Genomic DNA, 72,089 nt, shown 5'->3' with positions numbered 1-72,089 from the left:
TCATCATCTCTTTGCTTGGGTCATCACTTCCTCTCTTTTACTTCTCTTCCACTATTTCCCGTGTCACTCTCTCTTTGTTTTTTGTTTTTACAGGGAATTCCTCCCTGTAACATCCTTTGGGTATCCGTGCTGTGCCCACTTTGCCTCTCCCACCAAAACTCCCGAGACACCGTTGGGCCAGGATTTTTTACCCCATCCTCTCATCCAATGAGAAGCTGCCGTTGGCCATGTGACTGAGAAGATTAGTTTGAACGTGCGCCAACTGGCTTTGGACAATGGCATGAATGTACACTTTTGATCGTAAGTGACCATGCACACACGCGTATACATGCGCACACCCAAATGAACACCCTCAGCCCATGGAAGACATCTGAATGAATGAATGAATAAAAGAGACCGAAGTGGATGTGAGATGGCTGGCTTGTGGCCACTCAAAAGAGCAGATGGCTGGCTTGTGGCCACTGAAAAACACACAGATAGACTTTTGCTTGGTTTGGCCCGTAACGAGCAATCTGGTCTGGTGGTACAATCTCCTCAGCCCCTCTCCTTGACCTACATCTTGGCCTGCAACATCTTGCTCTCCTTAATCCCCCACATCACACACACATACCATTTTTGTTGTATTCATAATTTTGGTGCAAAGGTCCCTAAACAGTCATGGTCAAACACACATGTACACACAGACACAGATACACACACACACACACACACACACACACACACACACTTGAGATCTTTTATTTGGATTCACAATAAAACACAGAGGTGCAAAGCATCCTCAATAGTCTTATGTACTTTCGGAGGGTGAGTGTCAGAAGAACCATCCAAGTTCAGCCATGCGTGCACAAACACAAAACCTGCTCATGGCATGAGAGAGAGAGAACGACAAAGAGGAAGAGACAGAGAGAGAGAGAGAGAGACTTGGCCAGTGCATTAGACACCTGTCGGATGAGCTTCCCTTTCGTCTCAGTCTACTTTCAACTACTTTGCACAAATTTCCTCTGTTTAGAGAGTTAGGTCACTTAAGTTCCACACTAGCCAGGACAGGAAAATAACATAAGAAAGCTGAAAAGAAAGGGGAATCGGAATTTTCCAAGTCGGTCAATTGAATCGGCACAAATGTGGTAAAAAAAGTTAGCGTGCCTGTGACATCACATTGCTGTTAACCAACATCCATCGCATGGTGAAATGACTGTATATCATTGTACGATATTACTGGATAATTGGAATGGGAGAGTTCATGTCAAATGAAATCCCTCTAGTTTGATTAATCTGGATTTTTATAAGGAAAACCTGGAAAGTAAACAAAGATAAAATAAGCTACAAAAGTAAACTTTTTTACACACTTTTTTGGGGGAGTGGGGAACTAAGTAGTTAGAACATCTTGTGCTGAAATATACATATTAAAATATTTATTTATAGTTAATAAATAGTTTATTCATGTTTATTTATATACTAATTACATTCCGTATTTTATGAATCTTTTGAGTAAATGTGTTGGGCGTGTGTGCATATATTTCGAAAGCATTTATCTGCTTGCAGAACATTTGACTTCACTATAAATATATATATTTATAAACAGATTTGTGTTTCTTTGTCCTGCATGTCACTGTCTGTCTGTCTGTCTAGCACCCCCACCCCCTGTCCTGTCCTTAACTTGCCCAGTGAAATGGTAGCTAAATTGACTGCCATCTGGCACAACTTCTATTCCAGGAGTGCTGGGCGCTTCACTGGTGTGTGTGTGTGTGTGTGTGTGTGTGTGTGTGTGTGTGTGTGTGTGTGTGTGTGTGTGTGTGTGTGTGTGTGTGTGTGTGTGTGTGTGTGTGTGTGTGTGTGTGTGTGTGTGTGTGGCGAGGGGGGTGCCTAAAGCACTCTGTGCTTCTTTCGCTCTGCAGCTAATTTCTCTAATAAGCAGAATGTCTGAGACGAGGCTCAGAACTGGATGGCTCAGCGGGCTGCTTGGCTGATCTCGCTCTCTTTCGCCCTCCTTCCCTTCCTCTCCTGTCTGGGGTGATGCTCCAGTGTTGCACTTTTCCAAGAGTAGGAGAGTTGCCTACCTCCTAGGGAACTGGGCTGGGGGAGGAAGGGAGGAAGCTGTGGCAGGCAACACTAAAAGGATAAGTAGAGAAGATCTGAGGTCGGATTTAGAAAAACACTGTCTGAGACATGCTGGAAAATAAGTTACGGTAATGTGGTCTGAAATGTAGACCGGCCACGGCCCACACAACAGTTTGAAACAGGTGAAAGGCAACAGTTTGAGAACCATACGGTACCACTTAAAGCTGGAGGGATGTTTCACTTATTAATAATTAGCACCTGACTAACTGTTGGCGATAATGAAAATAACGTGCTGGACTTAACAAGGTTGTTTAACAGAGACAGTTGCACGCTGGAGAGTACCCTCTTTATCTGCTTTGGTAAAACATTTCAATGGAATTCATCACAACTGAACCTTTTGTACAGTAAAGTTTAGGGGACTATAGGGTAGGCTTGGGGTGCCGCTGCCCCTGACCCTAACGTTACAAAAAACCACTGAAGGCAATTAACGTGTAACTCGGAAATGAATCACATTTTGTTATCCATCTAACCCCTAACCCTCTCCAAAACTATCCCCCACCAACCTAACCCATGCCCCCCGTTCTCCCCCGTCACCATCTCGACTCTAACCGGTTGTCCAGAAGGTCCACAGCAGGGGGGAAGTTCAGCCACGGGTCACTAAAGTGCCTCACCCCGACCCCCACTTCCAAAAGTACAAGCATGTATACACATTCAACGAAGCACACACTGTTGCGTAAAGCACACAAAGACTCTCACAGATGCAGAACAGTGAACAGCGGTCCTTGCCAAAAATAAACCCACATATATTGCTTCAGCTGAACTGGAGGCAACATGTCAGAACAGCTAACATGAATGTAGGATGACTTGGAAAATGTGAAAAATATTCCATTGTCTCCTCTCATCTCTCCCTTTTGTGATTTAGGTTGTTTACTTTTCGCTCATTCTCTCCATCTGTTGGTTTTATCAGATCACTGAATCAGTGTGGTGAACAATGGGATGAACACGCCTCCTGCCAAACCATCAGTATGACAACATAGTCTTAAAATACACTATATCTTTCCAATATGCTTCACAAGTTAATATTTGATTTAATCCTTATTTTACCAGGTAAGTTGACTGAGAACACATTCTCATTTACAGCTACGACCTGAGAAATAGTTACAGGGGAGAGGAGGGGGGGATGATTAGGTGACCATAATGGTATGAGGGACAGATTGGGAATTTAGCCAGGACACCAGGGTTAACACCCCTACTCTTACAATAAGTGCCATGGGATCTTTAGTGACCACAGAGAGTCAGGACATCCATTTAACGTCCTATTCAAAAGACAGCACCCTACACAGGGCAATGTCCCCAATCGTTGCCATGGGGCATTGGGATATTTCTTTAGACCAGAGGAAAGGGTGCCTCCTACTGGCCCTCCAACACCACTTCCAGCAGCATCTCCCATCCAGGACCGACAAGGACCAACCCTGCTTAGCTTCAGAAGCAAGCTAGCAGTTGGATGCAGGGTGGTATGCTGCTGGCAGTAGTAATGGAATAAAAAAACCTACGGGACTTTTACTATGCAAAGGGGAATTACAGTACCAGTCAAAAGTTTGGACACACCTTCTCATTCAAGGGTTTTCCTTTATTTTTTACCATTTTCGACATTGTAGAATAATAGTGAAAACATCAAAACTATGAAAAAGTGTTAAATCAATCAAAATATATTTTATAGTTGAGATTCTTCAAAGTAGCCACCCTTTGCATTGATGACAGATTTGCACACTCTTGGCATTCTCTAAAAAAGCTTCATGAGGTAGTCACCTGGAATGCATTTCAATTAATACAAGTTAATTTGTAAAATTTCTTTCCATCTTAATGCTTTGGAGCCAATCAGTTGTGTTTTGACAAGGTAGGGGTGGTATATAGAAGATTGACCAAGTCCATATTATGGCAAGAACAGCTCAAATAAGCAAAGAGAAATGACAGCCCATCATTGCTTTAAGACATGAAGATCGGTCAATACGGGAAATGTCAAGTGCAGTCACAAAAACCATCAAGCGCTATGATGAAACTGGCTCTCATGAGGACCGCCACAGGAAAGGAAGACCCATAGTTACCTCTGCTGCAGATGATAAGTTCATTAGATTTACCAGCCTCAGAAATTGTTACCCAAATAAATGCTTCACAGAGTTCAAGTAACAGACACATCTCAACATCAACTGTTCAGAGGAAACTGTGTGAATCAGGCCTTCATGGTCGAATTGCTGCAAAGAAGCCACTACTAATGGACACCATTAAGAAGAAGAGACTTGCTTGGGCCAAGAAACAAGAGCAATGGACATTAGACTAGTGGTAATCTGTCTTTTGGCCTGATGAGTGCATATTTGAGATTTTTGGTTCCAAGCACTGTGTCTTTGTGAGATGCAGAGTAGGTTAACGGATGATCTCTGCATGTGTGGTTCCCACTGTGAAGCATGGAGGAGGAGGTGTGATCGTGTGAGGGTGCTTTGCTGATGACACTGTCAGTGATTAATTTTGAATTCGAGGCACATTTTAACTAGCATGGCTACCACAGCATTCTCCCCGATATGGCATCCCATCTGGTTTGCACTTAGTGGGACTATCATTTGTTTTTCAACAGGACAATGACCCAACACACCTCCAGGCTGTGTAAGGGCTATTTGACCAAGAAGGAGAGTGATGAGTGCTGCATCAGATGACCTGGCCTCCACAATCACCCAACCTCAATCCAATTGAGATGGTTTGGGATGAGTTGGACCGCAGAGTGAAGGAAAAGCAGTCAACAAGTTCTCAGCATATGTGGGAACTCCTTCAAGACTGTTGGAAAAGCATCCCAGGTGAAGCTGGTTGAGAGAATGCCAAGAGTGTGCAAAGTTGTCATCAAGGCAAAGGGTGGCTACTTTGAAGATTCGAAAATATTAAATATATTTTGATTTAACACTTTTTTGGTTATTACATGATTCCATATGTGTTATTTCATAGTTTTGATGTCTTCACTATTATTCTACAATGTAGAAAATAGTAAAAATAAAGAAAACATTTGAATGAGTAGTTGTGTTCAAACGTTTGACTGGTACTGTATGTAATTTTTAAACCAGGTGAACAATCAACAAACACTTTCACAAAAGTTTCAGTTGAATTTGCTTGTTGGTACACTGTGTATAACACTTGACTTGATTCATTAGATGGGCGATACTTGTGCTATGGCAAAGACTCATGGGATTGTCGCGTCGCTACAACAAACAATTGGGTAGTTCCTAACACCGTGTAGGTGGTTTTCTTTTGCTGTCAAAATGAAGGTGAAGTGAACTAGTGATGACATGAGTGGCTGTGACTGCCGCCAGCTTTTGGGATGGTCATGGGCTTCGTCATGAGTCTGTATTGTCTTTCTATTACCAAAGCAAACCAAATGGTCTATCATCATAAGTCTCTATGCAAGCTTGCTCACTGCACCAACCAGTCATGAGTACATTGGTAAATAGGCAAATGAGAATCCTGTCTAAAATATAGCCCTCTTCAATGCCTCCTCCTGTCCCCCTACTTCCATCCCTAAATCCCAACTCCTCTATTTATTCATTTTTCCCCCCCCAGGAAAATGGACTCTATAATTTCCCATACTGTACACGCCTATACTGAGGGAACAGAACATTAAGGACACCTGCTCTCTCCATCACACATACCGACCAGTTGAATGCAGGTGAAGCTTTGATCCCTTATTGATGTCACATGTCACATCCACTTCGGTCAGTGTAGATGAAGGCGAGGAGACAGGATTTGTAAGCATTGAGACAATTTAGACATGGATTGTGTATGTGTGCCATTCAGAGGGTGAATGGGGTACAGTAGTAGGTGTCAAGCGCACCGGTTTGTGTCAAGATCTGCAGCGCGGCTGAGTTTTTCATGCTTGACAGTTTCCCATGTGTATCAAGAATGGTCCTCCACACAGGACATTCAGGCAACTTGACACAACTGTGGGAAGCATTGGAGTCAACATGAGCCAGCATTCCTGTGGAACAGTTTCGACACCTTGTAGAGTCCATGGCCCGACGAATTGAGGCTCTTCTGAAGGCCAAAGCGGATGGAACTCAATATTAGGAAGGCGTTCCTAATGTTTGGTATACTCAGTGTATACCTGTGTGGGAAATGATGCATTATCAACACATTCTAACAGAAAGGCATATAAAGAAAAGGCAATAACCATGTTTGGATGTTGGGCAAAAGGAGAGAACATACAGTGTCTTCTCTTGTCTTTCACTTCTGTTAAGAGTGATGGAAAACAAAATGGTAGATTATGCGCATTAACACAACATCAATCCACTATATCCAATGAGGTGTCTAAGGTTGTAAAAAAATATATGTAATTGAGGATCAACTCCCCCTTTTAGCAGGTTCTTCCTGCTCCAGATGTTCTTTCAAGCATTACACCAATCACAAGACTCCAATCCTCCAACAACAGAGTCTCCCATTGGCTTACGCCAATACCACATCCTTCAGAGAGGGTTACTCAGACTTAAGAAAATGGGGGGGGGGGGGGCAATATGAGAATGGAGGGGGATTTGCATAGAAGAAAACAATTCTTAGCACATGATTCCAATCTTATGCCAGATGGATAACCAATGACTGTTGTTTTGTTTGCTAGCCCCTTATGCAACTGGACAACACGTCTTGCGCTGGTTGTTTGCCTGTTTTTAAGGGTTGACAGGGATTAAATGTAAAGACTAAGATTGTTTTTGTTTGCTTCTGAAGTTATACCTAGTATAGATTATGTGTGAGATGACCCAATGACCTTCATGGTTGACATAATAAGAGGTAAACATCAGCGACAGTTCAATTTGCTCAGAGAGGGTGTATTGTTCATTGTTGTTTTCCATTTCATATGAGCATGCCAAGTTGACAAGTTGTGGACAACTAGCATGCTACATTAAAAGTTTTTTTTTTCTGAGATAAGGTGTGTAATGTTTATCTGCATGACTGTATGAGGAACTGAAGTTGTTAAGAAGCAATAAGTTTGATATAATTCATTCATTACGAAATCACCCAAAGGAAGAAAAAAAAAGGATAGAGAATAATTGAATTATACTTCAAGCTACACTGGCCGTCATTTGAGTGATACACCTTATGTAGGCCCCTGCTTAGGCGATGGACCCAAATTGGCCTATTCTGTATCATCAAGAATGCCATACTAATACAAACCTTCTATGGAGGGTGCAAGATGAGAGGGGGGAAACACCATCAACCAGAAAAACAGCAGGCCTCACAAACAAAGAACGTCATAAAAGATATCCCAGGGAAAACAATCCCATTGCACTTTAGTGATGAGAAAGGGAATAATGCAATCATATATATTTAAGGTTAGATGGGGGGATAATCTCCTCGGTAAAAGGGATCTGACGGCGCACTAAACCGGCCAGAGACGGTAAACAAAGTAGTACCCCCAAAAATGTTGTCACGACAGCAATCTCCATTGTGACCTCCTACAGCTCAACCCCATTCCAATACTCTGACAGGATGGTCTGAAGGCCGGTGACACAGTAGGCGGGGCTATTGCCGGGTTATCTCTGAGGAACAATGCATAAACAGATAAATTAATCCTCTTTCCCAGTAAAACCAGTATGTGGAGCCCAGCTTAGCTATTTACTGTTTACTACGGTGAAACGTCACAGTAAAAGGGAGAAAACAAGAAAAGAGAAAAGAAGGGAAGGGAGGGAGAGTCAATGAGGGAGATGGAGGAGGAATGAAGAGAAATAGAGTGGAAATACACTTTATATACAAAACCTTAAGTACACCTGCTCTTTCCATAACATTGACTGACCAGGTGAATCCAGGTGAAAACTACGATGCATTATTGATGTCACCTGCTAAATCCACTTCAATGCAACTAGTGTAGATGAAGGGGAACCTTAAGACTACTGAGACATGGATTGTGAATGTATGCCATTCAGAAGGTGAACGGGCAAGACAAATGATTTAAGGTCCTTTGGACACGGCAAGGTAGTAGATGCCAGGCGCACCCGTTTGTGTCAGGTCCACAGACTCCAATGGTTTAAACGAAGGCTCACTCAATGTGGAACCGTACCATAAGAGGATGAGACCCCAGGGTATAGCCGTCAATCCCTACATGAAACGCAGAGATCCCTACATGACACACAAGGCCCTGCTCAAAATAATCTTGCAAGAATATCAAAATGCTCACCAAAGAGCTCTGAAAAGAAGGAACCCCTTAAATAAATCCCTCTAGAGACTAAGCCATTTCTAAGTCGGGGGGGGTTGTGTTAAGATGGTCATCATTTCGCTATTAAATTTTTTATTTTAAGCCCCCTTAAGGTATCAAAAAATATATATAATTCGATGAAGCGTTGAATTTGGCCTGACTGCTATTAGCCCATAGAAACGAATTGAATAATAGATTCACTGCATGGAACAACAGATATTTGATTAACTATCAAAAGGACGTTTGTTGTGAAGTGTCTGTCCTATATCTGTGAGATATAAGAAATAAATTAAAATTTGGACACCTATTTAACCCCTTATTTTAGCCACTAAACCACTTCCATATTTACTTCCATTATTTTCTTTAACTTGTAGCTTCAGACGAGTCTTGTGAGACTTGTGTTCGTCCCAAGAAAACAACCAACATGTAAGTGTTTGTGAGGGCCTCACCTTTCCATAGAGGAGTCATACTAGTGTGTAGCCCAAACTGTTTGGACAATACAGACAGAAATGGGCAGATCCGTGGGGGCCATAGAGCAAAACGGAGAACACCATCGTGTTCGTGAGAGTCACATCTTTCCATAGAGGTGTTTTGTAGGCCGATCAGTTCAGGCACCACATACTTTTTTGTGAGAAGATCGATTTTCAGGATGTCTCATGGTCTTACAAACATTGCTGTCGCTCTGCCACCTTTCACCGAGGTGTGGAAGGGTGAAGTCGATGGATGTTGTGGATTGAGACGCATCCACGATGTCACCCTTAAGCTCGATATCTCTAGCTTAAACAGGCAGGTTTTGATGGGGATTTTGTATTATGCTAATTAGAATTCGGCTCTATGGGGTGTGAACCTGACACCAGACCTCAAACGCCACTTCTATGTATACACACGTACCAACGCACCGAGCCGTCAAATTCAACCTTTCAGGGGCCAAACCCACCAATCCATATCGGCGGTACAACAACAGACCCTCCTGATGGACCCTCCCCTCCACTGTTGCCTGAATCAGGTTCACCAGAGGAAACGCATAGAGCAGGGTTCGAGGCCACTGATATCCCAAAACATTTGTTCCCAACAGAATGCACAGATCCTTGATTGAGAATAACAGACAACGTTGCGTGTTTTCTCGCAATTAGTAAGGATCTACGTAGGCCCTGCTTGAAGCAGTCCCACATCTGGGCAACCACAGAGGGGTGCAGTCTCCTCTTTGTAGAGATAGGACCCCCCTGGAAAGTAGATCCCGCACCCACATTGAGTGATCCCGGAAAATACGTTGACCAGAGCGACAGGCAATGCGCACTGCTCCATACGAGCAGATAACCGGCCAGGTTCAGGAGTCACCCCCTGCCTGTTGATGTACGCCATGGCCCTCCTGTTGTCGGACATTACTAACATATGCTGGCCCTCCAACATCAGAAAGAAATGCCTCAACGCTAGCAAAACAGTTATTAGCTCTAGGTAATTGATATGCAGTGCCCTTTGTGCTGTTGACCAAATCACTCTTTCACAGCACTCCTCATCCCAGTAAGGATACATCTGTGGTGATCACCCTGCAGGACACTACCCGTCTTGTGAGAACCCCCTGCAACAACAGTGGCGGATCCCTCCAAGGAGTCAACGCCCTTACGCACGCCGGGTATACTTTGAGCCACTGATTGCAGTGGTGAGATGCGTTCAGACGAGTAGTAATCACCCAGTGCTGAAACAGACGCATCGACCAAAGTCCCAGAGGCAGCACAGCTATCAAAGAGGCGAACAGGCCCAATGAACAGACCCGAACAGACCCAGTGAAAAGGCACCGAATGCCCCGGCTGAAACCGTGACAGATAGAGCCGGAATGCGACCTTCCTCTGTTTGGGACAAAAACTCAGAACTGAATACAGAACGAGACCCAGAAACTGAACTTTGCTGAGTTGTAGTCAAACAACTCCTCTTGTGAATCACTATGAGACTGAGACTGAATATGGGAAATCAGTGTTTCAGTGTGGAGCTCCACCAGGGCGTCGTGGTACCGTGGCAGTTATTTAAGATACTCTACAAAGAGGTAGGGTTTAAGATGTTTACATAAGATGGGCAGGGACTCCGCTGTCCTGACTTTAGGGGGAAGCTTCTTCCACCATTGGGGTGCAGGGACAGAAAAGAGCTTTGGACTGAGCGGGAGATGCCCTCCTGTAGGGGTGGGAGGGCTAAGAGACCAGAGTTGGCGGAACAGAGTGCTCGGGTTGGGTTTGATCATAACCTGAAGGTTAGGTGCAGTACCCCTTGTTGCTCAGTAGGCAAGCACCAGGGTCTTGAAGATGATGTGATGATTGACTGGAAGCCAGTGGAGTGTGCAGAGGAGCGGGGTGACATGGGAGAACTTAGGAAGGTTGTACACCAGTGGGCTGCACCATTCTGAAAAAGGTGCAGGGGTTTGAGCCCAGCCAACAGAGAGTTGCAGTAGTCTAGACGAGAAATGACAAGTGCCTGGATTAGCATATGTGCCGCTTCTTATGTGAGCATGAACTTGCAGGAGCGAGTCACTGCTTTGATGTTTGCAGAGAGCAACATGGTGTTGTCCAGGGTCATGACAAGGTTCTTTGAACTCTGGGAAGGGGACTCCATGTAGTTGTCGTCCATGATGGAGATATCTTGGAGCACGCAGGGCTTTCCTTGGAGGAAGAGCAGCTCAGTTTTGTTGAGGTTGATCTTGTTATGGTCCCACATCCACACTGAAATGTCTGCCAGGCACGCAGAGATTCGTGTCACCACCTGGGTGTCAGAAGGGGGGAGGAAGAAGTGTAGTTGAGTGTGATCCGCATATCAATGATAGGAGAGACCATGTAAGGATATGACAGCGCCGAGTGACTTGGTGTAAATAGAAAAGAGGAAAGGGCCTAGAACCGAGCCCAGTGGGACACCAGTAGTAAGAGCACGTAGTGCAGACACATATCCACACCACCTGGTAGGAGCGAACTGCCAGGTAGGATGCAATCCAAGAGTTTTCAGAGCCTGAGACGCCCAACGCTGAGAGGGCGGAGAGGAGGTTCTGATGGTTCACGGTGTCAGAGGCAGCGGATACATCTAGGAGGATGAAAAGCGAGGAGAGAAAGTCAGCAGAAATCCTCTGTGACACAGAGGTGGGCAGTCTCAGTTGAGTTGGCCATCTTGAAGCCTGACTTGTTAGGGTCAAAACGATCATACTGAGAGAGATAACGAGAAGGTTGTTCGAAGACAGCACTCTCAAGTGTTTTGTAAAGAAATTAAACAAGTCATTTTTTGACGACAGGGGTTGAGTGTTAATTTCTATAAGAGGGAAGTGACTCTGGCCATCTTGAAGTAAGAGGGGACGTAGCCAGTCAGGGATGAGTTGATGAGGGAAGTGAGGAATGGGAGGTCTCCAGAGATGGTCTGGAGAAGGGAGGAGGGGATGGGGTCAAGTGGGCAGGTTGTCAGGTGGCCGGACATCACTAGTCACAGGATTTCAATGGGAGAGAGGGGAGAAATAGTGTTCCCTTTATTTTTTGAGCAGTATATATATATATATATATATATATATATATATATATATATATATATATATATATATATATATATATTTTTTTTTCTCCCCAATTTTGTGATATCCAATTTGTAGTTACAGTCTTGTCCCATTGATGCAACTCCAGTACGGACTCGGGAGAGGTGAAGATCGAGAGCCATGCGTCTTCCGAAACATGACCCTGCCAAGGCCCACTGCTTTTTGACACACTGCTCGATTAACCTGGAAGCCAGCCGCACCAATGTTATGGAGGAAATACTGTACAGCTGGCGACCGTGTCAGAGTGGATGCGCCCAGCCCGCCATAGGAGTCACTAGAGCGTGATGGGACAAGGACATCCCGGCCGTCCAAACCCTCCCCAACCCGGACGACGCTGGGCCAATTGTGTGTCACCTCATGGGACTCCCTGTCGTGACTGCGACACAGCCTGGGATTGATCTGTGGTGATGCCTCAAGCACTGTGGTTCCTTAGACCGCTGCACAACTCGGGAGGCAAGAATGCCAGACTTTGTGACATTGTTTGATGACAAAATTTTACACAATGTACCGCCGCACCACCTTCATGTTCAAATGAGCATAAAAAGCATAAATAGGTGAGTCCAAAAATATGTAGTTATGCTGCTGCATAAATGATATACCAGGGAGATATGTATACTCTAGCTAAGAAAGTAATACTAAGTGTATGTTGTGTAGTAAGCTGTTAGTATGCCTCACCCTAATAATTTGCTCCCTTTTCCCATCATAATTTAGCCTACTATTCTGACTTGGTGGTGCACATGTAGCCTGTTGCCTGTTTTAGAGAATATTGTAAGAGCTTTCATTGTCTGCTTATAAGCTCTCTTTATTTATCCTACGATTCTGACTTGGTGTACAGGGAGAATACTGTAAGAAGGCCCACGTTTTGAATTTGGTATTTTATTAGGATCCCCATTAGCTGTTGCAAAAGCAGCAGCAACTCTTCCTGGGGTCCACACAAAATATGAAACATAATACAGAATGACGTAATACAGAACATCATTAGACAAGAACAACTCAAGGACAGAACTACATACATTAAAAAAAGGCACACGTAGCCTACATATCAATGTATCACTAGCCACTTTAAACAATGCCACTTTATATAATGTTTACATGTCCTACATTACTAATCTCATATGTATATTCTGTACTCTATACCATCTACTGCATCTTGCCTATGCCGTTCGGCCGTCACTCATTCATATATTTTTATGTACATATTCTTATTTATTCCTTTACACTTGTGTGTATAAGGTAGATGTTGTGAAATTGTTAGGAGGTATGTAGCTTCACAAATAACTATACAGCACTGCTATCTGCAGAATCCTTGTCTTGTCTACATTTGTAAGACCGTGCACCTGTGCTAGCATAACCTAAGGACATTATCACTGCAAACAATTATCAGTAATACAACAATGGTCTGAGATAGCAAAGCTGTGATTGGAATGTAAGTATCGCTCATGTTGCCCATCAACAGCTAAATGCTATTCATGTGGTAGCATAGCTAAAATCTCTTTGTCTGAGCTTAGTTACAGTAGTTGGAAACAGCATGGCATAAGTTCATTCACTTACATTTTTATAATAGACCTGGGCCCAGATTCACAAAACCTTCTTAATTAAGAAGACATTTCTTCATAACTGCCAGGTCTAGATTTAAGAAGAAAGTTAAGCAAAGTTGCTATTCCTTAAAAAGGTTATTGGAATGTTTCTTGTGCTATTTCTTATGTTTCTCTTTAAGCAAAAAGTGAAGAAGGAATACGATTCTTTAAGTTATTGGAAATGTGCTTAATTCCAATATAGTTAAACCCTTGTCTTAAACTCAGGGCAGTGAGAGAAAAAGCTCATGAAAGCAATTGAACATGTTTAATTCACTCACAAACTTAATCTGAAAGTTTCCGTATGAATTATTTTAAACACAATAACACGTTTTAGAACAGTAATCCTGTTAAGAAATATGCTAACATGATTGACATTGCTAGCTAGATAACTAGCTATAACGGTTGCTTGGCAACACACATCTTAAGAAGATTTTGTAAGAAGATATTTGAGAAGTTCGTAAGAAAAATAAGAAAATATTAGGATGTTGTTGAGGAATTGCACTTACGAACTATCTTATGAACTTGTTATTTTCTTTCTTAGGTGAAAAGTGTGAGAAGTGTTTTGTGAATCTGGGCCCCGTAACTCTAACGTTGTGATACTGTGGCTTCCAGGCTCCCAGACTAAACTCATACAGGTAGATAATGAATATCTCCTGTTTTTATTCAGGAACATCTACCAGCACCTGTACCTGTATGTACAGTGTATCACGCTACTGACTGCCTTGTGGGATACTTCTGAGAAGAGAGGTGTAAACCAGCTTTTAAAGGGAATATCTTCTAAGAGACTGAGCTAAAGTCTGAACGATCTGATTTTGAGGCTGTGAATCTATCACAAATTCTCTCAACTCTCTAATAATTATTTTAGTACATAGGAAGTAGTGGCAGGGGATGTTGCATGCTGTCTGTGCCCTGGACTGTGGTTAGCTCACGCTTGCTACTGTAGCTTTTTTTGTTAGCTGACTAGCACACACTACCAACAGGAGTTAACAAACTTCCCAATTTTAAAACCATTAGGCCTAGATTTTTGGTAGCTTAGGCAAGCACACGGTAACTTGCTATCTAACTTTAATTCTTTATTGATGTGAACCATTACATTTGCGTTTAATGTACCTATGTGAGAATGCTGTTCATCGACTACAGCTCGGCATTCAACACCATAGTACCCTCCAAGCTCGTCATCAAGCTCGAGACCCTGGGTCTCGACCCCGCCCTGTGCAACTGGGTACTGGACTTCCTGACGGGCCGCCCCCAGGTGGTGAGGGTAGGTAACAACATCTCCTCCTCGCTGATCCTCAACACTGGGGCCCCACAAGGGTGCGTTCTGAGCCCTCTCCTGTACTCCCTGTTCACCCACGACTGCGTGGCCACGCACGCCTCCAACTCAATCATCAAGTTTGCGGACAACACAACAGTGGTAGGCTTGATTACCAACAACGACGAGACGGCCTACAGGGAGGAGGTGAGGGCCCTCGGAGTGTGGTGTCAGGAAAATAACCTCACACTCAACGTCAACAAAACTAAGGAGATGATTGTGGACTTCAGGAAACAGCAGAGGGAACACCCCCCTATCCACATCGATGGAACAGTAGTGGAGAGAGTAGCAAGTTTTAAGTTCCTCGGCATACACATCACAGACAAACTGAATTGGTCCACTCACACAGACAGCATCGTGAAGAAGGCGCAGCAGCGCCTCTTCAACCTCAGGAGGCTGAAGAAATTCGGCTTGTCTCCAAAAGCACTCACAAACTTCTACAGATGCACAATCGAGAGCATCCTGGCGGGCTGTATCACCGCCTGGTACGGCAACTGCTCCGCCCTCAACCGTAAGGCTCTCCAGAGGGTAGTGAGGTCTGCACAACGCATCACCGGGGCAAACTACCTGCCCTCCAGGACACCTACACCACCCGATGTTACAGGAAGGCCATAAAGATCATCAAGGACATCAACCACCCGAGCCACTGCCTGTTCACCCCACTATCATCCAGAAGGCGAGGTCAGTACAGGTGCATCAAAGCTGGGACCGAGAGACTGAAAAACAGCTTCTATCTCAAGGCCATCAGACTGTTAAACAGCCACCACTAACATTGAGTGGCTGCTGCCAACACACTGACACTGACTCAACTCCAGCCACTTTAATAATGGGAATTGATGGGAAATTATGTAAATATATCACTAGCCACTTTAAACAATGCTACCTTATATAATGTTACTTACCCTACATTATTCATCTCATATGCATACGTATATACTGTACTCTATATCATCGACTGCATCCTTAAGTAATACATGTATCACTAGCCACTTTATCTATGCCACTTTGTTTACATACTCATCTCATATGTATATACTGTACTCGATACCATCTACTGTATCTTGCCTATGCTGCTCTGTACCATCACTCATTCATATATCCTTATGTACATATTCTTTATCCCCTTACACTGTGTATAAGACAGTAGTTTAGGAATTGTTAGTTCGATTACTTGTTGGTTATTACTGCATTGTCTGAACTAGAAGCACAAGCATTTCGCTACACTCGCATTAACATCTGCTAACCATGTGTATGTTACAAATAAAATTTGATTTGATTTGATTTTTAACTTGCATGCTCAGTCTAGCTAACTTTCCTTGTTTTTACTATGTTTATTCTGTTTTGGTTAGCTGGAGCATGCACATGTTAATACAAGCTCCTTAACTTCTGTTTTTTTGCTATGTGACGAAACTATTTGTTTTTTGTTAGCTGGGGCCAGCACTTACTAACTCATGATAGCAATGTTATTTTTAAGTTGGGACAAGCTAGCTTTTTAATTTGACTATAGATCCACATTATAATCGATTTTTGGGAAGATTTGTCATCATGACAGTGGTAGCTTATCCCCACACTAATTCGAAAACATGCTCAATTCCACAATCGACAAACACAGGCTTTATCCACATGCCACATACGTACCACCTCCCAAATACACCCTCAATAGTGGATGAGGGTTGTTACACTGTCTGCGTGGGTTAGGGGTTAACAGGTGGGCTCGTCTACAGGGGCGCCCACCAAAACCCCCCCAGAGCGACTTTGCCACAGATCCGTCTACCAGACATGGAGGATTTGGGCCCAAATCCCAAGGATCAATAAAAGTGTCTGCTAATTACGCTGGTAGCGAGAGGGGGAAAAGAATGAGAGGAGGAGGAGGAAGAGTGGAGTAAAAACAAAGATAACATCCTATGCTGATTCAGTGGTGTCTAGACAGTGGAAAAACCCCAGACAGACACGCCCAGAGAGCAAAGCAGGAGAAGTACAGTGGATGAGGTTACCTGACTCACACATCACTAGGCAATAACATATCTCTTAGTCCCATTATAGCCTCTCTCTCTTTCTCTCTCTCTCTCTCTCTCTCTCTCTCTCTCTCTCTCTCTCTCTCTCTCACACATTACATAACAATGTACATATTTACAATATGAAATAGTAAGAATCAAAATTGTCAACTGGCAACAGTAACAACAATAACCAAGGGTCAAAATAACCATACATTGAACAATAACAATACGCATACAGGAGAGGACATGGCCCTCATCTGTCCCTCTTCTTATGGCAGGCAGCAATGTAGTGCGCTGCCAACCCACAGCTCTCTGCGTCCTCCCCCAACAGGACGGGTAGCCTTCTCTCATCAGAGAGGTCTTTGAAACCTTGAAAAGGGTTTCACATTTTGGGAATTGACAGTCTCTAACTGTTTTATATTTTGTACATTTTATCAGGAAATCTCTCTCTCTCTCCACTTATTTCTTGGCACTCTTCAGTTCAGTGTTATCGCAATCGGTTTCTCTGACCTCAACCCCCCCTCCCCCCACCTCCTCCTACTCCCGCCTTCTTCTATCCATCATCATCACTTTGACCTAATTCAACATATTTAATCTGCTTTTGCTCCCCTTTCTGACAACAATCAACCCCCTAATTGTCTTTAATCCTGCTAGTCTTTAACTGTCCCTCTAGGCCCTATGTGTGCTCTGCCGTGGGGATGGAAAACAAATATGATAACACGACTGTATATCTGGTATATTGCCACCACCACCACTCCCTCCTAATCCCATCTATTACAACTGATTCATAATTCATGGGAATTGGACCGGTGTATTTCATGTAATGCAAGAAGAGGGAGGGGATGGTTAATACTTAGTGTATATTAACATTTTAGTGGTTTTTCGATTGATTTTGTGATTTGACAGGAATAGAAATGTATGAGATTATGGGAACATTTTTAATAGAGTGGTAAAATGTCATGAATTTTTTCAGGTGTGTAATTCCATGGCAGTCATGAGTGAGATGATGTGAAAGGGAGGTGAGACATATCATTCAAATCAAGCTCTTGGTACTAAAAAAGGCAGAACGTTGTAGTGAAGAGAAAAACAGAATTATCATAGGAGTAAGGTAAGGAATAATAAATGTACTTTCTGTTGTAGTAATGGACATCTAACGTCTGCCAATGTCCATGAAATGTAACAATAAGCCTAACCAGATGTAAACACATTCATAAATACTCCCAAGCCTGACTTTATATGATCTCTAAAGGCTACAAATCTGCACATTGTCAATTTCTATATGAGGAGTTTATAAAAGCACCACGCCCAATTGTAATATGGCTTCAAATCTAGCATTTCTGAGCCAAACATATTAGCTTTGACTACTAAGCAGATGATCACCAATGGAAAGGTTTGTGAGGTACATCTGATTTTGAATTTACAGCCACAATGATAATCAAAATATTCTATATGTAATCACAGATTATCGCTTGTCAGTCCCTCATCCTCCTACACCATCTGTTGAGGAGGGGGTTGATCACAATGCTCCCCTCACAGTGTGTGTGTTTGAGTTCTGCAATTACCTGCCCATGTAATGAGTGAACGCATCATATATGCTCTGAGCTCTTTCTTTCCCTCTCTCTTTATCTATGTGTGTCTTTTTAAGTGCCATAACAAGGTCTCCACATCATCCCTTAATTTGGCAGTGAACAGAGAGCAAGTACTGTTCCAGCCACCAGCAAGTCCTCTCCCTCTCAGGCTGTCTGCACACTGTGCACTGTACACTGGGGCAGTCTCGTGCCTTCTCTATAATCTGACTGGCTAATCCCAGTGCAAATTGGTAGGATACCTGACTGTATGTGTTAGTCCATTAGCCCATATGCACGGAGGGAGGGAGGACCACTGTCTCATCGGCCTGTCTGGCTCTGGCTGCTTTCATTACCACCCATCTGTCTGTGGCCTGGTCTGCTTTCGTCCCCACTAAACCCAGCCACACCACACTTTAGTTAGAGCAGGCCAGGTAGGGCTGCATGCGTGCTGACTGATCGATCAATCAGCTCACAGAGTTACAGTATGGTGGTAAGGTAATGGATAAGAGCAGCTGCTGTCCTAAGTGCTTAAGTCCCAAGTCTTGTTGGCGTTGTCATCATCATCACCATTCGTCAGATTCATTGCTCTCATATTTATCTCCACTGATGTATCATATCATTGCATTTAACAGTTCATACTTATCATCATCATCATGCTCATCGTCCTCTTTTTTTGGGTTCAATCTTTATGTTCTCTTACATGGCAAAGATAAGTGTACTTGAAATGTTCTGTCTTTTCTGTCAATCCCTGCCATCTACATTTATAAATGGGCATTACTGATGCAAAAAGGTTCATGTTCCACTATCTCAAGCGTCCCTTGTCTGGGGCTTTGTCCCAAATGGTACCCTCTGTGAAAAAAGGGTTCCAAAAGGGTTCTTCGGCTGTCCCCATAGGAGAATCATGTTTTGTTCCAGGTATAACCCTTGTGGTTCACAGGTAGAAACTATTTTGGGTTCCATGTAGAAGCCTCTGTGTAAAGTGTTTTACATGGAAACCAGAAGGATTCTACTTGGTACCAAAAAGGGTTCTTCAAAGGATTCTCCTATCGGGACAGCTGAATCACTCTTTTAGGTCCTAGATAGTACCTTTTTTTCTAAGAGTGTATTCCCTATGGGCCCTGGTCAAAAGTAATGCACTATATAGGAAATAAGGTGCCATTTTGGGACACAGTCTTACTTTTCACTGCAACACTAATTAGACCAGAATTAGCCTTCTGTATGACTGAATGATTATCTTCCCTCACCCCTCCCTCCCTCCCTCCTTCTCTAAGTCATTTTCACAGCTTTATGGATTAGACAGATTAAAACGTCTGAAACTCCAAACCTGTTTTTGTTCTCTCCAACTTTAGGGCTAATCCATGATGCGCTACGGCTGCGCCATATCACAACAAATGTCTGTTTACACAAAACCCTTTTATTCCTCAGTCAAGTAAAATATGAAACCGCAATAGAGAAATAACAGTACATTGTGGAGGCTCACAGCCTCACATTCACACTAAGCTGAAAAATAGTTTGTGTAAAGTATCCACTCTTATGACTCAAATGATGTTACTCCAAAAGTTGAACTGTTTACAACATCTTGTTCGACTGTTTACAGCATCTTGTTTTTGACTGTATCTTGTATGCTTTTTTGTGCTTCACAAACAATGTTTCTGTTTCACAAAATCATATGGAAGCATGCAACACAGACCTCAAGCCTTAGACACATGAAAAACAAACATGTCACTAAGAGTCTACTATTGAAAAGTAGTAGTAGCAGCAGTTGTTTATGACCACAAAAACAGTGAAGCAATCAGTCTGCTTGACAGGCTAATTTCTCTAAAAATGTTTTCCCAGTGATGAGAGGACCACCCTGGGTTGTTGTGTGTGATGTGTTGTGTGTAGTGGTGTATGGTCAGTGGCTTGCCTCTGTAGTTCCTACACACACCCTGAGGAGAGGCTATCTATCTGTCTGCTAGAGTCAGGGTAGTCCAGAACACCTGCCCCATTGGGAGGGGGGGGGGTGATGAGGCACTGTCAGAAATCCCTCCAATCTCCAAGTTAAACAACAAGAGTGATTCACTCTCTCTCAAGGCCATACACAGTAATCATTAACCTCATATACTGAATTAGTCATCATCAGACTATTTCAATGCAGAGCACAGTAGATGGCAAATATGAGTCACCTCAGAAAAGTGATCTGCGCCGGAAACGTAATAATGTAAAGAAATCATGCGCTTATATCACCTATGTATTTGTATCATTTGGCAGTGAAACTGTGACAGTGGATTGTTGACATCAACTTTTTTTTATAACCAGATTGTGTTGAGTTATAAGGAAAATTGTCTAGCAGAATGAGGAGATTTGAATCGGGAAAAAGGTTGATTGGCGACATAATTTCCTTCTGGGTATGACTTGCTGAATGTATAATATTCAGGTGACTTCAAAAAAAAAATCAGAATCTGTTCTCTTTTATCATGTTAATCATGACACATACTGCATCAATAACAACACTATGGTCTATGAAAGGATGTACTGTATTATCCTCTCCCATTCTTGTGAAGTGTGTCTGCATAGTGCACAGTAAGTATATACATATACGATTGTGTCTGTCCATTCAAGAGTGTGTAGGTATTTATTATACGAGTGTGTGTCCAGGCATGTATGTACTTCTATACAAATCTATACGTGCATAATCTGTGTGATGCTCCTGTCACGTCTACCATGTTGACACATGTCTGTCATCCTGCCCTCTAAGGTATGGCTAATGTGGGGGTGTTGTAGTTCCGGAATGGAAGGAGACAGACAGGGTGGAGAGACTTCCGAGCAGGATGGGCCAGTGTGTTTGGGTCTGAGGTGAGGACGGATAGCCAACCCCTGAGGACACAGATAGGTGAGTGCTGTCAGGACACAGGATGAAACAACACCACAGGAAAGATAGTGTTGTTAACGCAGATCTGTCCACCTCTACTGTGTTGCACAACAGGATCCTGGAACAAAAGCATCATACACAAATGTAATACTGCAAAATCCTGCTGAGAGAGAGAGAGAGAGAGAATATTGTGTTTGTTCATAAATGCTTGATATCCAGGAACAGGCTTCATAATTTAATTTTAAAAACATTTGTTGGGACAGTTTGTCTTATCTTAATGTCTTTGTTGTTTGTTGCCGTTTTTGTTTGCCCAATACAAACCTCTGCTGACATTTGGGAAATTACAAGATATGACATCACTGCCAGAAAAATGTCCCTGGATCTCTGCCAAGTCTCTGCCAACTGGCATTTAATTGACTGCTTCAATGGTGTGTGTTTTTTGTTGGGTTATGTTTGTTTTAGTGTGTGAGGGTATGCACTTTCCAGGCAGTGGTGTAAAGTACTTCAGTAAAAATACTTTAAAGTACTACTTAAGTTAAAAAAAAATTGGTATCTCCACTTCACTTACTATTTTAATTTTTGACAACTTTTACTTTAACTTCACTACATTCCTAATGAAAATAAGGTACTTTTTACTCCATACATTTCCAAAGTACTCGTTACATATACATACAGTTGAAGTCGTAAGTTTACATACACTTAGGTTGGAGTCATTAAAACTCCCTTTTCAACCATTCCACACACATCTTGTTAGCAAACTATAGTTTTGGCAAGTCGGTTAGGAAATCTGCTTTGTGCATGTCACAAGTCATTTTTCCAACAATTGTTTACAGACAGATTATTTCACTGTATCACAATTCCAGTGGGTCAGAAGTTTACATCCACTAAGTTGACTGTACCTTTAAACAGCATGGAAAATTCCAGAAAATGATGTCATGGCTTTAGAAGCTTCTGATTGACTAATTGACATAATTTGAGTCAATTGGAGATGTACCTGTGAATGTATTTGTCACGATTGTCGTAATGAGCGGACCAAGGCGCAGCGTAATTGAAGTTCCACATCTTTATTACTGTGAAACTTTAAACAAAAAACAGTAAACCAACAAAGAAACGTGAAAGTAGTGGTGCACATGCACAAAACAATATCCCACAACCACAGGTGGGAAAAATGGCTACCTAAATATGATCCCAATTACCAGCTGCTTCTAATTGGGAACCATACAAAACCCCAACATAGAAATATTGAACTAGAACACCCCCTAGTCACGGCCTGACCTACTACACCATAGAAAACCAAGGAATCTCTATGGTCAGGGCATGACAGTATTTCAAGGCCTACCTTCAAACTCAGTGCGTCTTTGCTTGACATTATGGGAATATCCAAAGAAATCAGCCAAGACCACAGAAAAATAATTGCTGATCAGCAAGGAAGAAGCCACTGCTCCAAAACCGCCATTAAAAAGCCAGATTATCGTTTGCAACTGAACATATGGACAAAGATTGTACTTTTTGGAGAAATGTCCAAAAAGGACATTTAAAAAAAATACAAAAATAGAACTGTTTGGCCATAATGACCATCATTATGTTTGGAGGAAAAAGGGGGAGGCTTGTAAGCCGAAGAACACCATCCCAACCGTGAAGCACGCAGGTGGCAGCATCATGTTGTGGGGGTGCTTTTCTGCAGGAGGGACTGGTGCACTTCACAAAACAGATGGCATCAAGAGGAGAAAAAAATATGTGGATATTTTGAAGCAACATCTCATGGCATCAGTTGGAACCACCCATCCCGGATCCGGGATAATTGTCATCAACTACGCTAAATAGCATAGCGCAACGGTCAAATAATCTTACTAGAAAATATTCATATTCGTGAAATCACAAGTGAAATATAGTGAAACACAGCTTAGCCTTTTGTTAATCACCCTGTCGTCTCAGATTTTGAAATTATGCTTTACAGCGAAAACAATACAAGTGTTTGTGTAAGTTTATCGATATACTAACAAAACATTATGTACACCTAGCGGCAGTTAACTTGGTCACGAAAATCAGAAAAGCAATCAAATTAATCGTTTACCTTAGATGAGCTTTGGATGTTTTCACTCACGAGACTCCCAGTTAGACAGCAAATGTTCCTTTTGGTCCATAAAGATATTTTTTATATCCAAATACCTCCGTTAGTTTGATGCGTTATGCCTAGGAATCCACCGGAAATAACGGTCACGACAACAGACAAAAATTCCAAATTATATCCATAATATAGACAGAAACATGGCAAACGTTTTTTATAATCAACCCTCAAGGTGTTTTTCAAATATCTATTCGATAATATCAACCGGGACAGTTGGCTTTTCACTAGGACCGGGAGGAAAAATGGCTACCTCTTTTGAGCAAAAATCACACTGAGAGCCAACAACTGACCACTTATGCAATGTGGACGTTGTTGTTGCCATCCTGTACCTGTCCCACAGGTGTGATGTTCAGATGTACCGATCCTGTGCAGGTGTTGTTACATGTGGTCTGCCACTGCGAGGACGATCAGCTGTATAGGATGGGCCATGGCTAGAATACACTACATACAGTTAAAGTGGGTAAAACATTATGTAAACATTATTAAAGTGACCAGGGTACATGGAGGCGTAAGACACAAACGTGGTCCCTGTCTCACTCCTGCAACATGCGTATTTCAACAACCCACACACAACAATACTCTCTCTCTAACATGTAGTAAGCAATCCTCAAAAATACCCAATTCAACAAATGCACTTCTATTACATTCATACACTTATTAACACCAAACAAAATCCCTTGTTCATACACACTCAGATTTCCCCCTGGGTTTAGATATGCCAGCGCTACAGAAGGCTTTAAGTGTACTCATCTGGGTAAAATCATGTCATCCAAGAAAAGAAAAGATGATGCCATTTGCCCAAAACACTAAAACAACTTTTTAATAAATAAGAACACTTATGTATTGAAAAAAAGTTGTTGCAAACCTTTTGGGAGATGCCAACATCTTTTATTTTACTTTTTGGACAATGTAGATTTCCACCCCTGTTCTTTGCTCTTGTCATGCCCCCACTGACTGTGCCCAGCACTGACCTACCTGACTGAATCGATGATGGCATCATGTTATCATTGGAGTGGCAGGTAGCCTAGTGGTATGAGCATTGTGCCAGTAACAGAAAGGTTGCTGGATCGAAACCCTGCGCTGACAAGGTCAAGATCTGTTGTGCCTTGCACCCCTAAACAAGGCAGTTAATCCACTGTTCCATGGTAGGCTGTCATTGTAAATAAGAATTTGTTCTTACAAAATTATTGTGGGACTTCCCACCTGGCCAACATCCGGTGAAAATGCAGAGCGCAAAATACCAAATTCAAATAAAATACATGTGTTATACATTCAAAATAAAGCTTAACATCTTGTTAACCTCTTGAAACTCCCCATCCCGGATCCGGGATTGTGACTAAGCCTCAGGCTCATTAGCATAACGCAACGTTAACGATTTCTGAAAATCGCAAATAAAATTAAAATAATGCGTTTGCTCTCAAGCTTAGCCTTTTCTTAACAACACTGTCATCTCAGATTTTCAAAAATTGACTAATTTGTGTAAGAGTATGCAAAGCTAGCATAGCATTTTGTGTAGCATGTAGCACGCAACATTTTCACAAAAGCCAGATAACCAAATAAATAAAATCGTTTACCTTTGAAGAGCTTGATGTTTTCAATGAGGAGACTCCCAGCCACATACCAGATGCGCAGTGTTTCCTGAAAGCGTCTGTGTGTAGGAGAAATCGTTCCGTTTTCTACATTGCGCCTGGCTACCGAAACGAACCGAAAATGCAGTCACCTACAACGTGAAACTTTTTCCGGATTAACTACATAATATCGACCGAAACATGGCAAACGTTGTTTGGAATCAATCCTCAAGGTGTTTTTTCACATATCTCTTCATTGACATGCAGTTCGTGGAAGCTTGCTTCTCTCTCTGTGCCCCATGGAAAAATACTGGCAGGTGACTTTTGCGCACCAATTTCGGCGCAGGACACCGGGCGGACACGTGGTAAATGTGGTCTCTTATGGTCAATCTTCCAACGATCTGCCTACAAATACGTCACAATGCTGCAGACACCTTGGGGAAACGACAGAAAGGGCAGACTCATTCCTCTTGCGTTCACAGCCATATAAGGAGATCATGAAAGACAGAGCCTCAAAATCCTTGTCATTTCCTGGATGCCAAGTCATCTTGGTTTTGCCTGAAGCTCACGTTAAAGGGCACGCACAGAGAAGATATTTGTATTTCTGGACACGTCAGAGTGTTTTCTTTCGAACAGTAGCAATTATATGCATAGTCGAGCATCTTTTTGTGACAAAATATCTTGTTTAAAACGGGAACGTTTTTCTTCCAAAAATGAAATAGCGCCACCATAAGTGTAAGAGGTTAATCCAGCCGCTGTGTCAGATTTCAAAAAGGCTTTGCGGCGAAAGCAAACCATGCAATCATCTGAAGACAGCGCCCCAGAAATAGAGATATAATTAATGCCTTACATTTGAAGATCTTCTTCTGTGGGCACTCCAAAATGTCCCAGAAACATTACAAATGGACCTTTTGTTCGATAATGTCCTTCTTTATGTCCCCAAAATGTCAATTTATTTGGCGCGTTTGATTCAGAAATACACCGCTTTCAACTTGCCCAACATGCCTACAAAGTATCTAATAAGTTACCTGTAAACTTGGTCCAAACATTTCAAACAATGTTCCTAATCCAACCTCAGGTACCCTAAAATGTAAATAATCGATAAAATTTAAGATGGAATAAATTGTTTCTAATACCGGATAAAAACAATGTGACGCACGCTCCAGTTCACGCGCACCAAAACAGCAGAGTCCACCTGGAGTGACACTTCTTAATTTCTCAAAAGAAAAACATCAAACAATTTCTAAAGACTTTCTAGTGGAGGCCATAGGAACTGCAACCAGGTTCCTAATAATAAGGGTATCCAAAAATGGAAAATCCTATGACCCCAAAAACATTTCCTGAATGGTTTGTCCTCGGGGTTTGGCCTGCCATATCAGTGTTAGAGTATTAGAGTGGTTTCTATCCAAATCTACCAATTACATGCATATCCTAGTTTCTGGGCCTGAGCAACAGGCAGTTTACTTTGGGCACGCTTTTCATCCGGAGGTGAAAATACCGCCCCCTGACTTGCCTAGTTAAATAAAAAAAAATGTAAATAACTTGTTGGGAATTGGGCAGACCCATGTTGTAAGTGTGTCAATCCTATAGAGATATTTAGAGGTTGCAACATTGTATCTAACCCATTATGGTGTCTGTGAGAACATGGGTGGTGCCAATGAGGCCATCTCCATTTTGAAGTAGTCCATTTACTTCTATGAGTTGGTAAACAAACTGAAAGGGTGCCACCTGGAGTGTGTTGTTTGAAAAGGTATAAAGCCAAGGTTGCCGATTTACTGCCACCTGGAGTTATGGAATGTTTGTATAATTCAGTGGCTGATCCCTCTTGATGACCTGGATGGAATTATGTGATCCTTCCATAACCTATAGGAAGTCCCACCCAGTTGACTACTTCAAAATGGTGAAAGTCCTCAATGGCGCTCCCTATGCTAAAATGGGCTTTTTGGCACTAGATTCTTCTATCTATATTGTCAAACCCTAGAGAATGAACATGATTAGTCATTTGAATCCGACTGAAGAGTACATTTTATTATTATTTTTACTGTTTGGAATATTATGAGTATGTTTTTCCTCCTTCCCCCATTTCTTATATTTCTTTCGCAGTTTTCACCCCATCCAGCAGGTGGCACAGTTGGTGTAGTTTGCCATAAAAAACCACAGAAGTAAAACATGATTTCACTTTCACTTTGGGCTACCTGTCACTGAGTCTTTCAGTGTGGAGTAGTACAGATAGGCAGGCGAGCTAACAGAGAAAGGAAAAGGACAGGCGGAAAAACGTCTTGAAGAGACATACAGACACTACCGTGGCATTTAAGTACCCGGCAGCTCGGAGAGATGAGAGTTCGGTCGGTGTCAAATTCAAACAGCTCTCTCTCGCACTCTCTCTGCTTCCTCTCTCTCTCAACCATTCTGTCTTAAAGTGGTAGGCGCACAAGCAGCAAGAGATTGAATCTTAAGAGAGCAAAAAATAGTAGGCCTTCACTATGTGCAAAGTCAGTCTGGCTGCGCCACAGAGAAAGCAGCCCTAAATAGGGCCCATAATGGTGCCTGTGAGCAAACAGGCAGCAGCATTGGTGCAATCTCAATTTCAAAGTCGTCTTTTTTTTGGGGGGGGGGTCCCTCCTGATGACCCAGTTGGACATGATTTCAACAGAGTCACCAGGAGGGATCAGCCAATGAAGTTGGAAGTCCCACACAGTTGACAACATTAAACTACATTAAAATGATGGAAGCCCTCAATGGCACTGCCCATGCTAATGAGTCCTTTTGGCAACTAGAGGCCTCTATCATTCTTTATGGGCTAGGCTGAGTAACCCTGAGAAAAAAACATGGTTTCTGTTTCCAATTTGGTTTAGCCTCTACAGGTTCTAACAACGGCCTGTAGTTCTGAGTAAGACTGCTACTTTCATCTTTAGTGTCATACACTGTTGTAGTCTGTAAATGTTTCATATTTAATTAATCTGAGTTTCATTGGACAATGCCACATCAAACCTCATTTAATCAATGTCATATTTAAATAAGGCAATTTATTTACATTCTGTAGAAGTCAGCTGTCAACCAACTATGCTGTGGAGTCATTACGCATCCTTTCCAAACATTGTGTGACATAGCCTCTTTCTTTTTCTTTCCGTACATGCATTCATACTTACAGTAACTGTTGTATTTCTATCTTGTAGGTGGATTACTTCCATGGGGTTAAGATATGTGGCCCATATGCCTGGTTGGAAGATCCACTGACGTGTTTGTGTGTGTGTGTGTGTGTGTGTGTATGTTTGTTTTGCCCAGGCATTTGTGGAGGAACAGAATAAGCTGTCCATGCCATTCCTGGAGCAGTGTGCGGTCAGGCCTCAGTTTTACCAGCGGCTAACAGCTCTACGACTACCCCAAGTATAGCTGCCCCTACAAGAGAGGAAACAGGTTAAGAACTAAAATACAGCTGCCCCTACAAGAGAGGAAACAGGTTAGGGAGTAAAATGCAGCTGCCCCTACAAGAGAGGAAACAGGTTAGGGAGTAAAATGCAGCTGCCCCTACAAGAGAGGAAACAGGTTAGGGAGTAAAATGCAGCTGCCCCTACAAGAGAGGAAACAGGTTAGGGAGTAAAATGCAGCTGCCCCTACAAGAGAGGAAACAGGTTAGGGAGTAAAATACAGCTGCACATACAAGAGAGGAAACAGATAGGAACTAAAATACATCTGCACCTACAAGAGAGGAAACTGGTTAGGGAGTAAAATACAGCTGCCCCTACAAGAGAGCGAACAGGTTAGGGAGTAAAATACAGCTGCCCCTACAAGAGAGGACATAGGTTAGGGAGTAAAATACTGTTGCCCCTACAAGAAAGGAAACAGATAGGAACTAAAATACAGCTGCCCCTACAAGAGAGGAAACTGGTTAGGGAGTAAAATACAGTTGCCCAAAAAAGCGAGGAAACCAGTAGGAGCTAAAATACAGCTGCCACTACATCACTGTCTAGCAATGTTACTTTTGATACCGGAGCACCGAGGCATGTGTCGAAATCGCTATTGCAGCTAACTTCGAAGCAGTGTGCCGACGCCTGTATCCCTTTATATCAAAATTACGTCATCCATGATGTCCGAAGCTTAGTTTGATAATGTGATTTTTTAAACCGTGTTTTGCAAAAAGCGAGATCTTACTGATTTTGCAGTGGTTCCGGTGCTTTCGTCTATTCCAAGCTGCTTTCAAACATCGAACTCTACTAGACAGTTAATACCAAACTTCAGACTGTCACACCCTGACCATAGTTTGCTTTGTATGTTTCTGTGTTTTGTTTGGTCAGGGTGTGATCTAAGTGGGCATTCTGTGTTGTGTGTCTAGTTTGTCTGTTTCTGTGTTTGGCCTGATATGGTTCTCAATCAGAGGCAGGTGTTAGTCATTGTCTCTGATTGGGAACCATATTTAGGTAGCCTTTCTGGTGTTAGGGTTTGTGGGTGATTGTTCCTGTCTCTGTGTTTGGGTTTTAACATTTCTTGTTTTGTTAGTCTATACATGTATAGTTTCTTTATTAAAGAACCATGAATAATAACCAAGCTGCGTTTTGGTCCGCCTCTCCTTCAACTCAAGAAAACCGTTACACAGACATCTCAGAACAAATTAGTCAGGATTATTGTTAAACTTCCAGCACCTACTCATCTTAACCATCCCCACGTTGAAGGACTCAGACGGCTCAACATGGAGGAGAGAGTCTGTCAGAATAAAGTGTGTCTTGTTTTTTTAATTTTTTTATTTTATTTCACCTTTATTCAACCAGGTAGGCTAATTGAGAAAAAGTTCTCATTTACAACTGCGACCTGGCCAAGATAAAGCATAGCAGTGTGAACAGACAACACAGAGTTACACATGGAGTAAACAATAAGCAAGTCAATAACACAGTAGAAAAAAGAAAGAGTCTATATACATTGTGAGCAAAAGGCATGAGGAGATATGCGAATAATTACAATTTTGCAGATTAACACTGGAGTGGTAAATGATCAGATGGTCATGTGCAGGTCGAGATACTGGTGTGCAAAAGCAAAGTAAATAAATAAAAACAGTATCGGGATGAGGTAGGTAAATTGGGTGGGCTATTTACAGGTGGACTATGTACAGCTGCAGCGATCAGTTAGCTGCTGAGATAGCAGATGTTTAAAGTTGGTGAGGGAGATAAAAGTCTCCAACTTCAGCGATTTTTGCAATTCGTTCCAGTCATGGGCAGCAGAGAACTGTAAGGAAAGGCGGCCAAATGAGGTGTTGGCTTCAGGGATGATCAGTGAGATACACCTGCTGGAGCACGTGCTACAGGTGGGTGTTGCCATCGTGACCAGTGAACTGAGATAAGGCAGAGCTTTACCTAGCATGGACTTGTAGATGACCTGGAGCCAGTGGGTCTGGCGACGAATATGTAGCGAGGGCCAGCCGACGAGAGCATACAGGTCACAGTGGTGGGTGGTATAAGGTGCTTTAGTATCAAAACGGATTGCACTGTGATAGACTGCATCCAATTTGTTGAGTAGGGTATTGGAGGCTATTTTGTAAATTGCATCGCCGAAGTCGAGGATTGGTAGGATGGTCAGTTTTACAAGGGTATGTTTGGCAGCATGAGTGAAGGATGCTTTGTTGCGAAATAGAAAGCCAATTCTAGATTTAACTTTGGATTGGAGATGTTTGATGTGGGTCTGGAAGGAGAGTTTACAGTCTAACCAGACACCTAGGTATTTGTAGTTGTCCACGTATTCTAAGTCAGAGCCGTCCAGAGTAGTGATGTTAGACAGGCGGGCAGGTGCAGGCAGCGATCGGTTGAAGAGCATGCATTTAGTTTTACTTGTATTTAAGAGCAATTGGAAGTCACGGAAGGAGAGTTGTATGGCATTGAAGCTTGTCTGGAGGGTCGTTAACACAGTGTCCAAAGAAGGGCCAGAAGTATACAGAATGGTGTCGTCTGCATAGAGGTGGATCAGAGACTCACCAGCAGCAAGAGTGACATCATTGATGTATACAGAGAAGAGAGTTGGTCCAAGAATTGAACCCTGTGGCACCCCCAAAGAGACTGCCAGAGGTCCGGACAGCAGACCCTCCGATTTGACACACTGAACTCTATCAGAGAAGTAGTTGGTGAACCAAGTGAGGCAATCATTTGAGAAACCAAGGCTGTCAAGTCTGCCAATGAGGATGTGGTGATTGACAGAGTCGAAAGCCTTGGCCAGATCAATGAAGACGTCTGCACAGTAATGTTTCTTATTGATGGCAGTTAAGATATCGTTTAGGACCTTGAGCGTGGCTGAGGTGCACCCATGACCAGCTCTGAAACCAGATTGCATAGCAGAGAAGGTATGGTGAGATTCGAAATGGTCGGTAATCTGTTTGTTGACTTGGCTTTCAAAGACCTTAGAAAGGCAGGGTAGGATAGATATAGGTCTGTAGCAGTTTGGGTCAAGAGTGTGTCCCCCCTTTGAAGAGGGGGATGACCGCAGCTGCTTTCCAATCTTTGGGAATCTCAGATGACATGAAAAGAGAGGTTGAACAGGCTAGTAATAGGGGTGGCAACAATTTCGCCAGATAATTTTAGAAAGAAAGGGTCCAGATTGTCTAGCCCGGCTGATTTGTAGGGGTCCAGATTTTGCAGCTCTTTCAGAACATCAGCTGAGTGGATTTGGGAGAAGGAGAAATGGGGAAGGCTTCGGCGAGTTACTGTGGGGGGGTGCAGTGCTGTTGACCGGGGTAGGAGTAGCCAGGTGGAAAGCATGGCCAGCCGTAGAAAAATGCTTATTGAAATTCTCAATTATAGTGGATTTATCAGTGGTGACAGTGTTTCCTATCTTCAGTGCAGTGGGCAGCTGGGAGGAGGTGCTCTTATTCTCCATGGACTTTACAGTGTCTATGAGGGTGCCCTTGTTTACAGATTTAGGGTTGTACCTGGTGGGTTCCTTGATGATTTGTGTGAGATTGAGGGCATCTAGCTTAGATTGTAGGACTTCCGGGGTGTTAAGCATATCCCAGTTTAGGTCACCTAACAGAACAAACTCTGAAGCTAGATGAGGGGCGATCAACTCACAAATGGTATCCAGGGCACAGTTGGGAGCTGAGGGGGGTTGGTAGCAGGCGGCAACAGTGAGAGACTTATTTCTGGAGAGAGTAATTTTTTAAATTAGTAATTGTTTGGGTATGGGTATTGTTTGGGTATGGACCTGGAAAGTATGACATTACTTTGCAGGCTAACTCCTCCCCCTTTGGCAGTTCTATCTTGACAGAAAATGTTATAGTTGGGTATGGAAATTTCAGAATTTATGGTGGCCTTCCTAGGCCAGGATTCAGACACGGCAATGACATCAGGGTTGGCAGAGTGTGCTAAAGCAGTGAGTAAAACAAACTTAGGGAGGAGGCTTCTGATGTTGACATGCATGAAACCAAGGCTTTTTCGATCACAGAAGTCAACAAATGAGGGTGCCTGGGGACATGCAGGGCTTGGATTTACCTCCACATCACCCGCGGAACAGAGGAGGAGTAGTATGAGGGTGCGGCTAAAGGCTATCAAAACTGGTCGCCTAGAGCGTTGGGGACAAAGAATAAAAGGAGCAGAATTCTGGGCATGGTAGAATATATTCAGGGCATAATGCGCAGACAGGGGTATGGTGGGGTGCAGGTACAGCAGAGGTAAGCCCAGGCACTGGGTGATGATAAGAGAGGTTGAATCTCTGGACATGCTGGTTGTAATGGGTGAGGTCACCGCATGTGTGGGAGGTGGGACAAAGGAGGTATCAAGAGGTATGAAGAGTGGAACTAGGGGCTCCATTGTAAACTAAAGCAATGATAACTAACCTGAACAACATTATACAAGGCATATTGACATTTGAAAGAGACATACAGTGAGGCATAAAGTAATCGCAGGTGTTGATTGGGAGAGCTAGCTAAAACAACAGGTGAGACAACAACAGCTAGTCAGCTAACATAACAACAGCAGGTAAAATGGTGTTGACTAGGCAGAGAGGGTCGGATTAACTGCACACAGAGCCTGAGTTCGCGGCTGGGGCCGACAGATACAAAATAAATATACAGAATGGAGTACCGTGATTAATGGACAGTCCAGCAGGCATCAGCTATGTAGCCAAGTGATCATAGTGTCCATGGGGCAGCAGTAGACGGAACAGGGAACCCGCCACTACGTTAGCAGGCGACAAGGTGTTTAAAGTTAGTAGCCCTCCGACGGAGGCCAGTTGAAGGCACAGAGGATGGCGTATTCGTCGGCAGACCAGTCGTGGTGGTGAGGCGGGGCGCCGTGTTGACAGAGAATCCAAGCCAGATGGCAAAATAGGTATTGCAGCATTTAGTTTACTGGCCGGGAGATGCGCCTGGCTCACGGCTAACTGGTGCTAGCTTCGTGGCATAAGCTTGTCCACGGTATGGTCCTCAGGTACTTACTATATGCAACTAAAAATAGCTAATTAGTAGCATGTCACAAAAGTGAGTCATAAGACGACATACAATACGTGGGTGAGATGAAAGTACCTAGGATAGCATATGGTCTGCTTTTTGATGCCTAGTGTGTATCATATTGTAATTGTCGTTTGGACACATCTACTCATTCAAGGGTTTTTCTTTATTTTTACTATTTTCTACATTGTAGAATAATAGTGAAGACATCAACCCTATGAAATAACACATATGGAATCATGTAGTAGCCAAAAAAGTGTTAAACAAATCAAAATACAGTATATTTTATATTTGATATCTTCACTAAACCTGTCGTTCTGCCCCTGAACAGGCAGTTAACCCACTGTTCCTAGGCCGTCATTGAAAATAAGAATTTGTTCATTAACTGACTTGCCTGGTCAAATAAATAAATGAAAATAAAAGCAGCCACCCTTTGCCTTGATGACAGATTTGAACACTCTTGTCATTCTCTCAACCAGCTTCACCTGGAATGCTTTTCCAACTATCTTGAGTTCTCATATATGCTGAGCACTTGTTAGCTGCTTTTCCTTCACTCTGCGGTCCAACTCATCCCAAAACATCTCAATTGTGTTGAGGTTGGGTGATTGTGGAGGCCAGGTCATCTGATGCAGCACTCCTGTCACGACTTCCACCGAAGTCGTTTCCTCTCCTTTTCGGGCGGTGTTCGGTGGTCGGCGTTCCCCGGTCTTCTAGCCATCGTCGATCCACTTTTCATTTTCCATTTGTTTTGTCTTGTTTTCCTACACACCTGGTTTCCATTTCCCCCATTAAGTGTGTATTTCACCCTCTGTTCCCCCCATGTCTTTGTGTGGAATTGTTTGTTTGTAAGTGTTTGTGCACTATGTTACTGGTGCGCGTCGGGTTTTGTACCCATGTAGGTTATTTTTTATTTGCCGTTGGTTTTGAAATTAAACTGCTCTGGCTATTAGCTATTTCTGCTCTACTGCGTCTGACTTCACTGCCACCAGTTCATCAACCCTTACAACTCCATCACTCTCCTTCTTGGTCAAATAGCACTTACACAACCTGGAGGTGTGTTGGGGTCATTGTCCTGTTGACAGTCCCACTAAGCACAAACTAGATGGGATGGCATATCGCTGCAAAATGCTGTGGTAGCCATGTTGGTTAAGTGTGCCTTGAATTCTAAATAAATCACTGACAGTGTCACCAGCAAAGAACCCCCACACAATCACACCTCCTCCTCCATGCTTCACAGTATGAACCACACCATCCATTCACCTATTCTGCATCTCACAAGACACAGCGGTTGGAACCAAAAATACCAAATTTGGACTCATCAGATTAAAGGACAGATTTTCACCGTTCGAATGTCCATTGCTCGTGTTTCTTGGCCCAAGCAAGTCTTCTTCTTATCGGTGTCCTTTAATAGTGGTTTCTTTGCAGCAATTTGACCATGAAGGCCTGATTCACGCAGTCTCCTTTGAACACTTGATGTTGAGATGTGTCCGTTACTTGAACTATGTGAAGCAATTATTTGGGCTGCTGTTTCAGAGGCTGGTAACTCTAATGAACTTATCCTCTGCAGCAGAGGTAACTCTGGGTCTTCCTTTCCTGTGCGCTGTCCTCATGAGAGCCAGTTTCATCATAGCGATTGATGGTTTTTAAGACAGCACTTGAAGAAAAGTTCAAAGTTCTTGAAATTCTCCGGATTGACTGACCGTCATGTCTTAAAGTAATGATGCACTGTCATTTCCCTTTGCTTATTTGAGCTGTTCTTGCCATGATATGGACTTGGTCTTTAACCAAATAAGGCTATCTTCTGTATACTACCCCTACCATGTCACAACACAACTGATTGGCTCAAACGCATTATGAAAGCACAAATTAACTTTTAACAACACACACCTATTAATTGAAATGCATTCCAGATGACTACCTCATGAACCTGGTTGAGAGAATGCCAAAGTGTGCAAAGCTGTCATCAAGGCAAAGGAAGGCTACTTTGAAGAATCTAAAATATATTTTGATTTGTTTTTTTTCTTGGTTACTACATGATTCCATATGTGTTATTTCATAGTTTTGATATCTTCACTATTATTCTACAATGTAGAAAATAGTACAACTAAAGAAAAACCCTTGGATGAGGAGGTGTGTCCAAACCTTAAACTGGTACTGTATAAGACGTTGATCGTTGTATACTGTAGTTTAAGGGTATGTGAGACAAGGGAGCTTTACCTGTCCTATTTAGCTCCTTTTATGAAGAAAAACAACAATTATGTCTGTCATTGTTTGTTGCCGCTACCTAACCTACCTACTTAGCAGGTAGAGACAGACCTATGATACTTTCAAGTATGTGAGGGTACGAGGTCAAATCCTATTTTTTTCTGCACAGTTGTTCAAATATTTTGTTTTATGTAGTATAGCTTCCATCTTCAGCATCTTAAATAATGGCAAACTGTAGATTCAGTTTTTGAAAAATAGTACTCTTGAAGGCAAAAAATTCCTGTAGGGGAACCCATGCCGTCAACAGGTAGAAAATGACTCAAGTAAAAGTAAAAGTCACCCAGTAAAATACTACTTGAGTAAAAGTCTAAAAGTATTTGGTTTGAAATATACTTAAGTATCAAAGGTAAAAGTGTAAATAATATAAAATTCCTTATATTAAGCAAACCAGATGGCCTAATTTTCTTGTTTATTTTAATTTACGGACGAAGCATGTGTTTAGTGAGTCCGTCAGATCAGAGGCAGTAGGGATGACCAGGGATGTTCTCTTGATAAGTGCGTGAATTTCCTGCAAAGCATTCAAAATGTAACAAGTACTTTTGGGTGTCAAGGAAAATGTATGGAGTAAAAAGTATAGAATTTTCTTTATGAATTTAGTAAAGTAAAAGACTGTCAAAAATATAAATAGTGAAGTACAGTACAGATACCCCCTACTTAAGTAAAAATACTTGAAAGTACTACTTAAGTACTTTACACTACTTGCTATAGCCTTGAAATTATTGCAATAATATAGCCTAAATAATTCATTATCATTCCTTCTTAGGCTCCCTGTCTGGTTCCTGACCTATTTAGATGTTTATATGCTGTTTAATATGATATGTAGCCTATTTTGAAATTATGTCCTCTTCTTTACAGTCACATTTTCATGCTTATTCAAATAATTTTAATTCAAATCCATATGGTTTGGTTTCAATACTTATAAAGAAATTGGTAGGTCCAGGTAGTCACAAAAATAGATGGTTAAATTGTGAATTTGGAGCTGCAGTGTGTTTTCCTGTGAGTGCGGTGCGGTCTTTAGCAGCGTTGTCCGGATAATCAACCGTTTTTTGGCACAATTTGGTGAAAGCACCGAAGCCTTCAGAAAGCCCATCACTACCCAACTGCTCCTACAAGAGAGGAAGCAACATTGAGATAGAGGACTCATCTTTGTCACCAGGAGGAGCCAATGAAGTTGGAAGCCCCACCCAGTTGACTCCATTAAAATGGTGGAAGCCCTCCGTGGTCCTGTCCATGCTCATACTGCCTTTTGGCCACTAAAGGTCTATGTCGTTCTCTATGGGAAATAAACAGATTAGGAACTAAAATACAACTGCCACTACAAGAGAGGAAACCGGTTAGAAAACAGTTTAACTTGTTGAGTGTAGGGGGCAGTATTTTCGTTTTTGGCTAAAAAAAACATACCCATTTGAAACGGCCTATTTCTCAGTTCCAGAAACTAGAATATGCATATAATTGTCAGATTATGATAGAAAGCTCTAAAGTTTCCAAAACTGTAAAAATAAAGTCTGTGAGTATAACAGAACTGTAATTGCAGGCGAAAGCCTGAGGAAAATCCAATCAGGGAGTGCCTCTTATTTGGGAACTTCTGTTCCTATGCATGCCTATCCTGCATTTAAAGGGATATCAACCAGATTCCTTTTTCTATGGCTTCCCTGAGGTGTCAACAGTCTTTAGACATAGTTTCAGGCTTTTATTTTTAAGAATGAGCGTGAAAGATCACATTGCATAAGTGGATAGGTGGGGGCTCTCAGAGTGAGTTTTGCGCTAGAGTGTAAAGCGGTCATTGTTCCTCCCAGTCCTATTGAAAAAGCTACACACTCGGTTGATATATTATCGAATATATATTTTAAAAACAACCTGAAGATTGATTATAAAAAATGTTTCACATGTTTCTGTGGACATTATGGATATTATTTGGAATATACATCTGCGTGGTCTTGACCGCTCTTTCCTGTGGATTTCTGAACACAACGCGACAAACAAACGTCAGTATTTTGGGGATAAAAATTATCTTTATGGAACAAAAGGAACATTTGTTGTGTAACTGGGAGTCTCGTGAGTGAAAACATCCAAAGATCAAAGGTAAACAATTTTTTAGATTGCTTTTCTGATTTTCCTTGACCTAGCTACTTAATGCTTAGTGTACATAATGTTATGTTATCGATGAACTTACACAAACGCTTGGATTGCTTTCGCTGTAAAAGCATAATTTCAAAATCTGAGACGACAGGTGGATTAACAAAAGGCTAAACTGTGTTTTGCAATATTGCACTTGTGATTCCATGAATTTGAATATTTTTTAGTAATATTATTTGATTGTGGCGCTATGCTATTCAGCGGTTGCTGAGGACAATTATCCCGCTCCTGGGATGGGTAGCATCAACAAGTTAAGGACTAATCAAAATGATTCAGTGCTGAGCTGGAACAAACGCCTGCACACTTATTTCCAAGAAAATGCACAAAAAGAGGGAACTACGCAATAACTGCATGTGTTAAACTTACTCCTCAGCCTTGGCACTACCCAGACTCTCCCTAATGCTGGCTTTCTGACCAAACTGAGCATCTGGGGAAGAAGGACCATGGTCAGGGAGGTGACCAAGAACCCATTGACCACTGACTAAATGACAAGAGTTCTTTGGTTGAGATGGAAGTACCAGCCAGAAGGACAACAGTCTCTACAGCACTTCACCAATCGGTGCTTTATAGGTGAGTGAGCAGACTGAAGCTCCTGAGAAAAAGACGCATAACAGCACGACTGACGTTTGTAAAAAGGCATGTGAAAGACTGCGAGCATAAGGCAAAAGATTCTGTGGTCTGATGAGACGACAACGTAAACCGCTATGTCTAGAGAAAACCAGGCATCACCTGTCTAACACCAAACCTACCGTGAAGCATGGTGGTGACAGTATCATGCTATGGGGATGTTTTTCAGTGGCAGGGACTGGAAGACTGGTAGGACTAGAGGGAACAATGAATGGAGCCAAATGCAGGCAAATCCTTGACGAGAACCTGCTTCAGAGTGCAAGCTACCTTAGACTGGGGCAAGGATTTACATTCCAACAGGACAATGACCCAAGCATAGTCAAATAAATGCTGGAATGGCTTCAGAACAAGAATGTGAAAGTCCTTGAGTGGCCCAGCCAAAGCCCAGACTTGAATCCCATTGAAAATCTGTAGAAAGACTTGAAGATTGCTGCGCCCATCTAATTTAAGAGCTTGAGAAAATCTGCAAATCCAGATGTGCAAAGCTGGTACAGACATACCCAAGATGACTCAAAGCTGTAATCACCGCCAAAGGTGCTTCTACAAAGTATTGACTTGGGTGTGAATACTTACGGAAATGAGTTTTCTAAATTTCATTTTCAATACACTTGCTAACATTTCTAAGAATGTTTTCACTTTGTCATTATGTGTCTATTTCATATTTTTAAAATTCAGGCTGTAACATAACAAAATGTGGAATAAATCAAGGAGTATACTTTCTGAAGGCACTGTATGTGTGTCTGATGCTCTCCATGGTGGAACAAATATAACTGGTTTCCTCGGTCCATAGGTATTTCTACTTCCATTACCAGGGCCTGCAGAACCAGGATGCACTCTGTGTGCAGGATTCTCTGGACGGACCGACCACAGTCTTCTTTGACCCAAACACACTGTCTACGGATGGTACTGTAGCCTTGAAGAGTGAGTTGATTACTGTAATACAACGTTTTATAGTGTATTTGCGTGTATGTCTCAACCCGAGTCCTCATAATTCCTCCTCCTCTCTTGTAAAGCAATTGACATTTCTATTCTGTTATTAGATTTTATTGCTGTGACAAAGAGGGGGTATATTGCTAAAAAACACAAATGATAGGCCCACTTTACATTATAATATCACACAATGTAATATCTATTTTTCCTTTTCCTCTCTCCTTACCTCGCTCTCTTGCTCCTTTCAGTGGGGCGCTTGCCAGAGGAGTGCGAGTACTTTGCGTATGGCCTGAGCTCCAGTGGCTCCGACTGGGTGACGGTGCACTTCCTAAAGGCTGATGACCTTCCTAAAGGCTGATGACCTCATGACGCTGGACAGGGTGAAGTTCAGCTGCCTGGCCTGGACCCACGATGCCCGCGGGGTGTTTTATAATTGTTACCCCCGGCAGGACGGCAAGGCTGATGGTGAGACAAACACACGCACACGAAATCTACTGTATACAGTATAACATAGTATACAGTGCATTCAGAAATTATTCAGACATTTTGACTTTTTGCACTTTGTTACGTTACAGCCTTATTCGAAAATGGATTCAATTGTTTTTCCTGATCACTCCTCTGACAAAGCAAAAACTGAAATATCACGTTTACATAAGAATTCAGACCCTTTACTCAATGCTTTGTTGAAGCACCTTGGGCAGTGATTACAGCCTTGAGTCTTCTTGGGTATGATGCTACAAGCTTGGTACACCTGTATTTGGGGAGTTGCTCCCATTCTTCTCTGCAGATCCTCTCAAGCTCTGTCAGGTTTTCCAGAGATGTTCAATCAGGTTCAAGTCCGGGCTCTGGCTGGGCCACTCAAGGACATTCAGAGACTTGTCCCGAAGCCACCTCCTGCGTTGTCTTGGCTGTGTGCTTAAGGTCATTGTCCTGTTGGAAGGTGAACCTCCACCCCAGTCTGAGGTCCTCAGCGCTCTGGAACAGGTTTTCATCAAGGATCTCTCTGTACTTTGCTTCGTTCATCTTTCCCTCGATCCTGACTAGTCTCCCTGTCCCTGCCTCTGAAAAACATTCCCACAGCATGATGCTGCCACCACCATGCTTCACCCTAGGGATAATGCCAGGTTTCCTCCAAACATGACGCTTGGCATTCAGACCAAAGAGTTCAATCTTGGTTTCATCAGACCATAGAAGCTTGTTTCTCATGGTCTGAGAGTCCTTTCGGTGCCTTTTGGAAAACTCCAAGCAGGCTGTCATGTGCATTTTACTGAGGAGTGGCTTCCATGCCAATCTACCATAAAAGCCTGATTGGTTGAGTGCTGCAAAGATCGTTGTCCTTCTTGGTTCTCCCATCTCCACAAAGGAACTCTAGAGCTCTGTCAGAGATTGTTGGTCACTTCCCTGACCAAGGGCCTTCTCCCCCAACTACTACTGGCCGCTGGGCGGCCAGCTCTAGAAAGAGTCTTGGTGGTTCCAAACTTCTTCCATTTAAGAATAATGGAGGCCACTGTCTTCTTGGGAACCTTCAATGCTGCAGACATTTTTTGGTACCCTTCCCCAGATCTGTGACTCTTTTACATTCCTGTCTCGGCGCTCAATGGACAATTCCTTCGACTTAATGGCTAATCTTTTTCTTTGTCATGTGGGACCAACTGTGGGACCTTATATAGACAGGTGTGGGCCTTTCCAAATCATGTCCAATCAATTGAATTGACCACAGGTGGTCTCCAAGTTGTAGAAAGAAACATCGCAAGAATGATAATTCGAAACAGGAAGCACCTGAGCTGAATATCGTGTCTGAAAACAAAGGGCCTGTATTGTTATGTCAGTAATTCGTTTTTTAAATTTTAATACATTTGCAAACATTTCTTAAAACCTGTTTTCACTTTGCCATTATGGGGTATTGTGTGTAGATTGATGAGGATTTTATTTTATTTGACCCATTTTAGAATAAAGCTGTAACGTAACAAAATGTGGAAAAAGGGAAGGGGTCTGAATACATTCTGAATGCACTGTACCTACTGTACAAGTGCACAGACACGTTGAAAAACACACAGCTTTCTGCATTGCTCCACAGACACAGAGACCACATCCAACCTCAATCAGAAACTCTACTACCATGTGATCGGCACCAACCAATCAGAGGACATCCTGGTGGCTGAGTTTCCTGACCATCCAAAATGGCACAGTGGAGTAACAGTGAGTTTAAAGAGAATGTTTTTTCTTGACATTTCTCACCTGTTGTCCACCACATTCTCCATATGAATCTACTGCTATTACACTATCACTCTTTTTCTCATCTCCCTCACTTCTCTCCTCCACCTTGTTTGACTCTTACCTCAATCCCGGATCGATCTTATGATCTCAGTTTGTAAGTAATGACTTGCATTGTTCATGTAGGGATAGCATCAGCTAGTGCTAAAGCGTCAAATTATTTGTATTTCTCACTCACCCTCCTTGTCCCCCTCTCTCACAATCTTACTCTCTCTGTCTCCCCGCATCTTCTTTCTCTCTCGCTCTCTCCAGGTGTCGGATGATGGCAGGAATGCAGTGCTCAACATCACAGAAGGCTGTGAGCCATTCAACCAGCTGTGGTACTGTGACCTGGAGAAGCTACCCAATGGCATCACAGGTCTGTCCCTACCATTTTAATCAGACCCTGTATGAATACCTGACGTCATAGGTGTGTCTCAATTCTCGCTCTCATTGTCCCTGTACAGATGCAGTCAAATGTATTTGCACGATTCACTATTTCTTCCAGAATAAATGTAAAACATTTGGTATTTGATTTCTAACTGCACAGGACCAAGAAAATTACATCAAAACTGAATGAGATTCTTCACTTCAAAGTTTTAAAAAATGGTCTGGACTAAATTATTCACAAGTTAATGTGGTTGGAGGAAAGGGATTGTCATTTACTCAAACTTTATCTCACCTGTGGCAAGTTTGCTACAGGATAAATATAGCCATTCAACTACATTCTGCTCCATTGCACTTGCTTGTATGTTGCATGTGTGCCAATATATTTGACTGCATCTGTACCTATAGACCTGCTGCCTTGGGTGAAGCTGGTGCACAACTTTGAGGCGCAGTACTCTTACATCACCAACGAGGGCAGTGTGTTCACCTTCCGCACCAACCTGGATGCCCCTCGCTACTGCCTGATCAACATTGACCTGGAGACACCAAACAAGGAGCACTGGAGGACCTATCTACCCCAGCACGACAAAGACGTCCTGGGTAAGAGAAACCTGAGCAGTGGTATCCAACCATGGTTCTGGAGACCTGTGCAGGATTTTGTTCCAGCCCACCTCTAAAACAACTGATATGACCTAATGACCTAATCATACTGATGGTGATAAGCCAAATGTGTTTTTCATGCTGGGTTGAAACTCAAATTTGAGTTTCTGTGTGAGTATCCAGGATCAGGGTAGGAGACCGCTAAAGGAGGTAAAATAAGTTTGGTATGGTCAGGCTACTTGCCAAGTTTCACTTTTTAGATTTGAATATTTATGTGTCAGTCTATCAACCACAGTGAGTGGAAACTTTGTGGTCTTGGTTAACCCACTTTCGTCGTAGCATGCAACTTTGCAAGTACGGGAAGTTCGTCTCAATGAATCACGTTTTCACCTGCAAAATGTTTGTGACGTAGCAATCACGTTTTCACCTGCAAAATGTTTGTGATGTAGCAAGCAATTTTTTCAGCCCTAGTTCATAAGATACTTCCAGGCATTGTAAGATCTGGCACGCGTTTTCAATGGAGTCGGGCAGGAACAGGTCATATGTGAGTTACCTCTCATTTAAAGTTTGTGCCTTTGACGTACCACAAGGATGTTCTTCACCAAACCATATTGGTACCATATTGACTAATATCATTAGAGCAGTGGTGTGTCATCTGCCTATCATTCTGTTAGCTGAGAGATTTTGGGGCCACAGATGTTTACTGCCGTATCTGTGGTTGAGGGTGTGCTTTGAAGGTTTTAGGAGGTTCTACCAGGTGGTTTGCGATGTATGCTCAGTGTATTAAGGGCCGTGGGTGTGTGGCTCTCTCTATCTCTCGCCATTCCTAGAACAATACACACACATGAGTATAATGTTAACAGCATGTACTGTACATACGCACACTGTTGGAAATCAGCAAATTCAAGCTACATTATTGACATTTGTTCTATTTATACTCGACTTGACTTACTAGCATTGCACTTCTTCGTTTTGGTTGAACTCCCTATACTAGAATATCCAGTGTAGTTGCTGTTTCTTAGACAAAGTCCATTTGAGAGGGGAAAGGAGTTAAACAGGAAGTCTGTGTCCCATGCTGTACTACAATTACAAAAAGCAGCCTGCCATCTATTGGACGAGAGAAAGAACAGCGTGTGAAGAATACCTAACATAGTGTGCTTCAACATTGTAAAACAAAACAGAAATTGCATCCCCCTTGCAATAATTTGCCATGAAATTGGATCCTATATATGTCAGGTTATTGTTGCGTTATGCCTTCCTTATAATCCAAGGCCAGTTTCATTATTTAGCTGCCAATGGTTCAAGTTTTAAACAGAAATAACGGATTCTAGACGTGTTGATATGCTCAGAAGGAACCCAAGTAGCCTACATGTAAGAATTGTCTGTCTTCCTTATAGGCTCTGTGGCCTGTGTGAAACAGCTCCACCTGCTGGTCAACTATGTCCATGACATGAAGGACATCCTGCAGTTGTATGAGCTGTCCACTGGTGGTCTGGTCAGAGATCTGCCTCTGGACGTGGGCACTGTGGTGAGCCTCAGCTATAAGAAGAAACACTCCGACTTCTTCTACAAGTTCACCTCCTTCACCACGCCAGGTACTGGATTGTCTCCTAGGGGATAGTCAACTTATTTTGTGGTGTTAGACATGAAAAGGATATGGGATTTTCATTGGCATTAGGGTTAATATTCACACTGTTAGTATGGAGTGGCTTACATTCAACACAAAGGATGACTAGCTTTCAATACCACGGTTTGGTTACCCTCCCTGCCAACGTCCTTATTATCTATAACCTTTGACCTCTCTAGGACCTCTAACCCCTATGTGTCATGTCTCTCCCAGGTGTGATTTACCACTGTGACCTGAGCCAGGCGTCTCCAGAACCCACAGTGTTCAGACAGGTGGAGGTGAAGGGTATTCAACAGGAGGACTATGAACTATGAGACCAACCAGGTAAGTCAACAGCAGATTACAACTACTTACAGTAACAACTTAACAGTATCTTGACACTTTCACTATGACAATATTGCTGTGTGTTTCAGGAGTTTTACCCCAGTAAGGATGGAACTAAAATCTCCATGTTCCTGGTGCATGCCCGGGGTCTTAAGAAGGACGGATCACACCCTGTCTTCCTGTACGGATATGGAGGCTTTGATAAGATGAGCAATGGAAACTATTGTAGCTATGACTGTTGATACTCGGCCCCAGTCTCTCTGTAGCTTAGTTGGCAGAGCATGGCGCTTGCAAGGCCAGGATAGTGTGGAAAAGTGTCTGCTAAATGACATGTGATCTATGGACTATGGCAGTATCCCTTTTAGAGTTGAATTCCTTCTTCTGTCTAGGTGGTACCCTGGGGAACAAGCAGAATTGCTTTGATGACTTCCGGTGTGCAGCAGAGTATCTGATCCAGGAGAACTACACCATAGCCAGCCGCATAGCCATCAACAGCGCCTCCAACGCATGTGTGTGTGTGTGTGTGTGTGTGTGTGTGTGTGTGTGTGTGTGTGTGTGTGTGTGTGTGTGTGTGTGTGTGTGTGCGTGTCAAAGAGTGAGTCGGGTATGTTTAAGTGTAAGACAGGTCTCTCTCTCTCTATAGCATGAAACACATGGAGAATCTCACAGCCGATAGATTGCCGATAGGCATTTATCACACCTGTTCCTTCTTTTGCTAGAACAAAAGCGGTACCTGTTGCATGCCAACCCGGTGGTCCGACTGTTGTCAGTGGCAAACGACTTCACAACTTCACTTTTCACTTTTAATAGGGATTTTTTCCCATGTACATCCACGTATGACCCAGTCACACTGTTCAGAGGTGCTAAGTACTGTCGGCAGGCAAATGTTTTACAATCCTACTGGTGTCTATGGCCATTTAGGAAAGATTGCATGTGTGTGTGTGTGTGTGTGTGTGTGTGTGTGTGTGTGTGTGTGTGTGTGTGTGTGTGTGTGTGTGTGTGTGTGTGTGTGTGTGTCTGAGAGAGTGAGAGTGAGTTGGGTATGTTTTAGAAGTGTAATTAATCATATAACAAGTGTAAGACATGTCTTTCTATCTCTCTCTCACACACACAGAGAGTCATGTCTCTGGGTCCACACACACACACACACACACGTAGACTTTCAAACCCAGCGGTGTGTGTGAATCAGTGTCCGGACCTGTTTGGCTGTGCTGTGGCTAAGGTTGGGGTGATGGACATGCTCAAGTTCCACAAGTTTACCATCGGCCACGCCTGGACCACTGACTACGGCTGTGCAGACCACCCTGAGAAGTTCAAATGGTTCATCAAGTAAGTCTGGCATACTCAAATCACACACTTAACATACAACTCATACTGAACATAAACACAAATGCATTGGACGCCACATTGTAGCTCTGCATGTAATTTGTACAATAAATATTTGGTAGAACTCAATTATCTCTTTCTCCCTCCACTCACCCTCAGGTACTCCCCTCTCCACAACCTCCTCACTCCACATCACATTGGCGCTGCCTACTCTGCCATGCTCCTACTGACTGGTGACCATGACGACCGTGTGGTGCCCCTCCACACCCTGAAGTACTGTGCCACACTGTAGCACAGTGTGGGCTAAAGCCCCAGGCAGGGCCAGCCTCTTATGGTTCGGGTAGACACCCGCAGTGCGCACGGGGCGGGAAAGCCTACCACTAAGGCAATCCTGGAGGATACACACGTCTTCTCCTTCATCGCTCAGACACTGGGGCTGGGCTGGAGAGAGTGAGGAGGAAGAGAGGGGAGTGAAGAGCTAGAGCAGTGGTCGCCAACCTTTTCTGAGTCAAGATCACTTTCGTAGTCAAAAAGCAAGCCAAGATCTACCACCCAGATTTTTTTTAAACATGACTTAAAAAATGGAACATTAACCTAATAAAAACAGTTCTGTAGGAATGAGGTTTGTGCTGTAGGCCTAGTACATTATCACTGCATATTGGCTATATGCCTGGCCTGCCAATATTGTTCTTCTCAGACCATATTATATTTACAAAAACTCAAGCTTTGATAAAAAAATAGATCAGTTGGAGTAGCACTTGTGAGGCAAAGCTCGCAAGTGCGAGCATAAATTGAAATAATTTGCAAATAATTTGCTTTTTATTTTACTGGACTGATGGGACCTGAATCTGATGGCCATGGTGCTATCGAGACAACTGGGTTATCTGAAAAAAACGAGGTCAATGAGTGATCTTCAATTCGGATTTCTAGAAAGATGTGTGAGTTTCCGACTTGGATGACCGCTCCAAACTATTTTTCCCATCCGGATCAATTTTTTTCCCCAAGTTCCCAGTTGTCTTGAACGCTCGGAAGTCAGAGATTCCCGAGTTGCCTGTTGTTTTGAACTCGGCATTAGTCACATCAGCAGGGAGGGAGAGAGCAGCAGAGGGTTTGCCTCTCACTGTCCCTGCACTCTCCTTTCTTTCCTCTGGTGAGACTGACCAGAGAGGGGACACAGTCTTCCACCTGATGGCGAAACTCGAGTCGCACAACAAATGTATGTTGTTCCTATGTCCAAAGAAAGTTAAATATCCCTCAATATTAATTCAAATAGACACGACGAGCTGCTAGCAGTAATAGAAACGCAGGGATTTCAATACACCTTTCAAGAGACAATGAAGCACATGGCTGCAGCAAACAGTTGTTCCGGATGTGATGTCCAAAAGTTGAAGAAAAATATGTCAGTCATTTCCCTCCACTCAATATTTTTGTTAAACAGAAAACCCAGACATATGGCAGCAGATCCACAAGGTCTGCCATGAGAGGTGACTGTATAGTTCCCCTAAGGAAAAGCACCTTTAGTAAATCTGCATTCTCTGTGAGAGCTTCCCATGTCTGGAATACACTGCCATCAGACACACATAACTGCACCACATATCACACTTGGCTAAAGGTCAATCAGATTTGTGAACATGGTCCCTAGCTGTGTGTTGCCGCTTTCCATGTTGTCTGTTGTCTGTAGCTTGTGAGGTGGGGAAACACTTTGTTGCTTTTATGAATTTGGTCTTGCTGCTTTTTGCTCTATGTTGTTCTGTCTGTATGCTATGTCTTGCTTGTCCTATGTTGCTATGTCTTGCTTGTTCTATGTTGCTATTGTCTATATTGTAATTGTTTTTAATAACCTGCCCAGGGACTGCGGTTGAAAATTAGCCGGCTGGCTAAAACCGGCACTTTTACTGAAACGTTGATTAATGTGCACTGTCCCTGTAAAAATAAAAATAAACTCAAACTCAAACTCAAAACAGTCATTTCCAAACAGGCTATCATTTCTTTAAATTGTGGTAGAATTTTGTTAGAAGGAGTACATTTTATGTATTTGGTGTAAACTATATGCTAGTTGTAATACTAGCCAAAGCATGCTGAACAGCCTGTAATTTTTCTCCAAAAACTAGAAGCCTCATTTCCATCAGTAATTTCCATCAAACTTAACTGTGGTGGAAATAAATGACAGAATGTGGTGGAAATTACAAATTCATTCTGTTATTAGTTTTTGACTTTTGACTTATTTAATCATGTTTTAAATGCATTTAATCTATAAAATGTTCCAACGTGTGCACAAGTTGGAAACTAAGTAGTATTTACCTTTGTTTTTAGAAGATTCCACAAAACAGCACAGAGGTCACAGACATACTGTAGAAACAAAATAAAAAAAATGAACCTATACAATTCCAGGAACATCTGCAAAAAGCCAGGAAGAGATACTGGAAGAAAAAAGAGAATGGAGAAGTGAAATCTATCTCTGAGCTTACAAAGTGAGAACAAAGAAGCAAGAGATGGCAATGGAAATGCAACCAACGGAATAGAAGACAGACTTTAAAGAGAACAGTTGCAATGGAGACCAACATATCAGGAAACACCACCTCAGTCACCAGATGACTTGCAGCCAGAACATGAGGCCAACATACCTGCTCCTAACTTACCTGCCCCTGATACAGGCCAACATACCTGCTCCTAACTTACCTGCCCCTGATACATGCCAACATACCTGCTCCTAACTTACCTGCCGCTGATACAGGCCAACATACCTGCTCCTAACTTACCTGCCCCTGATACATGCCAACATACCTGCTCCTAACTTACCTGCCCCTGATACATGCCAACATACCTGCTCCTAACTTACCTGCCCCTGATACATGCCAACATACCTGCTCCTAACTTACCTGCCCCTGATACAGGCCAACATACCTGCTCCTAACTTACCTGCCACTGATACATGCCAATATACCTGCCCCTAACATACCTACCCCTGATACATGCCAATACACCTGCCCCTAACTTACCTGCCCCTGATACATGCCAACATACCTGCCCCTAACTTACCTGCCCCTGATACATGCCAACATACCTGCTCCTAACTTACCTGCCCCTGATACATGCCAACATACCTGCTCCTAACATACCTGCTCCTAACTTACCTGCCCCTGATACATGCCAATATACCTGCCCCTAACTTACCTGCCCCTGATACATGCCAACATACCTGCTCCTAACATACCTACCCCTGATACATGCCAATATACCTGCCCCTAACTTACCTGCCCCTGATACATGCCAACATACCTGCTCCTAACTTACCTGCCTCTGATACATGCCACATACCTGCTCCTAACTTACCTGCCCCTGATACATGCCAACATACCTGCTCCTAACTTACCTGCCCCTGATACATGCCAACATATCTGCTCCTAACTTACCTGCCTCTGATGCACTGCATGATACCCCTTCCTCATCGTCTGCAATAGGAATGAGAAGTCAAATACTTGCTGGAAGGAAAAAGGTTGGAAGAGGTCGCTCAAAAACATACAGCGATCTTTGCATGACAAATGTCAAACTTAATAATGCTTTACGGAAAGCTGAGAAATACAAAAAAAAGTATGATTGACTGAAAACGGAGAGAAGATTCCCCAAAGACAAAACAGCAAATGAAGGGAACCCCCGAAGAACTTGAGGATTTTATTGTTTCAAAATGCCTTCATTGCAGAGTTAAAACAAAAGTATGAAAACATGTGCAGTGCCAAGGACAAACAAGTGGCTTCAAAAGTTGCTCAGACGCAACATCCTGAGAAAGTATGTCCCGGTCAAAGCCCAAAACCACAAACGGACAATTTGGATTATCAGCAAAAGCAATGAGGTTAAATGAAAACAGGCCAAACAAGTATTCAATTCTACAGGAAAAGGCAGCGTAACAGAATTAGCACAGACACAGAAGAGAAAATCATTAGATTTATATGAATGCGATTTCAACAGTAGAGCAACAGCAGGGGAAAGGGACACACTAATGGGGAACAAGAAGAAAAAGCAGAAGCGCTTCTTGAACGGCACAATTCGGAGCCTTTATCAGAAGTTTAAGAGGGGATATTCAGAGATCCAAATGTCCTACTATGAATTCTGCAAATACGTTCTTTTTGGGTTGTCAAGACAACAGTCCAGGATAGGGACACATGCCTCGGCAAACCCATGGGAACCTCCTGTTCATGACAGAAAACTACAGTAGCACGAAGTGATGAGCTGCAGAGCCATTGAGAACCTTATTGAGTCTTTGTGTGCATGTACAGAGAGTTCTCCCTTTGCCAAGCAAAAGAGCTTAAACATCTGACTTTGATGCTGGTGAGCAGACATGGTGGTTTGAGTGGAAAAACAAAGCTGAAGAGAGAGAGAGAGAGAAGAAAAACAAAGATGGAAACATGTAGAAGTTCACTGTACATTTGACAGTAAAAGAAAATGTGTGGCACACTGCAGATTCTAATGGAGGACTTGTCCAAGGTATTGAAAGAGAAGTTGGGGAAACACCTATACAACTTTTGACACCAATACTCCAAACAGAGAATTAAAAGAGAATCTGCGGAAAGAGGAGATCAGAGTGCATATTGACTTTGCAGAGAACTACTTGTGCAAATACACCAATGAAATCCAGGCAGTTCACTTTGATGATTCTCACAAGCAGGTGACCCTCCACACCCGTGTTGGATATACCACAAATTATACAGTTTCACTTTGCTCAATGAGCTCTTCTATGACCCCTCTGCTATCTGGACCCATCTCTCAAAAACACAGGCCTACTTCCTTGAGCTCAGCCCATCCGCTACTTTTGGAATCTTACTTTGTCTTATATTAATTAAATGTTTAACAGTGGTTGTTGTTTAAAATGTTTGCAATAAAATATTGTTTTCATAATATACACTGCTCAAAAAAATAAAGGGAACACTTAAACAACACAATGTAACTCCAAGTCAATCACACTTCTGTGAAATCAAACTGTCCACTTAGGAAGCAACACTGATTGACAAAACATTTCACATGCTGTTGTGCAAATGGAATAGACAACAGGTGGAAATTATAGGCAATTAGCAAGACACCCCCAATAAAGGAGTGGTTCTGCAGATGGGGACCACAGACCACTTCTCAGTTCCTATGCTTCCTGGCTGATGTTTTGGTCACTTTTGAATGCTGGCGGTGCTTTCACTCTAGTGGTAGCATGAGACGGAGTCTACAACCCACACAAGTGGCTCAGGTAGTGCAGCTCATCCAGGATGACACATCAATGCGAGCTGTGGCAAGAAGGTTTGCTGTGTCTGTCAGCGTAGTGTCCAGAGCATGGAGGCGCTACCAGGAGACAGGCCAGTACATCAGGAGACGTGGAGGAGGCCGTAGGAGGGCAACAACCCAGCAGCAGGACCGCTACCTCCACCTTTGTGCAAGGAGGAGCAATGCCAGAGCCCTGCAAAATGACCTCCAGCAGGCCACAAATGTGCATGTGTCTGCTCAAACGGTCAGAAACAGACTCCATGAGGGTGGTATGAGGGCCCGATGTCCACAGGTGGGGGTTGTGCTTACAGCCCAACACCGTGCAGGACGTTTGGCATTTGCCAGAGAACAGCAAGATTGGCAAATTCGCCACTGGTGCCTTGTGCTCTTCACAGATGAAAGCAGGTTCACACTGAGCACATGTGACAGACGTGACAGAGTCTGGAGACGCCATGGAGAACGTTCTGCTGCCTGCAACATCCTCCAGCATGACCGGTTTGGCGGTGGGTCAGTCATGGTGTGGGGTGGCATTTCTTTGGGGGGCCACACAGCCCTCCATGTGCTCGCCAGAGGAAGCCTGACTGCCATTAGGTACCGAGATGAGATCCTCAGACCCCTTGTGAGACCATATGCTGGTGCGGTTGGCCCTGGGTTCCTCCTAATGCAAGACAATGCTAGACCTCATGTGACTGGAGTGTGTCAGCAGTTCCTGCAAGAGGAAGGCATTGATGCTATGGACTGGCCCACCCATTCCCCAGACCTGAATCCAATTGAGCACATCTGGGACATCATGTCTCGCTCCATCCACCAACGCCACGTTGCACCACAGACTGTCCAGGAGTTGGCGGATGCTTTAGTCCAGGTCTGGGAGGAGATCCCTCAGGAGACCATCCGCTACCTCATCAGGAGCATGCCCAGGCGTTGTAGGGAGGTCATACAGGCACGTGGAGGCCACACACACTACTGAGCCTCATTTTGACTTTTAAGGACATTACATCAAAGTTGGATCAGCCTGTAGTGTGGTTTTCCACTTTAATTTTGAGTGTGACTCCAAATCCAGACCTCCACGGGTTGATAAATTTGATTTCCATTGATCATTTTTGTGTGATTTTGTTGTCAGCACATTCAACTATGTAAAGAAAAAAAGTATTTAATAAGAATATTTCATTCATTCAGATCTAGGATGTGTTATTTTAGTGTTCCCTTTATTTTTTGAGCAGTATATATATATATATATATATATATATATATATATATATATATATATATATATATATATATATATATATATTACATAGATGTCATTGCCATCACACCCATATTTGAGGTAAATGAGTATACTATGTATAATTTACATTGATTGATTTGTTTTAGATAGGGAAATCATATGGTTGTTATCATAAAAAGGTAGGGTGGAAATATCTTATTTTTCATGATACATAAATGTTTTCAGTAGTCACAATGCAAGTTTATAGATTCAGGGGTCGGGTTGAATTATTATTAGGAAAACCTTAAATCACTTAATATTCAATTAATCAATGAATGTACACATGTGTTATAAATCAATTGTATGATTTCATTTTCAAAATGGATGTTTAATGACATGATGGAAATGACATTGTCTACGCCTAATTTCTGACAGTTTTCAGAGCCCAAATGCCCGAAATTGCAGAATCCCCCAGTAGGGAGACTGGCGTTTTTATGTTTTGTAATAGTGTTCAATATAAACAGAGTTGACGGTGCTGAATAAACGTAGACATGAACTCATTTATAAAAACAGTAGCTCTTTGCTCTATTCTTTGACAGTCTCTCTCGGCATGGTTGATATACCACGTACTGTAGTATCAAACTTTAGTATGGCTGGGGTCGTCGAAGCCGTATGCCCGGTGATTTGATCTATCGGATTGACCAGCGCAATATGCACACGATACAGCCATCGATCTCTTTGTCTTTTCAGACAAATTAAATGCAAATTAAATGCCAACCGGTGCGCAGGGCTTCTGAATCATGAGCACCCATTCTCAACATCGCAACACAAATAAACAGTAAAAGAAGCGCAAGACTGTATTTCAATGATCAACTAGGAATGCCTTGAAGATCGACCGGTTGGTGACCACCGAGCTAGAGAAAGGTGAGAGAAAAAAGTAGCGGGGGAGATTTGCAGAAATTGAGGAGGTTCGGCAAGAGGAGTATGAATGAGGGGAGGGAGGGACATTTACAGAGTGGCGTGAGGATGAGGAAAGAGAGTAACTTGCGCTGGGAATACAGGTGGTGTTTGACAAACTACTGTACTGTGTTGGCGACTCTGGAAATATATTCGTAAAACAAATGAAACCTACAAACTATTTTTTCTCGTAAACACCAACTTTGTAACAAAGCCGAACTTTTGTATCAATATGTTTTAAATCAAATTGTATTTATTCCATTGTTCTGCCAATTTCGCACTTTTTTTAACGCCAACGTTATTTCCTTTTAATGGAACTTCTTTTGTGGGTAAGGTGGCTTCCATTATTTTCTAGGATGCACTTATCCTCTATACCCAGTAGGTGGGTATGTTGCAACGGAATAGCTATATGGATCCTGTGCAACCTTTGCTGTCAGCCAGACTGCCCTGGTTTCCAATACAATTATGAACAGTACTCACCCACTGTTGAGAGTCTTATCAAAGTACTACCCCCCACCCCCAAAAACACACACACACACACACAAAATGGATGCCTTGCTCCATTGTGCCATCTATCATAGCCGGAAATCTTTTTGCTTTTGGAAATGGACACATTTCAAGGTCTTTCAGCTTCAAACTCAATCATCAAGTTTGTCAACGACAACAGTGGTAGGCCTGATTACGAATAATGATGAGACGGCCTACAGGGAGGAGGTGAGAGCCCTGGTGGACGAAACAAAAGGAGCTGATTGTTGACTACAGGAGACAGCAGAGAGAGCACTTCCACATGGACAGGGCAGGGTCAAAAGCTTCAAGTTCCTCGGTATGCACATCACTGACGACCTGAAATGGTCCCTTCACACAGATAGTGTGGTGAAGGCACAACAGCGTCTCTTCAAACTCAGCAGGCTGAAGAAATTCGTCATGGCCCCTAAGACCCTCACAGACTTCTACAGATGCGCCATTGAGAGCATCCTGTGAGGCTGTATCACCGCCTGGTACGGCAATTGCGCCATCCACAATTGCTGTACCAGGCAATTGCACCTCCAGAGGGTGGTGCGGTCAGCCCAATGTATCATCGGGAGTAGTTGGACGTACTGCCAAATTCTCTAAAATGCCGTTATGGTAGATAAATGAGCATTCACGACTCTGGCAGCAGCTCTGGGGGACATTCCTGCAATCAGCATGCCAATTGCATTCTCCCTCAACTTTAGACATCTGTGGAATTGTGTGGTGTGACAAAACTGCACATTTTAGAGGCCTTTTATTGTCCCCAGCACAAGGTGCACCTGCATAATGATCATGCTGTTTAATCAGATTCTTGATATGCCACACCTGTCAGGTGGATGGATTATCATGGCAAAGGAGAAATGCTCACTAACAGGGATGTAAACAAATTTGTGCTCACAATTGTAGAGAAATAAGCTTTTTGTGTGTATGGAAAAATTCTGGGATATTTTATTTCAGCTGGTGAAACATGGGACCAACACTTTTTGCATGTTGCGTTTATATTTTTGTTCAGTATAACTCAAAAGGATATTCAATGTCTTCTTCTTTTTAAATTTTTTAACCATATACCAATAGATGTCCTTCTTTGCGAAGCATTGTAAAACCTCCTTAACCTCTTTATGGTTGAATCTGTGTTTGAAATTCAATGCTCAACTGAGGGACCTTACAGATAATTGTGTGTGGGGGCTACAAAGAAGAGGTAGTCATTAAAAAATCATGTTAAACACTTTTTGCACACAGTGAGTCCATGCAACTTACATGAATTGTTAAGCACTCCTGAACTATTTTTGGCTTGCCAAAAAAAATACATTTCAGCTTTTAATTTTGAATTAATTAGCAAAAATGTCTCATAATTCCACTTGGCCAGTGACACAACAAAATGTGGAAAAAGTCAAGGGGTCTGAATACTTCCGAAGACACTGTATATATTTATATTCCGCACTCTGACATTGCTCATTCTGATATTTCTTAATTTCTTTATTTTTACTTTTAAATTATGTGCGTATTGTTTTCTAGGTATTACTACTGCACGGTTGGAGCTAGAAACACAAGCATTTCGCTGCACTTGCGATAACATCTGCAAATATATGTACGCAACCAATCAACTTTGATTTTGACCCTAGCCAACAGGAAGTGGCAAGCTGTCCCAGTGCTGGCTCTGTAAACTGTCCGCCGACCTTCAGGGACACACAAACACCTCCGATTAGGCCTCGTTAAGGCTGATGAGCTCATTTGCATCTCTTAGGGGAGGGTATAGGGGTCAGAAGCGGTACCATCCTGGTCTCTGACAGGTATGGGTCTGCACCCCCCCCATGTGCCCCCCTTATAATGTCACCAGCCCCCTACAATTTGCGTACTAGGGGTTCTGTTCCCCCCCCACATTTAATTTGTATCCAATCGAAGCTTCCCATCATCTCTTCTCACTCTGCAAACTGTGTTCCAGGGGTAGAATCTAATTCAGCTGCGTGACAGATGTTGTGGTCAGTGGCGCGTGCAGTTCAGCTCCCTCGTTAGCAAATTCAGAGCGCACACCTGTTTTACTTATCACATTCGTACTTTCCCACTGAATTGATTTTTTTTAGGGAGGATGAAAAGTTGCTATTTTGCACACATGGCTGGGTTTGGTGACAGGTGCTGTATGGATAGGGCGGGTTTAGAGGTCATACAGTGACCCTGCCACATAAATCATCTAGAGAGGCATTGAATCAGAGAGTGAGGATTACGGCGGGGTGGAACTCATCAGACAGGGTATTCAGAAATGCAGGAAGCAACTCAGTTATTGGCACTGTTGCACATGTAGGAGAGCAAGGTATTGACTAGCTAAATGATGTTGTTTTGTTTAACATGAGTGTACTATATAGAAAATGACTTTACCTCCATGTGCAATCTCCCTGGTGTGATCAGAGCTTATACACCTTCAGCTATTCCTTTATTTACCTCTATCTTTCCTTAAATCTCTCATCATTAATGCATACATCTGATACGTCAGCACTGCGTATTCCTCAACACACCTTATTTCCCCCAAACTGTTGGGAACACTCCTTAATTGAGCCCCTTGACCCGGGAAATTGCCAAAATTTGTGCCGAGACGAATGGTCCTGGCACGGCTTTTCCGCCTAGCCAAATTAATTATCTGGTGTGTCGTGCGCCCCTACAAACACCATCCGTCAAAGGCTCCCTAATCGATTTATTCACAGACTCCCCGTCTAACACCACTGTGTCTCTCACTCAGTTCACCTGGGGCTAGGGTCACGGCCCAGGTGGTGTTTAATTGTTTGGTCTACCAAGGTGTTTTGTAAGACAAGGAAAGAAACATTTCCTTTTCATGTTGTGTAGTTTTGCATCTAACGGTTGAGTTGGGGTGACGAAAAGGGCAAAAGACACATGGAGATGGTAGAGGGTGGTAGGGTGGCTGTGGCTCGGCCCAAATTTGACAGTCTGGGCACACGCTCGTCTGGCGGGGGCCTAATGGCGTTTTGATGTGTGGCCCCTCTGTCCCTAAGGAATCCTGTCGACAGGCTGAAGGGAAGATCTGCTGCCAAAAAGTCATTTGAAATCAGCCCTGCAAATAACCAGCCACTCCACCCAGAGACAGGAGGTTAAGGCTTTGGTGATTTCACAGTGATTTGTGAAGTTCCATCGTGCTGAGTGTATATAGCTAGCTCAGGTATCCAAAGGAAAAAGCAGACAACGAAAATGAAAGTTTAACAGACTTTGTTAGCCAACTGTATTTTACACATCTTTTTGCCAACTTTTAAAGCTTTTGAATGTGGCCCCATATGCTTGAATATCGGGGCAGGGTTTGTCTTTATGCACACAGCAGAATACGTTTATGCCATGCCTGCTGCTGTTTTCATAGGGAACAAAATTACACTTCCCCAAACAAAAAGAAAAGTCACCTTCCTGCAAGGTGCTCTGATGTTTAAAAATACTAATACCTTTACATTCCCATGCAGGCCCAGGTCTCGGCAGGTGAAAACAAGCTTTTCCTATTTGGTTAAAGAATATGAGTTGGAAACACTAGCAGAGTGACACAACACTCTTTTTTTTCTCATTACAACACATTGAAACAAGATTGTTCATATAATATATGTGGAGCAGCAACCAGGATTGCCCTCCAATAAATAATTAGAGCCTCTTATACGATATCCCCAATCTACCAGAGAGCCCTAGTCTCATCCAAGGGCCACACATGAGGTTTTGTTTACGAGGGCCTCTTTATGAAGCTGCACTTCAATAAAGTATATCATCCTATTTGTGGGACTAGGTAGTGGAGCAGCAACCAGGATTGCCCTCCAATAAATAATTAGAGCCTCTTATACAATACCCCCAATCTGCCAGAGAGCCCTAGTCTCCCTCCAAGGGCCACAATTGATGTTTGGGTTGCGAGTTCCTCTTTATTAAGCTGCACTTCAATAAAGTATATCATCCTATTTGTGGGACTAATATGGCCCAATGTGATCCTCAATTAAATATAAATGACATAGCAAATTGAAAAATTAGGAAGGGAGGGAAGGGTAATTTGCTCCCAAACAGGGTAAAACCAATTCATTAGGAGAGTGGAGACAAGAGACAGGGTTACTGTCGTCCATTGAACAGCAGACTTTGAGCGTGGACCTTCATATACTCTCATTGAAGACAGACTGCTTTCTTTTCACTAGTTATACACTGAGTGTACAAAACATTAGGAACACCTTCCTAATATTGAGTTTCACCCCCATTTGCCCGCAAAACAGTCTCAATTTGTCTGGGCATGGACTCCAAAGGTGTCGTGAGCATTCCAGAGGTATGCTGACTCCATGTTGACTCCAATGGTTCCCTCAGTTGTGTCAAGTTGGCTGGATGTATTTTGGGTCGTGGGACCATTCTTGATTCACACGGCAAACTGTTGAGCATGAAAAACAAAGCAGCGTTGTAGTTCTTGACACACTCAAACCGGTGTGCCTGGCACCTACTACCATATCCTGTTCAACGGCACTTTAAATAGTTTGTCTTTTGTCTTAAAAATCCTTCTTTAACCTGTCTTCTTTAACCTTCATCTACACTGATTTGAAGTGGATTTAATAAGTGACATCACTAAAGGATTTCACCTGGATTCTGTTCAGTCTACGTCATGTAAAGAGCAGTTATTCCTAATGTTTTGTCCACTCAGTGTAGTTTACAATATACTGCCTGTCAGATAGTAACTGAGTAAGTATGGTTCTGTAAATGTACGCAGTACAATTAGCAATTGAAAAAGGTTGAGGAAAGTATATTGGGAGCCTCTTGATTCTGAGTCTGGACGACAGGTCCGTAGAAATGAGAGTCGACTACACGGACTGGTCTTTGTGTGTAGACTATTCAATAGGACATGATTATAGCCTATGCATAAGTGTGTGTTAAGTTTCCTGTACATTCTCTGAATACACTGTATAAACTAAAGAGCGGAGGATGAATGTGGATGAATGCGCTCCTTGGCACCCTTTATCTTTCTACACTCCATACCACTCCACACTATCTCTGCAGTGTCAACGATGATCATCTGGGCGCAGTGACAATATCTTCTTAATGTCCTACAGGGAGGTGATTATAGACCTTATCTGTGCGTTGGATCATCTGACACACATCTGTCTCTCCTGGCTTCACTGCAGTAGATGGGTCTCAGTAGATGAATATACTGATAAAGGATTTAGAACTACAAAACTGTTGCACTGCTTTCAAAGGCAGCTAGCTGTATGTAAATGAAAGTGTCTATTATCCAGAGCAAAGTAATCTCTATGTATATTGTGAAAATACAGTATCTGCCAATTGACTGTGCTTAGTCCAGAAACCTTACCCCTTGGACTGAAATAATACATTAGCTAAGGGTTTCAACTGAATATCGTAGTTGATTGAATGCTGCATGGGAGAGAGAGGGTCAGAACAGAATGTGGTAAACAACAGAACTCGACTCCCACTCATCCAGACATAAACACACACACAGGTGGCTGCTGACAAGTCCATCAGCGGGGCTGTCTCTAAAAAAACTACCAGAACAGAACTGAGTGTATAGAAGTGTTGTCCTCGCAGTACAGAACGCCAACGGGAATCCTGTTTCACTGTCATGCATCAGAGAGCTGTCAACCTTGAGACCCCTCTGCCTACTTGGTCATCCAGAAGACGTGAAAAGTGTCTTTGAGTGGCTCCGTCTTCACCCATTTGCTGCCTAACCACTCCCCCAGAAAACAACTATACATCATGTGTTGCATATTTCTTCCAATACAACCACATCCTTTTCACATGATTGATAGCAGTGGTATACTGCCATGGGTGCCGGAGAAGATGGTAAGATGTTTTACGTGCCCCCACCCGATTGTGTTTTTTGTTTGTTTGCTTATTTGTGTTGTTTGTAACTTATTTTTGTAACTTATTTTGTACATAACTTATTTGCTGCTACCGTCTCTTATGACCAAAAATATCTTCTAGACATCAGGACTGCGATTACTCACCACGAACTAGCAGAATCATCTTTTTCCTTTCACGACTCTGATGAGCCCGACGCGAAGGATACGCTGCTTCCTCGGGAACATACCCCCTGATCTGCGTGAAGAGGAGGCGGAGAAAGAGGGGCCGAAGGTCCGGCTGCCTTCTGAGAATTTGCAGGCGATCGAATAAACCCCCACTCCCTGCTAGCAATCGTGCAATCTTTGGACAATAAAATCAAGGAGTTATGCAGAAGATTAAACTACCAACGGGACATTCAAAACGGTAACATCTTGTGCTTCATGGAGTCGTGGCTGAACAGCGACAACATCAACATACAGCCGGCTGGTTATACGATGTACCGGCAGGATAGAACCGTGTCTGGTAAGACAAGGGGCTGCAGTCTATGTATTTTTGTAAACAACAGCTGGTGCACGATATCAAGGAAGTCTCGAGCTATTGCTTGCCTGAGGTAGAGTTTCTCATAATAAACTGTAGACCACACTTCCTACGGAGATAGTTTCATCTGTATTCTTTGTAGCTGCTTTACATACCAACACAGTCAGAGGCTGGCACTAAGACAGCATTGAATGAGCTGTTTTCCGCCATAAGCAAACAAGAAAATGCTCACCCAGATGCAGCACTCCTAGTAGCCTGGGACTTTCATGCAGGGAAACTTAAATCTGTTTTACCAAATTTCTATCAGCATGTTAAATGTTCAAGCAGAGGAAAAATAACTCTGGACCACCTATACTCCACACACAGACGCATACAAAGCTCTCTTTCGCTCTCCATTTGGCAAATCTGACCACAATTCTATCCTCCTGATTCCTACTTACAAGCAAAAATTTAAGCAGGAAGCACCAGTGACTAGATCAATAAAATCAGTGGTCAGATGAAGCAGATGCTAAGATACTGGACTGTTTTGCTAGCACAGACTGGAATATGTTCCGGGATTCGTCCGATGGCATTGTGGAGTACACCACATCAGTCATTGGCTTCATCACTAAGTGCATCGATGACAACGTCCACTAAGTGACCGTCCGTACGTACCCCAACCAGAAGCCATGGATTACAGGCAGCATCCGCACTGAGCTAAAGGCTAAAGCTGCCGCTTTCATGGAGCGGGACTCTAACCCCAAAGCTTATAAGAAATCTCGCTATGCCCTCTGACGAACCATCAAACAAGCAAAGTGTCAATACAAGACTAAGATTGAATCATACTACACCGGCTTTGACGCTCGTCGGATGTGGCAGGTCCTTGCAAACCATTACAGATTACAAGGGGAAGCACAGCCGAGAGCTGCCCAGTGACACAAGCCTACCAGACGAGCTAAACTACTTATATTCTCGCTTCAAGGCAAATAACACTGAAACACGCATGAGAGCACCAGCTGTTCTGGAAGACGTGATCATGCTCTCCGCAGCCGATGTGATTTAGATATTTAAACAGGTGAACATTCACAAGGCCGCAGGGCCAGACGGATTACCAGGACATGTACTGCGAGCATTCGCTGACCAGCTGGCAAGTGTCTTCACTGACATTTTCAACCTCTCCCTGTCCGAGTCTGTAATACCAACATGTTTTAAGCAGACCACCATAGTCCCTGTGCCCGAGAACACTAAGGTAACCTGCCTAAACAAATACAGGCCGTAGAACTCACGTCTTTAGCCATGAAGTGCCTTGAAAGGCTGGTCATGGCTCACATCCAACACCATCATCCCAGAAACCCTAGACCCACTCCAATTTGAATACCGCCCCAACAGATCCACAGATAACGCAATCTCCATTGCACTCCACACTGCCCTTTCCTATCTGGACAAAAGGAACACCTATGTGAGAATGATATTAATTGACTCCAGCTCAGTGTTTAACACCATAGTGCTCTCAGAAGCTCATCAATAAGCTAAGGACCCTGGGACTAAACACCTCCCTCTGCAACTGGATCCTGAACTTCCTGACAGGCCACCCCCAGGTGGTAAGGGTAGGTAACAACACATCCTCCACGCTGATCCTCATCACAGGGGCCCCTCAGGGGTGAGTGCTCAGTCCACTCCTGTACTCCCTGTTCACTCATGACTGCACTGCCAGGCACGACTCTTATGCCATCGTTAAATTTGCAAATGACAACAGTGGTTGGCCTGATCACAGACAACGACCGGACAGCCTGCGGGAGGAGGTCAGAGACCTGGCGGTGTGGTGCCAGGACAACAACCTCTCCCTCAATGTGATCAAGACAAAGGGGATGACTGTGGACTACAGGAAAAAGAGGTATGAGCATGCCCCTATTCTCATCAACAGGGCTGCAGTGGAGCAGGTTGAGAGCTTCAAGTTCCTTGGTGTCCACATTACCAACAAACTAACATGGTCCAAGCACACCAAGACAGTCGAGAAGAGGGCACAACAAAACCTATTCCCTCTCAGGAGACTGAAAATATTTGGCATGCATCCTCAGATCCTCAAAAGGTTCTACAGCTGCACCATCGAGAGTATCCTGACTGGTTGTATCACTGACTGGTATGGCAACTGTGAGGCCTCCGACCCCAAGGCACTAAAGAGGATAGTGCGAGCGGCCCAGGACATCACTGGGACCAAGTTTCCTGCCATCCAGGACCTCTATACCAGGCGGTGTGAGAGGAAGGCCCTAAAAATTGCCAAAGACTCCAGCCACCCTAGTCATAGACTCTCTGCTACCGCATGGCATGCAGTACAGGAGTGCCAAGTCTAGGTCCAAGAGGCTTCTCAACAGCTTCTACCCCCAAACCATAAGACTCCTGAACATCTAGTCAAATGGCTACCCAGACTATTTGCAGTGCCACCCCACCGCCTCTTTACACCACTGCTACTCTCTGTTGTCATCTATGCATTTAATAATAATAACTCAACCTTCAAGTACAGTTGAAGTCGGAAGTTTACTTACATCTTAGCCAAATACATTTAAACTCAGTTTTTTCACAATTCCTGACATTTAAAACTAGTACAAATGCCCTGTCTTAGGTCAGTTAACTGACTTGCCTAGTTAAGATCACCACTTTTTTAAGAATGTGAAATGTCAAAATAATAGTAGAGAGAATGATTTATTTCAGTTTTCATTTCTTTCATCACATTCCCAGTGGGTCAGAAGTTTACATACACTCTATTAGTATTTGGTAGCATTGCCTTTAAGTTGTTAGACTTGGGTCAAACGTTTCGGGTAGCCTTCCACAAGCTACCCACAATAAGTTGGGTGAATTTTGGCCCGTTCCTCCTGACGACAGAGCTGGTGTAACCGAGTCAGGTTTGTAGGCCTCCTTGCTCGCACACGCTTTTTCAGTTCTGCCCACAAATTTCCTATAGGATTGAGGTCAGGGCTTTGTAATGGACACTCCAATACCTTGACTTTCTGTCCTTAAGCCATTTTTCCACAACTTTGGAAGTATGCATGGGGTCATTGTCCATTTGGAAGACCCATTTGCGACCAAGCTTTAACTTCTTGACTGATTTCTTGAGATGTTGTCATTAATATATCCACATAATTTTACTTCATCATGATACCATCTATTTTGTGAAGTGCACCAGTCCCTCCTGCAGAAAAGCACTCCCACAACATGATGCTGCCACCCGCGTGCTTCGCGGTTGGGATGGTGTTCTTTTCCCCCTTTTTCCTCCAAACATAACGATGGTCATTATGGCCAAACAGTTCCAGGTCAGTTATAAGTCTTTGCAAGGTAAAGCCCCGCCTTATCTCAGCTCACTGGTCTCCGTAGCAACACCCACCCATAGCATGCGCTCCAGCAGGTATATTTCACTTGTCATCCCCAAAGCCAACACCTCCTTTGGCCGCCTTTCCTTCCAGTTCTCTGCTGCCAATGACCGGAACGAATTGCAAAAATCACTGAAGCTGGAGGTTTATTTCCCTCACTAACTTTAAGCATCAGCTAACAGAGCAGCTTACCAATCACTGTACCTGTACACAGCCCGTCTGTAAATAGCACACCCAACTACCTCATCCCCATATTGTTATGTATTTATTTTTGCTCTTTTGCACCCCAGTATCTTTACTTGCACAACATCATCTGGACATCCATCACTCCAGGGTTAATGCTAAATTGTAATTATTTCGCCACTATGGCATATTTATTGCCTTACCTTCCTAACCTTACTACATTTGTTCACACTGTACATAGATTTTCTATTGTGTTTTTGACTGTACGTTTTCTTATCCCATGTGTAACTCTGTTTTGTTGTTTTTGTCACACTGCTTTGCTTTAACTTGGCCAGGTCGCAGTTGGAAATGAGAACTTGTTCTCAACTGGCCTACCTGGTTAAATAAAGGTGAAATATTAAAAAATTCAATAGTAGAGGTTTCTTTGGATAAATTTGACCATGAAGGCCTGATTCACGCAGTCTCCTCTGAACAGTTGATGTTGAGATGTGTCTGTCACTAGAGCTCTGTGAAGCATTTATTTATGTTGCAATTTCTGAGGCTTGTAACTCTAATGAACTTATCCTCTGAAGCAGAGGTAACTCTGGGTCTTCCTTTCTTGTGGCGTTCCTCGTGAGAACCAGTTTCATCATAGTACTTGATGGCTTTTGCGACTGCTCTTGATGAAACGTTTTTTAAATTTTCCTCATTGACTTTTCTTCTCTTTGCGTATTTGAGCTGTTCCTGCCATAATATGGACTTGGGTCTTTACCAAATAGTGCAATGTTCTTGTTTACCACCCCTACCTTGTCTTAACACAACTGATCGGCACAAATGCGTTAAGCAGGAAAGAAATTCCACAAATTAACTTTTAACAAGGGACACCTGTTAATTGAAATGCATTCCAGGTCACTACTTCTTGAAGCGGGTTAAGAGAATTCTCAAGAGTGTGCAAAGCTGTCATCAAGGCAAAGGGTGGCTACTTTGAAGAATCTCAAATACAAAATATATTTTGATTTGTTTAACACTTTTTTGATTACTACGTGATTCCATATGTGTTATTTCATAGACATCATCATGATTCAATCTTGTTTTTTTCAGAGTTCCCAGTTGTCTTGAAAGCACCATAAATGCCAGACTTTGATTACAAAATTTGCCCACGAAGGACCGCCGTGCCACCTTCCTGTTCAAATGAGCACAGCACAACAAGGTGCGTTCAAAAATGTCTTGTATGCTGCTGCATAAATGATGCAATATGCCAGGGAGATATCTACATAGGCATACAGAGGCCCATTTATCAGCAATCATCACTCCTGTGTTCCAATTGCATATTGTGTTAGCGAATTCAAGTTTATCATTTTAAAAGGCTAATTGATCATTAGAAAACCCTTTTGCAGTTATGTTTGCACAGCTGAAAACTGTTGTTCTGATTAAAGAAGCAATAAAACTGGCCTTCTTTAGACTAGCTGAGTATCTGGAGCATCAGCATTTGTGGGTTGGATTACAGGCTAAAAATGGCCAGAAACAAAGAACTTTCTTCTGAATCTCGTCAGTCTATTCTTGTTCTGAGACATGAAGGCTATTCCATGTGAGAAATTGCCAAGAAACTGAAGATCTTGAACAACGCTGTGTACTAATCCCTTCACAGAACAGGGCAAACTGGCTCTAACCAGAATAGAAAGAGGGAATTTCCAGCCTCCAGAGTCACTCATTACTACAAGCTGATGAACCTGTTTGCTGTGCTGAAGAGACTAAGAATCAGGAGCGAATAAATATTGTTAAAACTATTGAAAAACACAGACCCTGAATTGACCTTTATTGGAATAAATAATTACTTGTGTTGTGTTTAGTAAAAAGCACTGTATAAATGTCTAGTAGTTTGCTATTGCCTTACCTATGTGTTAAAAAAGCCAATCTAATGACTTGTTAGTCTATACTGCTGTCAGGATTTGGCCAGGGTTGTTCCGGTTTTTGGTCACTAGATGCCCCCATTGTGCTTTTTGACCTTTTGCTTTCCCTTGATCCCCATTATTATTTGCACCTGTGCCTCGTTTCCCCTGATTGTATTTAAACCCTTTGTTTCCCTCAGTTCTTTGCTCTGTGTTTGTATGTTAGCACCCAGCCCTAGTATTCTGTGTACTCTTGTTGATCCCGGTGGACGCTCTTGTGGAATTCTGTTTTTTTGTTCTTGTTTATTTATTTTTGAGTATCTTTTGAGGCTTTTTATGCTATACCTACCACCTTGTGGATTTACCTTTTTGTCTTGGAGGATTACCTTTTGGATTACCTTGTTCTTGTGGAATTCCTTTTGAGCTTGTGGAGTTACATGTTTTCCTGAAGGACTTCACTTTTTACTTTATTAAATACACCGTCTCAAGTACTGCTGTGTCTCCCTCATCTTCTGGGTTCTGCTGACTATTCGTGGCTCAGTTGGTTAAGTGACTGTTTCTCACTCCGGAGACCCGGGTTCGTACCGGGTCCTGACAACTGCAAGTAACCTAGTGTCTAAATATTCAACTAAATCCACCCAAACTGGCAGCAGTAGCCTGCATGATTTGTGTCCATGTGCATGAGTTTCTTTCTCTGTTTTCTTCCTACCTCGACTGCATCACTGTCCTCTGCTGCAGCGGCTATCATTTCTGAACAATAGCAAGAAACTGAAGATCTCGTACAACGCTGTGTACTACTCCCTTCACAGAACAGGACAAACTGGCCCTAACCAGAATAGAAAGAGGAGTAGGAGGCCCCGGTGCACAACTGAGAAAGAGGACAAGTACATTAGAGTGTCTAGTTTGAGAAACAGAAGTCCTCAACTGGCAGCTTCATTAAATAGTACCCGCAAAACACTTTTCTCAACATCAACAGTGAAGAGGTGACTCCGGGATGCTGGCCTTCTAGGCAGAGTTGCAAAAAAAAAAGCCATATCTCAGACTGGCCAATAAAAAGAAAAGATTAAGATGGGGAAAAGAACACAGACACTGGACAGAGGAACTCTACCAAGAAGGCCAGCATTCCTGTGTTTTTCAATAGTTAAACATTTTTTTTTACTCCTGAATCTGTCTCTTCAGCCCAGCAAATCAGCTTGTAGTAACGAGTGACTCTGGAGGATGGAAAGTCCCGCCTATTTAATACACTGAAATGTCTGTCACTTCTTGACAGAAAGATATACACATTGCTGAAGCACAATGCTGAAAATCTATCCTTATCGATATAAACTAATCCCGGCGTCATTCTATGACAAAGGTTTTATATTGAATCCAATAGAATAAAACAGAGAGGGTGAGCGAGAGGAACTTCCACTTCCTTAATGCAGCCATTGGCTATATTATTCAGCCAAAATATCAGTCTCTCTCTCCTTCGATTCTCTGTTTTCTTCTATTGAATTATATGTAGCCTAATATTTAAACGCTTAGCTAAGTGGGCAGGGGGCAACACATGGCATGCGCTGATTTGAAACATGTAGTTATAAGGTATTACAGTTCCTATGGAAAGTCTACAGCCCCCACATTTCCCCCACATTTTGCTGCTTTAAAATGAAATTGAAAAAGGGCTTAAATTAGATTTTTTTTTTCAGACAGATCTACACACCCACCTCCACATTTTGTAAGTGAAAGAAAGTTATCGAAAATGATCCGACATTTTTTTTTTTTACTGAAATATCATAATTGGATAAGTCTTCACCCCTCTGAGTTAATAGTTGGTGGAAGCACATTTGGCAGCCACTACAGCTGTGAATAATTTTCATTAAGGTTCTACCAACTTTACACAACTCTTATGGAAACATATATTCATTGTTTTTGACAAAATTCCTCAAATAATTTGGTGGACAGCAATATTTAAACCTTCTCTCTGATTTTTTTTAAGCACATTTAAGAAAGGGTTGAGACGAGACCACTCAGGAAAGCCATTCTGGTGTGTCTTTTGCATTAACATGTGTGTAATCTAAAACCATATCCCATGGTAAGTTTTTCAGAAGACTGAGATAGAGGAAAACCTAACTGTTTACCTGGGCTTTGCTCCTTTCATATTTATTTTGATCCTAACAAACTCCCCAGTCTCTGCAAGTGACAAGCATACCCATAACATGGTGCTGCCACTGTATACTGTATAATGTTAATACCTAGCTTACTAACATTTACAATGTAGGAGGAATGGTTAAGAATGGTGAGAAAACAGTTTGTAAATGCTTTTAAATGGTTTAATATGAATCCTTAATATAAAGTGTTACCCCAGGATGTTGGTGAGTCCAGCAAAGGCATTGTGGTCCCCTGGTCCTCTAGTCCCAGCGATGCTAGTCTTAGCAGCACAGACATCTCAGCTGCTGCAGCAGTCAGTACTTTTTCCTCTTTATCTAATAAACGTGTTTATTCATTCACAACTAGAATGTTGCTGGGTCCAGACAGGCAGTGTGGTCCCCTGGTCTTCTAGTACCAGTGCTGTTGGTATATTATGCTAGGCTTAGCAGAGACAGTTCAGAGGTGAGTGCGGTGGAGGTAGGAAGAAACCAGAGAGACACTGCACAACCGGGAGGCAACAGAGGCACAGTTATAGTGGTTAGTTGGGTCTCCAGTGGTGCTTTTACATGTTGTATTTGTCTTAAATATAAGCTGGTTAAAAAGAGCTGGTTAAAAAAGGAGGGGGACAATGTTTCACCGGTCACTGGTACAGTAAAAGTTGAGAAATGCTGTACTATAGTGCACTGCAGCCATACTCAATTGGCGGACAGCGGTCCAGATCTGGACCCAGAACAGCATCAATATAGACCGTGGGTCCCGAAAAGAAAAATATATATATTTAGGTATTCATTTATAGTTTGTGGGCAGTTTTCCTCTTGTTATGTCATTCATTCACTGACTGACCCTAGAGAACTGTTTTTAACCTGTCAGAAATGTCCAGTTGATCAACTACTGGCCATGTAAGCTAGATCGGTACGTTAGAAAACCAGCTATCTATATATTGCAGTTATCATGACCAGGTCACATGCCCAAGGACCTCCAATCACGTGTCATAGCACACATAAGACATGTGTCGGGGAAAATGACATGCTATCCCATGTTAAACTACCCAGATAATTGTCACTTGTTATATGCTAGTGTTTTTTTCTAACCTGGTACAAACTTGTCTTTGTGTGACCTAGTCACAAGACTGTGCATATAGCTAAGATCCGGTTGGGTGCGGCCGCAGCATGTGAGACATCCTGTGGGTTTACTGTCTGCAGGAAGTCAGCTGGGTGGAAACTTAGAGAAAGGAGCATATTATAGTTTGAACTGTGACAAAACACAGTTATACGGTTGAGCCCTTGTGCTATCAACCTCTGGCCATCTTGATTTGCACAGACAAACCAATTGCCTTGCACCCCATGTTCCACCCCTGTTTCCAAACATCTGCTAACTGCCACGTAGACCAAAGAGGTTGTACCTTTTCTATACAAGCTGAGACCCAACTATATTCGTTGGGCTTTCAACAATGCACTGTTGAGTGGCTGGTTGATTTCTCAATTTTTGCTAATCTTATAATAAAGTTATTGTTTGAAAGAATCTGCAGTCTCTCTTCCTATAGAATTGCTACCACACATGACAAAATGTGTAGAACATTAGCCATAAAACTGAACTTCTTTCTCTCCGCAAGGAATATCCATCCAGACCTTTTCAGTCTAAGACATATGTGACCGGACCTTCTCAAATAGTAGTTTATATTAGTATACCTTATACCTTAGTGGTACCTTAGTTGGGGAAGACGGGCTAGTGGTAATGGCTGGAGCAGAATAAGTGGAATGATATCAGTTTGTTGCCATTCCATTTGCTCCATTTCAGCCATTATTATGAGCCCAACTAAGGTGCCACTGGTGTGTGGAGCGCTGTAAGGGAGAGAGCGATGATGTGGGCAGGTGTGGCTAAGATGCCAGTGTTGAATTTTTGTCCCAGTCCGCCCCTGACTGTTCCAGTGCATTTCCCATCGTGAGTCATCAGGCGGAATTCATGAAAATGGGATGTCATATGTGTAACAATGGACGGAGAAGCACCCCCCCCCCTTTCCCCTCAGAACAGCCTCCATTTGTCTACAAGGTGTCAAAAGCATTCCACAGGGATGATGGCCCATGTTGACTCCAATGCTTCCTACAGTTGGCTGGATGTCCTTTCGGGTGGTAGACCATTCTTGATACACAGGAGAAACTGAAAAGCCCAGCAGTGTTGCAGTTCTTGACACAAACAAGTGCGCCTGGCACCTACCACCATATCCTGCACTTAATTCTCACACATACACAATCCATGTCTTAATTGTGTCAATGCTTAAAAATCATACTTGAACCTTTCTCCCCTTCATCTACACTGATTGAAGGGGATTTAACAAGTGATTTAGCATGTGACATCATTAAGGGATCAAAGCTTTCACATGGATTCACTTGGTCAGTCATGGAAAGAGCAGGTGTCTTTAATGTTTTGTATACTCAGTGTAGATAGATGCTGTGTGATTCCCAGTTGCTTGGCTGATATGGCTCTCAAATATGGCCTTGCATGAACACACTGACCGCACCCTCCACATCATTCTCTAACATACAGAGACCAGCTGATTTCTCAATTGCCAACCCGAATGGTGTACGTACAGTGCATTCAGAAAGTATTCAGACCCCTTCACTCTTTACACATTTTGTTACGTTACAGCCTTATTCTAAAATAAATTAAATAATTTCCCCCCCTAATCAATCTACAAACAATACCCCATAAAGACAAAGCAAAAACAGTTTTTTATTTTTATTTTGCAAAAATGTAATTCACTCATTTACATAAGTATTCAGACCCTTTACTTTGTAGAAGAACCTTTAGCAGTGATTACAGACTCAAGTCTTCTTGGGTATGATGCTACAAGCTTGGCACACCTGTTTTGGGAGAGTTTCTCCCATTCTTCTCTGCACATCCTCTCAAGCTCTGCCAGGTTGGATGGGTAGCGTATCTGCACAGCTATTTTCATGTCTCTCCAGAGATGTTAGATCGGGTCCATGTCTGGGTTCTGCCTGGGCCACTCAAGGACATTCAGAGACTTGTCCCAAAGCAACCCCTGCGTTGTCTTGGCTGTGTCCTTAGGGTTATTGCTCTGTTGGAAGGTGAACCTCCGCCCCAGTCTGAGTTCCTGAGTGCTCTGGAGCAGGTTTTCATCAAGGATCTCTCTGTACATTTTGCCGTTCATCTTTCCCTTGATCCTAACTAGTCTCCCTGTCCCTGCCATTGAAAAACATCCCAACAGCATGATGCTGCCACCATCATGCTTCACCGTAGGGATGGTGCCAGGTTTCCTCTAGACGTGACATTTGGCATTCAGGCCAAAGAGTTCAATCTTGGTTTCATCAGACCAGAGAATCTTGTTTCTCATGGTCTGAGAGTCTTTAGGTGCCTTTTGGCAAACTCTAAGTGGGCTGTCATGTGCCTGTTACTGAGGGGTGGCTTCTGTCTGGCCACTCTACCATAAAGGCCTGATTGGTGGAGAGCTACAGAGATTGTTTTCTTTCTAGAGGAACTCTGGAGCTCTGTTGCTCAGTTTGGCCAGCAGCCAGCTCTAAGCAGAGTCTTGGTGGTTCCAAACTTCTTCCATTTAAGAATGATGGAGGCCACAGTGTTCTTGGGGGCACTTCAATGCTGCAGACACCCTTCACCAGATCTGTGCATCGACACAAACCTATCTCAGTGCTAAACTGACAATTCTTTCGGCCTCATGGCTTGATATGTGCTCTGACATGCACTGTCAACTGTGGAACCTTATATAGACAGGTGTGTGCCTTTCCATGTAATGTCCAATCAATTGAATTTACCACAGGTGGACTCCAAGTTGTAGAAACATCTCAAGAATGATCAATGGAAACAGGATGCACCTGAGCTCAATTTCGAGTCTCATAGCGAAGGGTCTAAATACTTATGTAAATAAGGTGTTTCTGTTTTTTTTGTTTTTATAAATTGGCAAAAATGTATAAAAACCTGTTTTCACTTAGTCATTATGGGGTATTGTGTTAGATTCATGAGGATTTATCCATTTTAGAATAAGGCTAAAACGTTTGAAAATGTGGACTGAGGCCTATGCACCACTATCTCTCAAACCATCTGCAAGGCTGTTGTTCCTCCTGCACCAGGGAAACTGGAGCAAGGAGTGGTCCAATCGACAGGTGAAGGGCAGCGATTTAGGCTCTAGGCCAGAACATCTCCACCTCTTCTGTTCCTCCATCTTGGTGCTGAGCGACTGTGTCTCAATCACTCTAACAGTGATCATGCACATGTCACAGGGCAATGATTTGATGTCTTTTCATGTTTGAGGGAGACTTTGGTATTGGCATTCAAGGATTTGAAAGACAGTTTATGGGAAGAGTTGAGGACCACCCTTCATGAGCGTAGGAATAGAATAAGGTATGAGTCTACTGTGAAGCTGAGGACAGTTTAGTGACCTTGCAAATGACAGTTGGTTACACTTGATGCTCAACATTAGTCAGCTCCAAGACACAATTTAATTCCATGAAATAAATCCCTGCCATATTGCCAACTTTCATAAGGCACAAGTACAAATAATAGTTTTGAGGAGCATTTAACTGTACTACTACACATTACTGACCA

General features: G+C 42.8%; 1 long non-coding RNA gene and 1 pseudogene across 1 annotated transcript; one reads left to right on the top strand and one right to left on the bottom strand.

Moving 5' to 3' along the window:
- Nucleotides 1–19,706: 19,706 nt before the first annotated feature.
- Nucleotides 19,707–23,821, bottom strand: LOC135552311 (uncharacterized). The gene is made up of 3 exons (XR_010457417.1): nucleotides 23,597–23,821; nucleotides 23,214–23,332; nucleotides 19,707–21,144 (listed from the first exon to the last, which is right to left on the bottom strand). It is a non-coding gene; the product is annotated as an uncharacterized LOC135552311 (long non-coding RNA).
- Nucleotides 23,822–23,982: 161 nt separating this feature from the next.
- LOC135553330 (prolyl endopeptidase-like) lies at nucleotides 23,983–47,654 on the top strand (annotated as a pseudogene).
- Nucleotides 47,655–72,089: the final 24,435 nt, after the last annotated feature.

This window comes from Oncorhynchus masou, chromosome 13 (genome assembly GCF_036934945.1).
Source record: "Oncorhynchus masou masou isolate Uvic2021 chromosome 13, UVic_Omas_1.1, whole genome shotgun sequence".
In the NCBI taxonomy this organism is placed as follows: domain Eukaryota; kingdom Metazoa; phylum Chordata; class Actinopteri; order Salmoniformes; family Salmonidae; genus Oncorhynchus; species Oncorhynchus masou.
The sequence above is the reverse complement of the archived record's forward strand: the minus strand, read 5'-3'. Positions and strand labels throughout refer to the sequence as shown.